We start from the raw sequence: 60,948 nt of genomic DNA, 5'->3' as shown, positions 1-60,948 counted from the left end.
TTTACTTGTTCAACTTTCATAAAGTTACAGGCAGCAATGAGTGACATTATAAAGAGAGAATCATCAAAACTGAGTGTTGTGTAACTTTTTAATAATACTCATCGTGTCCTGTGATCGCAATTAAAGACAACAGCACCTTGCTACTGCAAATCAGGGAGACTATATAACGTTGCAGATTATCCCTGTGCAAATTAATGCTGGTTACGGATTTATCAAAGCTTAAAAAGAATGGTCAAATACCTTCACTACCTTCTCGGAAAACTCTCATGTCGTTTAACTGTTAAAATCGACGACAAGTTGTTTTGAAAATTGAAATCACAAGTTTATTAACGGACAATCGATATCCGAAAAGAACGACCCCCTCATGACATCACCTGTAGATTACCTGCCGCAGCTTTCCACTTTACCTGTACAAGTAATGACTCATAAGCCGACAGCCAATCACAAGCCACGACTTGCGGGCACGAGACGCTGACGTATTAGCAGCAACCAATCAAGTTATTCGATACACTGGTTGATTGCTCGACCCAAACCCGGTCGCTGTCAGTTTGCGAAGTATCGTAGCGAGAGCAGGAGTGTACCGGAGTTTGTCTACATGACATGAATTTGTCCTTGTAATTAATTGTTTTATCACTTGACAACTTCAGAGGATATTCAAGTATACTAAGTCGACGGTGTTAAATTGGAAGTCGAACTTTACGACAACTGTATCTGGAGGTATTCGCCACAACATGACTGGATCTCTTCAGTGACTTACTTCAGTTTGAGTTGTCACTCTCTGGACTGTTGATGACGGTTTGTAAAGCACCGCCTGCGTTCGGTAGTTTTAGTAGCTTGTTCCCAACTTCTCAGGTACCTGCAGCTTTCACTCGTGCGTTAAGATGCCCCCACAGACTATGATGGACGCCAGCTCTGCTCCTTTGACGGAAAGTGACTTTAACCCTCCCGACCTCCAGTGTGTCAAATGTGTTCTCGTGGGGGACGGGGCGATTGGTAAAACCAGCCTCGTCGTCAGCTACACAACTAACGGATACCCCACGGAATACGTCCCCACAGCCTACGACAACTACACAGGTGAGACGTTCATGATAACATAGCTGTTTGAACATGCTGTCGCTGAAGTTAAGTTTACTTTTTCACTGTGCCTTGACAGACTGTCAAAACTCCAAGCCACTAAATCAGATAACAAGTTGTTTTGACGCAGAAACTACTTGAAAATGATATATATTTTAATCACTGAACAAAATATTTTGATTTATGGTGCTAGTCATAAAGTTTACTGTCGCTTTGAACATCAGTGTGATAACTGTCACAACGTAATTTATGTCATAAGGTAACGTTTTGGCATTAAATCTTTTAAACTTAAATATTAGAAAGAAAGTATGTACTTTTATTCATCAAACATGATATCCTGATTCAAATAACTTAATTAACCTATGTACCCTTAATAAACTTCACCACTCCTACGTTTCCTTGAAACATTAACATTCCTTTAGTACCTGTTTAGAATGTGAGGAAAAACTTGATACCCTTTCTCTTATGTTTCTCTTACACAATAAAGACACTTGAAAAAATCATTATAACACATTCCTACAGCACTTCTATTCTGTCCATTACACATTAAAGTACAGCCCTTCGTGAGCACAGTATAATAAACTATCACAGTGGAGCAGCTCCTGCCTTAGTTGCAGTTAGTCATGCAAACTAGAAATTCAAAAATGCTTCTAGGATTTCGTCTGAATGGTTTATGTCTGTGGGCATGTTATTAGTATTGTGTCCCTCCCGGTGTAAGAGACAGCTCCCAAACATCAGCTATGACCTGGCTAGATCTCAAGTCACTCAGCACTGTCACGAAACATGCATAGCAACTCACTTCCTATGAAAATAAAACTAATCCATATGGAATTACTGGTCTGACATGGGAGAGAAGAGGTAGAATAAGGCTTGACTGTCAGATTCTTGCCAGATTACCATAGAAATTAAATATTTCCTTACCTTGATGTTTGCCATACTACCAATAGTGTACATTCTTGCCCTCACATGTGTTATGTATTTCCCATATCACAGTTTTGCATTGCAATAAGTTGGAACAATGTTGTAAATGTGGGTAATTTCCTGAAGGGCATGACTGATTGTTTAAGTATGTTATATTTGGTTATATACTGGAATTTACAGTTTTAATACCTCACTTCAATGTTTAGTACAAGTTAAAATAAAATATTTGTAAATGTAGTTGAAAAATATTCTAATGATTTGTTTACTTATAAGCATTGTTTTTTCTTTTAGTTGTTGTGACCGTGGACAAAAAGCCCATCAGGTTAAACCTGTGTGATACAGCTGGCCAGGTAAGCTTTCATCTCTATCATGATTATATCATTATCAGGGTTGTTAGGAAGGACCTCAAACAAACCATCTGTGAATCAATACTTAAGTCATCTTAGTTTGGTATAATAGCTGTACACTTTAACCTTTGTTTATCTTAATCCTCATCAGCAATAGAAAACATAACACTTGTTAAGTCATCTTAGTTTGAGATCAAACAAAGGATCTATACTTTAATCTTTCATCTATCTATCTAAATCCTCCCAGCCCTAGAAACATATTGCACTTGTTAAGTCATCTTAGTTCAAGAACAACAGCTCTCTCTTGTCTTTTATCTATCTAAATCCACATCAGAACAGGGCCGAACTGTACCTGTTTGATAGGAGTGAACAGGGGTGATAGGGAGAGACACTAGCTGTCTGTTATTGATTCCAGCCAGTGCAGAATGGCTAGATGGACCTGCATTCTGTAACACGGATATGTCCCTTTACACTGCTGGGAGGCTGTTGGAGAGCTAAATGTCACAGTGCTTAGTGAGCTAACACACGATGCATTACAGGACAGGCTCTCGGGCAAAATAACAAAACCATCACTGGATGCATGGGTAGAAAGGGCACGCTGGTGTGTGATACTAAGTGGTTAGAAGGTTGAGGGAGATCCTGGGATTTTCACTCACAACATTTTTTTATTTTCACACTGTAAAAAAATGAGTGAGAAAAAATTATAGATCATTAAAAATATTTTAAATTTGATCTTTGTCATATCAATAGGAACATGAGGCTTTGAAAATATATTTGGATTTTTAATAAGGTTTTAAATCCCTGTGTAAATGTCTGTTTTAGAAAACAAAATGTTTTGTTGTTTGGTATTTTGTTCATAGATAAGGCTTGTGTGTTTTTTAAAATGAGTAATGTCTATGAAAATAGACTTCTCCTATTTTTGTTTAGTACTGTGTGGTGGATAATTTTACCAAGAAATTTTAATTTTTATAAAAGACGTCTGTTTAAGACTGTATGGATATATCTGTCATTGCTTCACAAGCCAATTACCCCCAGCCCTATTTTTGTTTTGTGGACATGAGTCTACAGAACTTAAAGTACATTCCCTGAAGGAAATCCCTAGTTTAAAACAGTATCATGAATCACTTGCTATATTTTTTCAAATTGTTTTCAAATCATGACGGAACAATGACAAAATTAGATCACATGATTACCTTTTAATAGATTCAGGAAATGAGTACAGGAAATACATTGCATGACTTCAAAACAGCCATGAATTGTTCATGAGCTAAACATTAGCTTCTATCCCAGACAGCAGGGCTAATCCAAGCACTGTCTACCTATATTGTGATGGGGATTATCTAGGTATTACCTGTATGTATTGACCAAGGGTGTGGTCAGTCTACAGATGTTGGCCCCTGTCTCACCTGACATGCCAACAGCTGCTGAGAGGGTTTCCATGTATTACTGTATACAGATGGAATTAAAGGGGATCTATCTTCAAACAAACATGGCTTATTAAAGTGACCCTGTCGTAAATATTGCTTGTTATGGAAATCCCAGCGACTGGTCAGTCCAGTTGGTAGAAGACAGCTGGTGACCAACGCGGGGTCATATTAGTGTCAAAAGTTGGCAGTGGGTATTCTCTACATGTGACGATAAATACAACAACATGTTCATATCAACAGGTTGTAAACTGCTGGTAATATCGTCATCATATTGCATAATGAACTTCCTCGTCTTTCATGTATTCATCTTCATGGTACTTTATTTCATTATATGCTATAATTCCTCACTGGATAAATATTTATTTTCTCTCTCCTATAGGCTGAAAGCATAGTGAGTATATAACGCAGTGTCTGCCTGCTGATTGTGATATCCTCATATACCTGTATATTACCTGTATGATATGTACTTGTATCACCCATGTATATTGCATCTTGACATATCTCTGACGTGTTATCTTGTATATTGCACATGCTGTATCTAGTCAGTGTATTAACACTGTGTATGTGATCTGTATTCTGATTTGTTGTTTCACGTTGTGTGTCTCGATGTTATTGATAATTAAACAAGTCTGACCAAATTATATCAGGGATTTTTCCATTTTCGCGAGGAAGTATTCAAGACAGGTGTGTGCACCTTTATATTTAACAGAGATAAATATTATCTCGGTGAGTCTACTTGTTACCTCTGTGTGGGGTGTCAGAGTTGTTTAACCTGAGCTGACTTTTAAATGACTCATGTTGTGTTTTATGATCTAATCTTTCCTGAATCTTGACATGAGCTACCTAAACGATTACAGGGTGACATTGATGAGACCAAGGCCCAGTGGTAATACACACATTGTAGGGCTGTCATAAGCTTTAATTAGTTGTAATAAGCTCACTCTAGGCGTTCCCGTGTCCAAATGGTGAGCGGTCTTGTAAGGGATAAATTCCCTTGTTAGGTGCTCAGTAGAGTGTTTGTATTGCATCTAAAGGGGTATTGTTGGGCTGGTTGAATAAAGTAAGTGATGCAAGAAATCGCACCTTTATGTTAAACCAGCAGCAATGGAGTACATTTTCTTTTTGAATATTGTGCACTAAGTATGTAGGTCAGTATTCTGTAGGTTACGATGAGTGTAGGGACTATATTGGGAGTAAAGATCCTACTTATTCAGTTCATGTTTTCTCAGTGTGGGTGCCTCTCATGAATATTGTAATGAAGAATACTCACACTCCATAACTAACCCATATATTTTGAAGTATAAAAATGCTTTGTAACCAAACTGTAGTACTTTGTAAATATATCTAGATAGCTCTTTGCTTCAATACCTTTAGCTTAATGTATCATTTAGTACTAAATCAGTAGAATAGCCTACATATGCTAACATCCCAGGAAAATTCTGGGTTAGAATTTTGTCTTCAGCAGCCCATGCTGAATAAGGCAGCTAGTGGGATCAGGTGGTCTGACTTGGTTCATGCATGTCATGTCTCAATCAATGCTCATGCAGTTTCTGGCATTGATTATTTACAGACTGCCATCATATAGTATTGTCAGTGCAGCATTGAACAACAAACAAGCTTATGTTACATAATGGTCATTGACTGTGTCTCAGGCACACCACCCTGTGAGTGTCCCCATGCCCAGACCTCTTCCCAGCTGTGTCTGAGGCACCCCACCCTGTCCCCATGACCTGACCGGTGTGAGCCTCTACCCAGCTGTGTCTGAGGCCCCCACCCTGTCCCCATGCACTGACCGGTGTGAGCCTCTCCCCAGCTGTCTCTGAACAAACCACCCTGTCCCCATGACCTAACTGGTGTGAACCTCTCCCCAGCTGTCTCTGAACAAACCACCCTGTCCCCATGACCTGACTGGTGTGACCCTCTACCAGCTGTGTCTGAGACACCCACCCTGTCCTCATGCCCTGACCTGCATGAGCCCCTCCCAGCTGTGTCTGAGACACCCACCCTGTCCCCATGCCCTGACCGGTGTGAGCCCCTCCCAGCTGTGTCTGAGACACCCACCCTGTCCTCATGCCCTGACCTGCAGCTGTGAGCCCCACCCACCCTGTGTCTGAGACACCCACCCTGTCCTCATGCCCTGACCTGCATGAGCCCTTCCCAGCTGTGTCTGAGACACTCACCCTGTCCCCATGCCCTGACCTGCATGAGCCCCTCCCAGCTGTGTCTGAGACACCCACCCTGTCCTCCATGACCTGACCGGTGTGAGCCCCTCCCAGCTGTGTCTGAGACGCCCACCCTGTCCCCATGCCCTGACCTGTGAGGGCCAACCACGGGAGACCCTACTGCATGAGCTACATTCACCCCACGACTCTACTGCATGCACCTCACACCCTTCAACTGGGTGACGTAACTCGTCCTGTCTCAACACAACTATCATCAAGTTAGGCACAAGCACCGGCTGACCTGAATCCATTATAACAGATTTATAACCAGATGTCAGATGAAATCCACAAACACATTCATTTGACATAAAAACAAGAGAAAAATCATGTTTGTTAAAAATATATTTATGATAATTTTCTGTTAGCTGAGAAGCATTTCAGTGGATAAATGTTTAAATGCAGCAGGAGAAAAACTTGTTTGTTTCATGACAGTTTCTATTAGCGAAAATGTTTTTCAGAGGTAAAAGTGGGTAAAGCGGAAGACGAAAAAATCATGTTTGTTAATAATATATTTTAGCAGTTTTCTGTTTGGCGAGACGTATGTAAACAGGTTATTGTATCGTTCAACATGTAATGAGAGTGAGGTGGATTAACGTGGGTTTGCTTTAAGAGCTGTTGTCACATAATTCAGGCAAGAATTTACAATCACTACCTTTATCGTGAAATCATGACCTACCGTTGACACAAGGAAAGTAAGTCAGCTGTAGTTCAGGCTGAGAATAGATTGTTGACTATATACCTTCATAATTGCTCCATACACTGTTTCACCATGCTAGTAGTATACTCAGGTGGCACTGCGCTTGATGACATGATAGGCAGTTAAAGATTCACCAGGGGCTTTTGTTTGTGTACCATAGGCTGATACTGAGGGTTGTATGAGGTGCTGGATCAGGTACTGCCATTTCAGGTTTGTGAGGGTGGTGTGTTAGTCTAGTGGTTAAAGCATCCACTTGCTATGCCAAAGACCCCCACATGGGTACAATGTGTGAAGCCCATTTCTCGTGTCCCCCCGCCATGATATTGCTGGAATATTGCTAAAAGCAGCGTAAAATATTACTCACTCACTCTCGGGTTTAAGACTTCAGATTCCTATACTGACTAAAGATTGAAGTTTAAATGATTTGCCACTATGTACTTCAATGCAGTTACGAACACTGGATTTGGTTAGTATGTCAATATGCATTAACTAGTCATATAAAAATAGTCACGTTATGACAGATACCAGGTATATACTAAACAACATTTGAAACGCACCACACTAAAATGCACTAACGATGCTCAGATATCATGGGTACATTTCAGTCTGACGGGGATATTTTGTATTATATGGGTTGTGCGTTTCTAATGTTGTTCAGTATATGTCATATCAAAAGATAGTTTTTTTAACTTTTGTGTGTAGTCGATCAAACAGAACCCTCACTACTGTTTTTTAAAAATGCTGTATCCTCATGTTTGGTAAACACTAAACCAGGACAGTTTAGTTCTTTACCACTCACAGCCACAACCAATGCTAAATACAGAATAAATTATTAGCTGCCTGTAGGATAATAATGGTTCACTGATACACCTGACAGTACAGATATATTTTGGCTTAGTACTTCCAACACTAATCTGCTTAGTTTGCGTATTTTCTGTTATGAGAACTGAGACGTGTATATATATATAATCTACGTATTTTTATACACTAGGATAATCTGATCTGTCACACAGTGTCTCATTTGTGTTGCTATTAGCCGACTTATAGAAGTAAGATATACGTTATTACATGACAATCTGGGTGGGGATCAGTGAGCTTGGTGGATATGGTCTGATTCATGTCTGCTAAATCCAGAATTATGTACAAGTAATGATCAGGCAATGATCCACTTGTCACTGAATATTAGCAGTGGGGTGGATCCCATTCCAACAAGTATGTTCTATATTAGTATCTAGTTATACAGACCCCCAAACAGAAGAATCCTCTACAGCCCATATAAGCCCATACTATATTACATGGTTGACTAATCTATATTACTGCAGCATCGGTAACTGAAAGTGATTAGTCTCTGGGCTCCTTTTTATATTTTATTCAGATAATTTAACTACTGCTTTTTTCTGTAAGGGGGCGGTGGGGTAGCCTAGTGGGTAAAGCATTCACTCGTCATGTCGAAGACCTGGGTTCCATTCCCCACATGTGTGAAGCTCATTCCTGGTGTCCCCCCTGTGATATTGCTAGAATATTGCTAGAAGCAGTGTAAAACTAAACTCACTCACTGTTTTCTATAAAATATATTCATTTCAGAAAATAGATGTAAGTCTATTAAAAGCAACATGCTGTTACTGGAATCTTGCAAAGTATTTGATATTTTTACTATTAATCATTTTTAACTTAACTACATCATCACCTTACAATCTCATGGTGAAAGTATCTCTTCTTACAAAATAATATTTCAAGCCTGGTGTGTTCTCTTCAGCTAACTTTCCTGCCCTACTCCCAGAAGTTAAGGGGAACATACAGACAAGTGCTTTTACTGTTTCTGCTAGTACTGGCCTCAAAGAGCTATCTCTCGGCTTGCCCCACATAAAAGATTTATGCGCTACATTGAGAGACATATGTTTCTATTTTAGTGGGGAATCTTATCTCTGAGCGGATAGGCATATGTAGTATTGACAGGTCCCTCATGTTCCACCACACAAACTAGTCCGTCTGTGGGACAAGGCCTGTTGCTCTACACTATCACCACTTTTAACAGTTCTGGTCATGGCTTCCCCATATTCTTGAATACTCAGAAGAGTATTCGGTATTCATCCTTAGGCCTTTGGACTTACACAATTCTCGCTACATCTGACCAAGTTTCTCAGTATTCACCTACCATCCTGATTCACCTTATTCACTCCATTTTAATCTGATTCTCACAGATATTCTAAAATCCTTTGCAATCATCCAATTCTCTCCATATCAGCCAAAGCTTTTGGATCCATCCGTATTCCTCTTGTAATCAACCCATGTGTTCATTATTCAGTAGATGGTGTCTCAATACACCTGGATTTCACAATTTTCTCCTGATTCTTCTCGTGTTTCTTCATATTCGTAGATATATCCATCCTTGGCTTATTCTATGAAATGACTATTGGCTGGTATCAATTTTAGCCTGGGTTAACTGTGTGATCATACCCGACAGCATGGACTTTGGTCAGACAGTGGACCAGTTCTTTTGGCCACGTAAGGCTGGATGGGTTTGTTGTTGAATGCTGCACTCAGCAATATTCCAGCTAATAACAGACCAAGAAAGTGTAATCCCAAATATATAATATGTAATAATAACAGACCAGAAAATCCAGTGATTAGTATTATGAACAATGTTCCACAGTGTTGTGGTACAATGTGATCAACCACATCATTCTGACCACCCACTCTGTTAAACCAACTCCTGGACCAGCATAGGTTTCTATGGACTTACTCAATCCCCATGGGGCCAAAGGGTTGATTAACTGGCTGCCAAGCTCTGCTGGAACATTCCCTCACTCACCCACGCCCATGGTCCATGTCGTCACCTGGCCTACCTCCCACATTCCATTCCCCTGATAGATCCAGGATACACCCAAGTTTAATGTCACATCTAACGAAACAGACAAATCAGCCCCTTGTCAACAAATTACAAATTCAAGCAACAGCTGGCTGGCAATAATGCTATATTTAGATTTAAGTCATAAGTAGGATACTGACACAAATGAGGAAGAAAAAAGATGGATTGATACAATTGATTATACAATGGAAATGTCAGGAAACCCATTAATCATCCATTTGTTGTGTGTGTAGGGAAAGTAGAGAAATTTCTTATAATATTTGATCGACCGACGTCAGTGGGAAGAACTGTTCTGAGGACTCGCTAGTTGTGACTTTTGTGTTAGCGTCTTGCATGGAGATGTCTGCATGTGTTTGTAACAGTTTACCGTTTAATTATCACCATCCTTTTTATACATTTCGCCAGCTTCCTGGTACTGATGGAGCATGAAACAGAATTGTTAACCAGTGTCAGTTTGTACATCTGCAACACTAGCTAACACTTGTCAGTGAAGGTGTTGAATGTTACGTAATGTTATGATGCTTGTGATGTCATATCGGGGCATTCAAGGATATTGTCTGTCTTCTGTTGTGTTCGATGTTTTGGCTTTACGTTGACAACAGAAGTGTGATATAGTTGTAATGTCATAATACTGTTCTTTGGTTAGCTAGAATGGGGTACATGGGTGAGTGACAGGTATTAGGTGTTAATTGATCATTGTTTCAATCTGTTCTAACCCTGGACCCACACAGTGTTTAAACTATTGAATTATTTTAACCTGTGTGTTTGTAGACAGTACTGATTAAAGTGACAAAGAACATCATGAAATACCCTAAAATCTCTTAGTGGGTTATACAGTCGCAAGAAGCATCTGGAACTGAAACTTTAACTCACTCTGTCATATTCATATTTCATAAATTAATTAAAGAATTTTTATATGTTGTTTTTGTGGGTTGTTTGCTACTTTTTTGTGTTGTTATGATGATCGTGTTTTGATTTATGAATGCGTTATTGAGTGAAACAAGGATTTTATAACATTTATCATACACTTGTGATACAAGACATATTGCCGCAGTGCAGACAGAACACGACCGTGACCCTGTGACACTGTGTAAACACTAAAACATTTATATGGATGTCACATGTTCAGTTTATCATTTGAATGGAGATAAGGCACAACATTAAGATATGCAGTGGGCGTTTAACATGTACCCTAGTCTCAACAACCTCAGCAGTGACTAATGTTGAGTACATTTGTATTTGATTAATTATTTCAGTATCAGTGAGTGATGACTAAACATTAATTTACACTACTTATTTAATTTTCCTGGTTTTGAAGTCAGAATAATGTTGAGAACGCTAAGGATGTAGACTAATGCTTAGTCTCTGAATATATATAATTTTGATAGTAACAAATAAACCCATTTAATTTGAAAAGGAGCCCCAGTCAGATGCGAGAACCTGAGGAAGTCTAGACTTGCTTTATTTAAGTCTTTAGCATTGCAGGGTGGGCTGGGCAGTAGGGAAAATAATGTGGTTCCGGGACTGTGAGACAGACTAATAAAGATGGTACATTCATACTTTTACACAAGGCGGTGGGGTAGCCCCGTGGTTAAAGCGTTCGCTCGTCACGCTGAAGACCCGGGTTTAGATTCCGCACATGGGTACAAAGTGTGAAGCCCATTTCTGATGTCCCCTGCCGTGATATTGCTGGAATATTGCTAAAAGCGGCATAAAACAAAAATCACTCACTCACTCACTTTTACACAATTCAACCTACACAGATGGCATGAGGGTTAGATATTACCCAGGCTGTGTAGTTATTAAAAGGAGGGGCGGTGGGGTAGCCTAATGGTTAAAGCGTTGGCTCGTCATGGGGAAGACCCGGGTTCGAATCCCCACATGGGTACAATGTGTGAAGCCCATTTCTGGTATCCCCGCCGTGATGTTGCTGGAATATTGCTAAAAGCGGCGTAAAACCAAACTCAGTCAGTCAGTCAGTCAGTCAGTATTAAAAGGAAGGAGGCGAGATATGTACGAGGAGAAAATGGAACATGGGTCACTGCAACCTGTCTCCCTACGACTCAGGAATATATTATGGGGTATGAAAGATAAGCTCATTCAGACCTGTATTGCTGGGACTGCTATTGTGGTGGATTCATGTCTGGAGTTACTAACCATGGATAAACAGTCAGCTCACACACATGACACTGCATGGAACTAGATGAATGGAAAACTGGTGACTGGGACCTGCATTTACCTGGGTGAAGAATGAGTTTCAAACTGCTTTTGTCAGATGCCGTGAAGTAAAGCAACACAAGTATCAAATAACACTGGCTTGACTGATAGATCCAAACTATCCACTTACCTAGGCAGGGGTTGAAAATATTGGGATGACAAAGTGTTAATTATGAAGTCTGTAAACTATAAAAATGACGATAATGCAGGGCTCCAGATAAGATTTCAACATCAGGAGTACATGAGTACTGGAAAAACTTAAGAGTACATTTAGAGTACTGAATGGAATATAATGGTGTATCAGTAATCTTGTGTTTCGTTTCATATATGCACCACAACATTGCTACTCTTGTGTAAACAGGTCAATATACAATAAATCAATAATTTTTCAGATAAATATGTCTGTAAATTATTCTAAGACCATACACCATTGCTGTGGTGTGTTTCTGCTACGTTTCCTAACTTATTTCCTGTCGTATCGTGCTTATGGTGATGGTAATGATTTGGATGATGATGGTAATGATTTGGATGATAATGAAATTGAAAATATGAATCATGTTATGGATAATATGGAGATAGGGGCGGTTTGGTAGTCTAGTGGTTAAAGCATTCTCTCGTCACGCCGAAGACCCTGGTTCGATTCCCCACATGGGTACAATGTGTGAGGCCCATTTCTGGTGTCCCCCATCGTGATATTATTGGTTTATTGCTAAAAGTGGCATAAAACCGTAATCACTCACTCACTTAAATGGAGATATGTCTTTTAGACTGTATTTTGAAACCATGAAGGGTTCTCCATGCATGTCTCCTCGCCCAGGTGAGGGGTAATTTGATCGGGCAGACTGACAACAGCATCATGGTGCAACTGGATACATGGAGTAGTTTTTGTAGGGCAACCTTCAGTCTCCTGAGCAGAACAACGCAGTAGATGACAGGACTGAACTAAATGTTCCATTAATGTAATGTTAGACGCTGTGTGAAAACTGGGCTTGGAGAGAGGGTGTATATATATATCTGTCACTTTCATAGCAGGAGCATGCGGATATCCTTGTAAACATGGTGATAATTGGTTGTTGTAAGCATTTTGGGTGCAGGGTTCGAAGGGTAAGAACGAAAATAGCTTGTGAAAGATTGCTTCGTGGTGTCAGGAGTGGAAGAAATGACCATGATCCATTGTTTGTTGTTTCATATTTGAAGTTTTGTATTTGTTTTTCTTCTGCTTGTTGCCTTGTCCATGGGTTCGGTACCTGCCTGGATGGGTGGGTCAGTGATTACTGGTTTTGGAGTGACCGAAATGTAACTGGACACAGGCTGATGATGTCACATGACCTCCAAACTGACCACTCCAAATATATCTCTGAACTGGACAGAAATAACGCAAGCCACACACAATGGTGTGGCAATGTCTGTGCCCCGACCTTTCTGTACATGCTGAGAGAGACCTCTGACTCATGGCCATGTTTACAGCACACCTTGAGACTGGAGTGGACAACACTGAAATACGGCCAATGATTAGCCAGTGTTTCGTAAAGAAAACATCACAAGTAAACACAATCTCTCACTATCCCATAATACTAAACATGGCTGCCCCTTTGGTGTTTGCACAGTTGTTGCATTATACAAGCTGGGCAGGACTCCACTGTTGTACATTACCTAACTGAAGGGTTTACAAATTACGTCTGTTTACCTTGTAGATTGATGGAGACTTTGTAGTTAACAAGTATCAATAGAATTTCAGCAGGAAGGTAGATGTTGGTCCGATGGTGTTGGAGCTTGTGTTTACTTTTGTAGCCGTTTGACCAAATGTTTATAGTGAAGACACGAAGTTATGACTTGTCCTCAAAGGAAGCTTGGGTTGTTCCTGGTGTTTTTTATGTTCGTGTGGATGGTAGTGATATGTAAATTTAGTATTCTCAGTCTCAGGTCTTCTCTTTGATCAAGGTGTTTGTAGTAAAGGTGTTAAAATGTGAGTAGGTCTTCTCCTTGGTCAAGGTGTTTGTAGTAATGGTATTGAGATGTGATTAGATCTTCTCATTGATCAAGGTGTTTGTAAAATAGGTATTAAGATGTGATTCGATATTCTCATTGGTCAAGGTGTTTGAAATAATGGGATTTAAATTTTCATAAGGTCTTTTCATTGGTCAAGCTGTTTGCAATAATGATATTGTGATTAGGTCTTTTCATTGGTCACATCATACCCAAGACATGCATCGCCCTCTGGTGAAGGTTTGTACAACATGAAATTTGTGTATTTTGTGGCTGAGGTGTCAAAGGTGAGTTTACAGTTATCAAGTAGTTAGTTTCTTAGCAAACTTTCGTGAGTTGTTTTGAGTTCAGGAATGACCTGACAATAGACTTTTGTCACTTTATGACCAATGTCCAAGAAGATGAAAGGCCGTTTTTCTCCATTAACTGAGTGTCCATTAGGCGTGTGGAGATTACAGGTCTGTCATACGTTGGCCAGGACGGCAGGTCATAAATGGACTAACATTTGTTCTCTGTGTCTCAAACATTCCCCCTCATTACTAGCCCAAGTCAACAATGGCAAAGTGCCCGGCCTAGTGGCCATAAATACATTTTTTCTACCCCCTCACAGGACCCCCTTCTGGGGCTTTGTGGGGATGACCCTGCCCAGGAGGTTATTCGAGTCATGTGACCCCCTGCTCACTGATCACCTGTGAAGAGTTGAGTCACAGCTCTCTGGGATAACTGCATTTGTTCTGGTCCAGTGACTGAGGCAAGGTGCCCTCCTCGTCCTCCCTCCATGCTGCAACCTGGTGATAATTGCCTACCTGGACACAGGAGACGAGTTCAATGGATTGGACAAAGCATCTCTGTCATTATGTTTCAAACACTTGTGAAATTGATTTGGAGATGATACGCAGCTAATTTCCTGTGCAGTGTATCTTGTGTTGGTTGTGTGTACTGTTGCATGTTGATTGTCACCACTTGTGGGATATCAGAAAATAGGGTTTCCTGGATAGCAGTCTGTGACAGAAAATCAAACATTTATTAAATGGATTTGAAAACTATTAACTTTGTATCTGCTGTTGCTTGTGTTTGTTGTGAGTGTTGTTACCCGTAGATTGTTGCGTACGTGCTCCAGGTAGGCCGACTGGGAACACTGGCTCAATAAATGGTAATGTTTCTCTACAACTAACATTAAAAACTTCTGAAATATTGATTTTATGGCGATATATTTTCTGCACCATGGAGTCGTGCTGTGTTGGTTGAGTTGTAAGATAAGGTCGGTTACAACACTGTTGCATTGTGGGGTTGTTTATTTGTCTCCATCTGGATGACACTGTCCTGGTTGTATTGTACATGTAAGCTGGCAGGAGACCTTGGTTCGCTCTGATTCAAACAGCAACATCAACCCGTGGCACAAGTCAAATGAGTCGTCCTTCCTCAGCTCAGTAAATTTCTTACGTCAAGGTGACAACAAAAGCTCAAAGTACCCCATTATAAATCATTTGAAAATTACATTGCTTACGTGAAACGCTTTGAAATGGGTAAGTGGTTTACAAGTGATTCAGATCAGTAGACAGGGATCATTTGAACGCGGTAGTCAACTTGCTCCCCGTGGTAGTCGTCAATTCATACCTGTTCAGCTCTGACGTAGGCCGGTCCGCCTTATCTATCTGTAAGGGGAGATTCATGAATGAATAAAAGATTCGTAGGGTAAGCTAAAGAACTCACCGCAGAAAACAAACATGTTGGCAACATAAGACGATCGCACCTGAATGACTGGTTGGGACGATCTCGACTCCATTCATGGCTGGAATAGGCCACACGTCAGTCGGCAGGCAGACGGGTAGGTCAAACTGGGTGCCTTTCATAGCCATTCAATGCTTGAGGTAGTCGCCCAAACCATGTATGGAGAAAAATCTTCAGAGGGGACTGATTCTGTCTGTAAATGTTATCAAGCACTTACTTTCTTATTTTCTCACAAAAGATAATTTTATCGCGTACAGTTATTATGTAAGAAATTCAGGTGTTATGTAGATAAATGGAATATGTAAACATTTGTAACCTTGTGGTTTTTTTTATCTATTGGTAGAGCAGTAACAAGATGAATGTTTGTTGAAGGCTGAGTTGTCAAGTCAGACAATAGGTTCAAGGGTCTGAGGTGCTCATTGTTTAACATCCACCTTGGGCACGTCAGTGGTCAAGTGTTCAGCTAGATCACCAGGCTGGTAGCTACAGCTAGATCACCAGGCTGGTAGCTAGCCAAGGTGAAAGTCAGGCTGACCACAAGTATGTGCATTTTCATCTACAACCCTGGTTTGGTCTGGGCAGTAATTTATTTGGTCAAAGGACAGGATATTGTCTTCATCAAAGGAAATTGTTGTCTGAGCCAAAGCTTACTTGATGAATACTTGATAACTGCCAGGGTTGAGGAATGGCCATAGTTGTTGCGAACTGATGAGATGTAGTGTTGAAGAATGTCTTGTTTTTAACAGAGGTTAGATTTATCTTTGTCAAACACTTTGATGGTTTGAGAGTTGATACATGATTAAGATCTTAATCAATGATCAGTGAGTATTTGTTACAATAATACCTGACAAGGGGATAATCTGGGTTATATCCCACCCACCTGTCCCCACAACCAATCTTGTTGTGTAATGTCTGCTTGTTGAAGAGGTTAGGGCCCTGAGGTCCAGCGTACACCCAGGGTTTTGTTGTGTTGTGTAACAGTAATCCATGCTGACACAAATGATTGCGAACACTTTAGCTAATTACAATATTGGATAGAATTTAGATCTTACTGTAGCAGGACATCTGTCGGAGGTCGCCCACTGGACAAATCAGATCAGATGGGGACATTTATGCTTTGAATAGGGGACATTTACATTTTGAATAGGGGACATTTACATTTTGAATAGGGGACATTTACACTTTCAATAGGGTACATTTACACTTTCAATAGGGTACATTTACACTTTCAATAGTCTTAGGGGCAGTTGGGTAGCCTAGTGGTTAAAGCATTTGCTCGTCACGCCAAAGACCCGGGTTCAATTACTCCCATGGGTACTATGTGTGGATATTGGTGGAATATTGCTAAAAGCAGCGTAAAACCATACTCACTCACTCGTTCAATGGTCTTAATTATGGTCGCTTAATTTTGTCTCATATTTTTAATTTTCTTAATCTTTTTTTAAGAAATAAAAATACCAGCATCAATGAAATACTTGCCATTTATTGTGTATTACAAAAATATGCTCTACAAGTTTTATTGCTTGGAAAGACGTGTAAGGCCTGATGGAATGATTCAGACAATGTATGTTTGAGAGTGAATGTGTGTGCCAGTGCATATTTATTCAAGTGAAAGTTAATGACTAAGTGAATGTGTGCGTGAAAGCATTGTGTGGTAACACTGAGAGAAAGTAAGTGCATGTGTACATCCGTGAGCAGTCCTCCACCATGTAGGTGGTCAACATGGCAGCCAGCTGACTGCAGGACTTGACTGTGTTATCACACAGATGAGGTAGCTTGGCCAGCCAGGTAGAAGCAGGTGGCCAGTGAGGCATGAAGCACACCTGTACAGGTAGAAGCAAAGTCCCAAGATCAAAGGTGTTTTTACCTGGGGTCAGAGGGCATCATACAGGCCTGGAGAGTGACTGGGTGGTGCTGTGGAGAAGAAAATAGGGTTTACAGATGCATATAAACCACTTAATGAATCTGATTCAGTCTTCAGGGTGGCCTTAAGGGTGTCGTTCAGGTGGGCTTGTCCGATTCTTTCCAGAAAATAATTTCCCAGCTTCTGGGATCGTTGTGTCACTGGTGCAACAGTAAGCTTGTATTATATTGAAAGTATATTTATAGCAGTAATATAGTGATTTACATTTAGATATGAAAGTAACATTTCAAGGTGTCCCCTTTGAGCACCGACTCCTCTCCTCCCATCTCCTCCTGTCACCCCATCTTCTACTGTACCCCCTTTTGTCCGAGGGCTGGTAATAGTGAGAGGAGGGTGACACACTCAAAGTGATGAATGGATCTAGGGCTGTTGAAAAATTGTTACAAATCCACCCAGCCATTATGATCCACCCTGAATTTGAATTGACACGAGTCGGCAGTGGAACATAGCTTTTGTTCCTTAAACAGCTGGAATATTTTAGGAGAACAGTTTTTGTAATGTTATTTTGGAATTAGCAGATGTTTTAAAAAGGGTATTTGATAATGAAGACCTGATTTCAGTAATCGTTACCCTTAGAGTTCTGAAAGCAAACATGTGGTCTTGTTTGTAGTGGAAAGTGTAGGAAATTTGAGAAAAGTTGTACACCTGTTGACCATTTTGACACATCGCTGTGAAGGCTGGATTGCTTTGATGTTTTGTTACTTGTACTTGTGAGGAGTTAGTTGTTAGTGGATATAAAAGCCTGTTTCTGTGTGGCATGCTCCTCTCTGTATACAAGGGGTGGAAACCTGTCATGTTTCCACCACTAACAACTCATTGCTTTTACAGTTGACAGTCTCGAGTCAATGTTAGCGATATGAATTCGTTGTGAGCATGTGAATATCTAGCTCACGCCAGCAGGGTACACAAGACTAGGATCTAGGGTTGTATGTTTCACGTTCTGCCTTGTACACACCTATAACAGGGCTTTGTGATATTATACTGGGGAAAGCACTGCGAATCAGTTGTGGGGAATATTGTATCACTACATCAAAGGAAAGATTAACCTAGAAAAGCCTGGAGCAAGAATGACGTATGTGATCCCCGATCCTATCGCGGCTGAATGTATTCCGTATTGTACTCTTGCATCCAACACAGGATCTTTCTAATTTGTAGAAAACATACAAGTATTTACCAAGTGATACAAAGGTCCTTTGAAGTGTGAATAATTAGGAAAAATGTCTATTGAGTAAATATTTCTTAGATGCTATTCACAAATTTTAGATGAATATCATGTCTATATAGCCAAATGTGATCATTAAATTTTGCTTTTCTTTTTCAGGATGACTTTGACAGTCTGCGGCCGCTGTGTTACCCCAACACAGACGTTTTTCTCCTGTGCTTCAGTGTCGTGTCTCCTACATCCTTCCATAACATAATGGAGAAATGGGTGCCGGAAGTGAGGAAACATTGCCCTAAGGCTCCTGTCATCTTGGTGGGCACCCAGTGTGATTTGCGTAATGACGTTAAGGTACTCATTGAGCTGGCCCGATATAAGGAACAACCAGTACCAGAGAGTGATGCGATTCGATTGGCTGAGGAGATTGGTGCCGTGCATTACATGGAATGTTCCGCCCTCACACAAAAGAATCTGAAGGAAGTCTTCGACAGTGCAATTCTGTCAGCTCTGAAGATTACCGGAATCGTTTCTCGAAAACACAGCACCAGAAAGTCAAAGCGAAACAAGAACTACGAGACGAACACTCAATCAATTCAGAGTACAAGTGCCAAGAAGAAAGGAGGGTGGAAAAAATTCTGTTGTTTCTTAGGATGAAAACTTTGGAATCAAGATGGCTTCCAACGGACAGGCAGATCAAGGGGGCTTCCATCAAGGGTGTCGATCTTTAATACCATCATGCTTTCAGGGAAATACTGTTTCCCCAACAAAACATTCATCTCAAAATGCAATAGGTGTGATGGGGAACTGCAATGGCTGTTGTCCTGAGCGACTAGAACAGCGGGTAACATGTAACGAAAGATGTGCGGACATGATGCAGATGTGTTATGAACATGTTATGAAAGTTAAATTTGACTGACTGAGTGAGAACGTGACAATTTGGTCACCGTATGTACAGAACTTTGCTCAATCGTGAGTTGAACTCACATCCTCCTGCATGACAACCTTGGAAACATCTACAGGCCATTCCGGAGGTGCCTGTTTCCATGGATACTATTGCCATGGCGTCATGTAGGACAAGGACAATTTTGTCTAAACCTGGTCGATCTGTGATAATGTAGTTGTTATGATGTGACGCTGTCAATGGCGATGTTGTGACGTGCAAGTGCTGGAACAGATGCCGTCTGAGATGAACAGTTGTATCCGTAGCATGACAAACCTGTCTCTCCCAAATCAGTGTTTTACCAACAGACCTAATTCGTTTCATTGTTTTAATTTTTTCCTTTTTGTGGGCAGTATCCAGAGCAGATGTAGCTGCCTGTTACCATGGTTACGTATTTGAATGTGTGTGCAAATCAAAAGTTGTCTTCAAATATTTGGGATGGTGAAAAGGGCTGTTGCCAAAATGTCGTGGTTTTAACGAAATTTGGATTGAGGATGAGACAACTTTCAAATTATTTTAGTTTTTATTTTTCATTTTTTGCTTCCTGCTCAAGATTTGTTTGTTTGATGTTTTGCTTTTTTTGGCTTAATAAAAGTACCAGAGCTTGTTTCATTTGGGAGAGATGTGATCTATGCAATGCTAGGTCGTTCTGTAGATGCTGAACCTGTGATGTTGGTAGAGGAAATATGCCCCTCTCACTAGAATCTTTAAGTTATTCTCATTTTCAATGTTCATTTGTGCCTTGCTTTATACTGAGTGTATCTACACCCAACACAACCAGAATATCCCAAATTGTTTTGATTTCAAATGAAGGATCTTGAACAATCTCATTCTCAGTGTGGGTAAATATGATTCATTATATTTTCTGGAAATTTTCAAGATGAGTGGGAATTGTGAGGCTTTGTTCTTCTGGACTGTATTGTATATTTTGTTGGTTCGGGGCAAGTCGTCGCTTTATTACCAAGATCTGTTTAAGGTTCACAGGAAAGTCTTCCAAGGGCTCTCCAGGAGAGGGTCTGATGATAGCATTAAAACATTGTCTATCTTTCATATGTATTTTAGTCCTCGAAGAGGCACAGTGCACACCTGAATTGAAAATGTTGACTCACATGAATATGTCAATAAATTTTTATATATAAATGATGTATGTGTTTGTTATTTCATGGCTTGGATCGAGAAGGAAGACAAAGGGGACCTAGATATGGTGTACAAACATGTAGGAAAATCGGTGAGATGAAATGGGGTTTTACATGGCATTGAACATTATTGTATTTATATAGCAATCGGTTTGGACTAATGCTGATTTTATAGAGCTGGCCCACTGAGATGCCATGTCACACATTAACATGGATACCCCTCTGAGACACAGTACATTGACTCCGACCAGGCCCTGGTTTGTCACATTAATGCCAAGCACCTACCAGTAACAAGAACTGCCATGTTTGGTCTTTTGGTATCCAGGGATTGAACCATGAACGATCTGCCCTCCTGGCAGAGGATCGGTCTGCTAGACCTCCCATGTGGTCTCCAGCTAGTGTTGTGTCAACTGGACCTTGAAGGGTGTTCTGTTGGCAACGAAACAGGAACTCAAAGGGTTATTGGCTGCAGTCAACATCCATGGTGATCAGGAAGCATTAGGACGTCAGGCAGACGTCTTTAGTCTTCTTTGAAAATATATGACTTTGACAGAAATAAATAACGTCATTTAAAATGATAAGGAGTGCCATTGAGGTGAGTAATTCTGAACACAAGGAAAATCTAGACTTGCGTCATTTTAGGCTTTGGCATTACAGAATGGCCTTGGGGAACGAAAATGATGTCTCTCAAAGGCTCACTGTCTACTGAAGTGGCAGAAAATGCGATTTGGTTTGATAGATATACATTGGGGACTGCTGGTTAAAGTTGCCAACGTATTCAGATTATTAAAAAGTGCAGAAATGTTTCCCTAACCTGTAGAGGTACTGTCCAGGCAACCCCAACATAAACCTACGTGAATTCATGGAAACTGGCTGAAGGCGAAGAGCGTCTTAACATATGCTGACACTCATTTTTCTGTTATGAAAATGATCCATCTTAGAAGACCAAGTGTAGTAGACTATAAACAGGTTGGAGTTATTTGGTATTCAAATATGCACTGAGAGATTCTCACACACTGTCACCCCGGTTGTGGAAAGAGTCGACCATCGCTGATCGGTACTTGAGGGCCACGTCAGACATGGTTTTGATGAGTGTGAGTTATGCTAATCTCGGGAGGATTGGGGTTAACAGGTGGAAATGGGGTTTCTCTGTCAGCTGATCCACTTGCTGTTGGAGTTGTTATCACAGAGGTCGTTGTCTTATCAACACGGGCTCTCATTACTCCGGCAACACTACTCCCGTAATCAACATTGCCCCTGACGATTCCCATCTGGCTGGTTGTAACTGGCAGAGAACGCATCCTCTGTGTTACGGCCATTGCATTGAACATGTCGGAACTACTCAACAGTTTCAACTCCAAACGAGCTTGAAAGGCAGCTGTGGTGTTAAGAGTGACTGAGACCCATATTAAACACCCACGCACACGAATTTGTCGCATTACCTCGTCTGACAAAGGTCAAGAGAGCTTATGTCAGAGCCTGCTCGTCAGTTGTCTGACTTCCATCGTTAATGGTGGACATCTCAGAAACAACTGAACCAGCAATTTCGCAGACTTTTTCACTCCTACGTAGACTAACGCTTAGTCTATGAACATATGTAATTTTGATAGTAACAAATAAACCCATTGAAATTGAAAAGGAGCCCCAGGGAGACCCATATAGGGTTTTAGCATTGCAGGGAGGGCTAGGTAGTAGGGGAAATAATGTCCTTCAGGGAGTGTGAGACATACTAACTCCTGACATGACACCCGAATTGTTCAGGAGGATCGAATCGGCATGGAGAAACTGGCCAAAACCCTATCGAAAATCATGGTCCGTCTCCATGGTCTAGTGGAGGGAGCGTCTGACTGGAGAGCGGAAGGTCGATAGTTCGATTCCCAGCTGCGTCACCAAACTTATGGCAGTCATTATAAGATTGCGGCAGGATACCTCTGTCGTAAGTAATACAAGTATTCACACACACACACACACACACACACGCGCGCGCATATACACATGCACACATGTAAAATAAATGCAGCAGTCTTGAAGGCGACCTTAAGCCGCATTTTACCACCCCTTTCCATAATCACCACAAATCTCTGTTGACAGCAGAGTCCGCTGAGCACAACACTACCCAGACAGAGCATTATATCTGTTACGATATGTACGTATCATAATAAGAGGGAGATTTACCACAATGTATACTCAACAATGAGCATGTGGTATGTGTATAGTATCTTCTGCTAGTGCATGGAAGTGGCTAGCCTCAGTCTTGTGTACGTCCGGACAAAAGCTTGTTTTCGCTTTAGACCGCAGTCACCAATATTCAAGCTATACATGATGGCTTCCTGTAAATAATTATTTGGTTTGGTTACCCGTGAAGGTCCGGGTTAGAATATTGATCTTCAGTAATCCATGCTTGTCGTAAGAGGCGACCAACGGGATCGGGTGGTCAGGCTCGCTGACTTGGTTGACACAGGTCATCGGTTCCCAGTTGCGCAGATCAATGCTCATGCTGTAAATCACTGGATTGTCTGGTCCAGACTCGATTATTTACAGACCGCCGCCATATAGCTGGAATATTTCTGAGTGCGGCGTAAAACTAAACTCACTATTTGGTTTGGTTTGTTGTTTAACGCAATCAGCAGTATTCCACCCGATCCTGTTAGTCGCCTGTTACGACAAGCATGGGTTACTGAAGACCAATTCTAACCCTGATGTTCACGGGTGCGTGGCTGACATTTTGGTGGCAACTGAGGTTTTGATAACAAAGCCAGACAAACACAAAACGAAAAATAATATTCTGTCAAACTTTACATATTCATTCATTCATTCATTCATTCATTTATTCATCATTTGAAGGCATGGGGGAAGGGAGAAGTGCGCACACCCGCTTACGTCGTTGCACCCAGTAATAGACAGCATTGCAACGACCCACAGCCTGGGGAATGATGACACTTTTTCAGTAAAGTGGACAGTGTTCGCAGATTCTTAAACTTTTGGGTATCTCGCATTCCCTTTTCAACGGAATCCTCTCCGGGCGACAGTTTTAATGTTTAATACTGGAACTCACAGATCACAAACATCATTGCTAGTTTGTCTCACAGCCCTAGAACAATATTAATTCCCTTCCGCCCAGTCCTTTCCGTCCAGTCCTTTCCGTAAAGCAAAAAGCTCTGAATGATGCAAGTCTAGACTTTCTCAGCTGAATCTCTCATCTCGCTGAGGCTCCTTTTCAATTTAAATGGAGGTATGTGTTGCATACAAAAATATGGTTGTTTTCAGAGACTAAGATTCTGTATATCATTGCAGGCGGAATCCGTTTGAATATGGTAACAATATGGCTGTATGTACCATGGGTGATGTGTACTGGCTCTTGGTATCGATGTCCTGACCCGCTTGAATTCAATGTAAAAATAGCCGATTAATGTACTAAGCTATATTCCCAGAGGCAGTTATTTCAGTGTAAGGATGCTAAGGGAATCTACATCCAGCTGAGGACGATGTTCTATGGACATGGCTCGCTACCATCCGATCACTACCAGCCGTTCAACGTAGGGAAATAGTGTAACAGGAAAATATTGTCTTTCTTACACATGTACATACATGCCTGGCACAACTTCATGTCTGCATGTGGCTAGGTCCTAGGGCTGCGCAATATAACCGGTTTACCGGTATTTTCCGGTTCAGACATTGAAACGATACGTATTGCGATACGCTGATCGAAAACCGGTATTTTGACATGCATTCGGAAAACTTCGTAACACTCGGAAATCTTCGGATGTTTCCGTTTTTTTAAATTGTTCCGTTCCTTGATTTTTGTGCCAAACATTATTTGCATTTTTATTTTGTCATGATTAAAAGTTTTTATTATAGCCTTATCAAGTACAGTGATTTTGTTGTGTTTTTGCTTTATAAATCAAGCATTAACTCGATTATAAGTATTTTTTTTGTTAAAAAAACTTCTTGCAATATATTGCAATACACATCGCAATATATGCTTTCACATCACAATATATCGCAATATGAAAATTCTCCACAATACCCACCCCTACTAGGTCCACACCTGGGCTGGGTGTAGACACCAGGGTGCGGTTAGGTTCGCACCTGGTCTGGGTGAAGACACCTGGGTCTATCTTGCATGTACGAAGGGTAGATGAAACGTTCTAAGCGAAGGAACTATCAAGGGACCTCACAATGTCCGTGTTCCTTGATGGGATTCGAACCACGGACCTTCTGATTCGAGGTCAAAAGCCTTGTTAACCCCTTCACTGCCCTCATGCCTGCTCGTATACCCATAACGGTTTGCATTATTAACTGAGTGAATGATTATGGTTTTACCCCAATTTTAGCAATATCCAACATCTTGGTGGGGACACCAGCAATGTGCTTCACGCATTGTACCATGTTGGGAATCGAACCAGGTTCTTCAGCCTGACGATCGGACGCTTTAGCCATTAGGCTACCCCACCGTCCCCAGTGATAAGTACAATACCTTCCATGCTTACAGGCTGCATTTGGAACCTTACACACAGCCGGGCGGTGGGGTAGCCTAGTGGTTAAAGCGTTGGCTCGTCACGCCGAAGACCCGGGTTCGAATCCCCACATGGGTACAATGTGTGAAGCCCATTTCTGGTGTCCCCCGCCGTGATGTTGCTGGAATACTGCTAACAGCGGCGTAAAACCAAATTCAGTCAGTCAGTTATACACAGCCAGGCAGCATATATCTGCAGGACCAAGTTAGGTATTCTCTGGTGACAAAACTGGTCACAACGCTGTCATCAAGAGTCTCCAGCTTGAGGAGCCAAATCACACTTATAATGAGGCGGAGATTAACTGTAGGGATATGCAGTATCTTTCACTTTTAAAAATGTGACGCGGAGTTCAAGAAGATGACCACTGAAGATGACCCAGGGTAAAAATAATCTTCCACTGCCACAACGTAAGGAAATAATTATATAATATTTAATAAATACAAAGATTATGAATGTCACCACTCGTCACAAAGCCACATCAGAGGGCATTTTGTCATGAGAGAGTTGAGAGCGTTCTGAGGATTGAACTGGATATGGTACGATTTCAGCCAGCTCGGATCCATGGATTTTTACACTTGGTCAGAAACGCCCATGCTTCTTCAAAGACGTTATTAATCAGAACAAGGTCATCTTGAGAAATTACGTGAAACCATGGATGTGTTTTGAGTTCATCAGTATCAGCCACATACAACACAACAGTGAAAGCAGTGGAGGCTTCTAGAATAACATCTTGCCTGACATGAGCATATATTTAAGAAAGGAAACAGTCCATGGCATATCTTAATGAAATATAGCAAAAAGGAACACAGACTTTCTTCATTTTCTTGACAAGTATTATAGACTTGCATGGTCCTAAAATTGATAAATAGACTTGCAGGGGCTGTGTCGAATATGTTCGTTACTTAGTCAGTATAAAGACAATGGAGGCATCGTACGTCTCCCGTCCCGAAGAAGGCAAAGTCTGTTATATTGATGGCAATGTGTCCGGCTTCAGTTCTGGGAGGAATCCTCCTGGTGGACAACCTCCCGAAAGGTCAGGCCAGTAACGGTCTGTTTGTTGACATTTATGTAGATAGGGTCATGGTTTACCGGCTTGTTGATATTTACCTACCTGATGTCATAGTTTACACTTATGCTCATGAATACCTGGACTGCATCGTGTTTTGACCTTGTGTTGGTATTGACCAAGCTGGTGCCATGGATTACGCTTGTACAAAGGCCTTCTATTGATTACAAGCATGTTGACATTACAAAGGTGTTCCATTGATTACAGTTATGTTGATATTTACAGTATTTTACCAGTATCTTGATATTAAAATAGGTGAGACCGTGTTTAACCTGTACGTTGAGTTTTATTAAGATGGGTCTTTGGCTAATCTGCACCTTGATATTCACCTAGATGGGACCGTGGTTAACCTGTGTGTTGATGAAACCGTGGTTTTTTGGCGTCTATACAGGTAAATTAGCGTTGTCGTGGTATACCTCATAGGCGGATCCAGAGAGGTGGGGTGGGGGGGGGGGTGTTTGGGTTTGCGCACCCCTTTGTTCTGAAAGTTTATTGAATGACCATTGAAACTCGGGTGAAAATGAAGTGTGCACCCCTCCTATTCTCAATAGTGTGCATCCCCCCTTTCTCAAAAAGCTGTATCCGCCCCTGCACATGGTGTCAATCGGCATGACGCAATGGTAAACCTGGGTGTTTACCATGGTCTTCCTACGTTTGTTTGGTATATAACATGTTAAACAGATGTAGTACCTTTACCAACCAAGTAAGGGACAGTTCAAAATATATGTGTATGGCTTGGTGTGCGTGTTAGATGGTGATGATGATTATTTTAAGGGGGTTACACTCATTTTGTTCTGGGAAGGTGAGGGGTCATCAATTTTGTACGCATGTACTAGAGGGTCAGCAATAATGTGCATGCTTAATATTAAAATATTATGCTTAAAAGTTAGGGGGTGTGTGTACATATATGTTTGGGAGTCATTCACATTGTACATACTTCGCCATAAAAATCATCATCACGCCCCCTAGCCATAAATTATGTACGGTCATGTAACTTAACGACAGCAGCGACGAGCGGAAAGCAGAAATGTTAAAATGTGATACTGATTGTTCAAACCAGATTCGCAGTAATGTTGACTACCATGTACATGAAACGCTGGCTGACCATGACAATATTGCTATAGCTTCTTAATCCGTATTGTATAAAGCCGGGGATAATCCGTTACGTCATTTCCACCAAAAATCATGTCTAACCGACCAATGTCCACTTGAGAGTCAGCGAGCGGCAAGTGCCCATGGCTCACCAAACTGGGTCCCGTATTGCCGTGTCAGCAATATGACAGCTCAGATAGAGAATCGTCGTAATGGCAATTAACCAGTTGACAAGAAGGCATAACAATGGCGTTGTTGCATAAACACGGGTTAAGGAGTGCAGAGAAGTGAGTCTGTTGCCCAATCTAACAGATTGCAGGGACTGGAGTATATCTGCACCGCCGGTATAGACAGGGGTGAGACTGTTTATCACATAACACACTGTTAAGAACACGTATATATCTTATATCACAGATTTGGTAAGGTTTGTAGATTTACATAACTGACATTTGACGCTAATGAACGCTTAGAACCTGAAATTAAGCGTATCACTGCAGATTTATGAGACACTGAGACATTGATAGACTTGTTCTTGATTTGTTTAGGGGGCGGTGGGGTAGCCTAGTGGTTAAAGCGTTCGCTCGTCTGCCCGAAGACCCGTGTTCGATTCCCAACATGGGTACAATGTGTAAAGCCCATTTCTGGTGTTCCCCAAGCCCGCGTGACATTGCAAAGCGGCGTAAAACTAAACTGACTCACTCTTGATTTGTTTAGGCTGTGATTTCAAGACCCCCACTGTGTCTAAGTGATATTGATATTCGGAGGTTTAGTTTCGTATGTATATTCCTGTTTTGGTTTCAGACTTGCTGGTCGGGTGACGGAGAATGACGGAAAGTGACGGACAGTGACGGGGACGTCCTTGTTGCCGAGATGTAGTGTTATCACGGTTTTAGCACATGTTTTTACAAGTCGGCGAACTGATAACCTCTACGACAAACGCTCAGGTCACAGTGACCTCCCGCCAGCGCGTGCCGTGGAAACATCCGGGCACCCGTGCCTGATACAAGCGTTATCAAAAGTTTGAACGTACACAAAACCCAATGTATAAAGCTTTCAAGAAATGCACCAACACAGAGTCTGGTGTTTGCGATTTGAGAAACCTTTTGGGGTAGGGTGGTGCCACAACTAGGTCCTCTCGGAATTTCGGGAAATATGTGTCCAATTTTTGTAATGTACGTTTTAAAAATACATTGACTTGTTTGTTTATTTATTGTGTAAAGCAATACTCAGCTACATGACTGAGACCTGGAATTAACCTAGTCTCGACCAGACAAACAGGTGATTGATATTATAAGCAACAATCACTATTAACCAAGCACGGTGACCTGGCGAATTACGTCGCCCCATGCAAGCAATAGGTTACTCGAGGTGCCTGGATCTCCACAGACGCATAGACACCTAGGGATATTCGTATATTTTGTCCAAAATGGGTTACTTTGATGTAGTTGGAATGTTGCGGCATGAAACAACATTCACACACAGTATACAGCTATGCAAACTGATGGTATTGCTGGTACACGGTACCAAGCATATTCATATTTCCAGCAATTATATCATCACAGACCCTTGCTTATGGAAAATGTGTGTATATGGCAATAAACACCTCGTAAAACCCAAAATGTTTTCATAGACACGTAAGTTTCGATAAGAAACCGTTCATAATTTATGGCTAGTGGTGGTGTGAAGACTTTAGATTCAGCAATAATTTTCAGGGGAGATAAGAAGGTCAGCAATTTTAAAAACATTTAACGGGGTGGGAAGGGGGTGCAACAAACAAAACCCGGCGTATATCTCTATCTTTATCTACTTTGTTTGATTACACAACTACTTCTACATCGACAACAACGTGTAGTGTTTCTTTACAGTATCACTATTTTCCCAAATATCTTCAGCGTCATGGCGGGGCGGTGCGGTAGCCTTGTGGTTAAAGCGTTGGCTCGTCACCCCGAAGACCCGGGTTCGAATCCCCACATGGGTACAATGTGTGAAGCCCATTTCTGGTGCCCCCCGCCGTGATATTGCTGGAATATTGCTAAAAGCGGCGTAAAACTAAACTCAGTCAGTCAGCGTCATTGCGGTGCGGTGCGGTGCGGTAGCCTTGTGGTTAAAGCGTTCGCTCGTCACGCCGAAGACCCGGGTTCGATTCCCTACATGGGTGCAATGGAATATTGCTATAAGCGGCGTAAAACTAAACTCATTCATTCACTCACTCAGTATCATGACAGATTGTTACAGTAACAGCTTCATCATCAGTACTATGAAAGCCCTTACTCTCAGATTTTTATGTTTCATGAGAATCATTTTTCTTTTCAAGTTATCTGTCCCACGTACTTGACACCCGAGAAGATCCGGGTTAAATTGGCCTTCAGCAACCCATGCTTGTCATAAAAGGCGACTATCAGGATCGGGTGGTCAGACTCGCTGACTGGGTTCACACACATCATTGTATCCCCATTGTGTAGGTTGATGCTCATGCTGTTGATCACCCGGTTGCCTGATCCAGACTTATTACAGACCACCGCCATATAGCTGGTATAAACAACAAACCAACATTACTGAGGATTGCTGTATAAGTCTTCATTAGGTTTCATTTTTCTTTCTTTTTTTCTTTTATGGTGTTCCTGACAGTGATATAGCTTAGAGAGGCGTAACACCCGAGTCCATTTCGCACCGCGACCAAATGGACGTTTTAATCCAGATCATGACTGGAAACAAACTGCATTGGTGTCCCGTGTATTATTAGTAAACGTATAATCGAAGCTGACCTCAAAATAGCCAAAGCACATAAACTACAGTGCTTACCCATTTGCCCAACTGAGAGCATTCTGTCGTTGGCTGAGTGATCGGTGGCTAATTAAAAGATGTAGCCTAAAATAGTGCAGGATTGCGGTGCTAATCCCCGCGCCAGGCAGGGGGGCAGTAATGTTTGATTGATAGAAGCAGAACGGGCGTTGTTTTATCAGCGTATACCTCTGTCTTCCTCTCCCCCAGGGCATGTCTCAAACACAACATTAACCTTTACATATATAGATGGATATAGATCATAGGAACATGATGTTTGATGGCAGACTGGAGTTGCTGTAGGGAAGAATGATGTATTGTTTTCTCCATACCATTAGCAAGGCCGGCCGAGCACTTCTTTATCCCTGGGTTTGGTCCATACTAATACCGAGGTCGTCCAAGTACGTCTTTATCGCCGAAGTTTGTCCATACCAGTACCGAAGTCGTCCAACCACCTCAATATCCCTGGGTTTGGTCCATACCAGTACCGAGGTCGTCCAAGCACCTCTTTATCGCCGAAGTTGGTCCATACCAATACCGAAGTCGTCCAAGCACCTCTTTATCTCTGGGTTTGGTCCATACCAGTACCGAAGTCGTCCAAGAACCTCTATATCTCTGGGTTTGGTCCATACCAATACCGAGGTCGTCCAAGCACCTCTATATCCCTGGGTTTGGTCCATACCAGTACCGAGGTCGTCCAAGCACCTCTATATCCTTGGGCCTGGTCCATACCAGTACCGTGGTCGTACAAGCACTTCTATATCTCTGGGTTTGGTCCATACCAGTACCGAGGTCGTCCAAGCACCTCTATATCTCTGGGTTTGGTCCATACCAGTACCGTGTTCGTCCAAGCACCTCTATATCCCTGGTCCTGGTCCATACCAGTACCGTGGTCGTCCAAGCACCTCTATATCTCTGGGTTTGGTCCATACCAGTACCGAGGTCGTCCAAGCACCTCTATATCCCTGGGTTTGGTCCATACCAGTACCGTGTTCGTCCAAGCACCTCTATATGCTTGGGCCTGGTCCATACCAGTACCGTGGTCGTACAAGCACCTCTATATCTCTGGGTTTGGTCCATACCAGTACCGAGGTCGTCCAAGCACCTCTATATCTCTGGGTTTGGTCCATACCAGTACCGTGTTCGTCCAAGCACCTCTATATCCCTGGGCCTGGTCCATACCAGTACTGTGGTCGTCCAAGCACCTCTATATCTCTTGGTTTGGTCCATACCAGTACCGAGGTCGTCCAAGCACCTCTATATCTCTGGGTTTGGTCCATACCTCTATATCTCTGGGTTTGGTCCATACCAGTCCCGAGATCGTCCAAGCACCTCTATATCCCTGGGTTTTGTCCATACCAGTACCGTGGTCGTCCAAGCACCTCTATATCTCTTGGTTTGGTCCATACCAATACCAAGGTCGTCCAAGCACCTCTTTATCGCCGCCGAAGTTGGTCCATACCAGTACCGAGGTCGTCCAAGCACCTCTATATCCCTGGGTTTTGTCCATACCAGTACCGTGGTCGTCCAAGCACCTCTATATCTCTTGGTTTGGTCCATACCAATACCGAGGTCGTCCAAGCACCTCTATATCCCTGGGCCTGGTCCATACCAGTACCGTGGTCGTCCAAGCACCTCTATATCTCTGGGTTTGGTCCATACCAGTACCGTGGTCGTCCAAGCACCTCTATATCTCCGGGTTTGGTCCATACCAGTACCGAGGTCGTCCAAGCACCTCTATATCGCCGGGGTTGGTCCATACCAGTACCGAGGTCGTCCAAGCACCTCTATATCCCTGGGTTTGGTCCATACCAGTACCGTGGTCGTCCAAGCACCTCTTTATCGCCAAAGTAGGTCCATACCAATAACGAGGTCGTCCAAGCACCTCTTTATCCCCTGGCCTGGTCCATACCAATACCGAGGCCGGTCAAGCACCTCTTTATCCCTGATACAGCTGGAATATTGCTGTGTGCGGCGTAAAACTAAACTCACTCTCACTCTTTATCCCTAGGTTTGGTCCATACCAATACCAAGCACCTCTTTATCCCTGTGTTAGGTCCACACTAATACCGAAGCTGGCCGAACCCCTCTTTATCCCTGGGCTTGGTCGTAGTTGTCCATAGACTGATGCGCTTGCAGTTTCCACCACGGCATCATGTGCACCACAAACAGCTCTATTCTTATCCCAAACAATATTCTACTTAAATAACACCATCACCAGAACAACCACCTACATTAACAAACTAAACTATTTTCAACACAAGCAATCTTCAAAGATAACAAATATCCCCACAAAGAACATTACGACCACCAAAAACAATTATCATTATCACGACAGCCAACACTTCACCACAGAATAACACTATCCCCACAGGAACGCCTTTTCGACAAAAGCAATATTTATAAGGCATAATTATCTCCACAATAAAAACGTATCTCAAACAAGCACGTCATTAAATAATTATAACTCCTGCAGATGTTAACCATCCCACACGCAATAAGCAAAGCGGATGTCAATACATTTCTTTAAAACTCAAGATCTAGACTATTAAAAAATGATACTATGTCTGCCAGAATAATACACATTGCAACAGCAATACTAGTTAGGTTGACCCCCGTGTTGGGGGGAGCCACGACGGACAAAACAGTGGTGGACGGTAGGGAAAAGGACTATTTTTAGTCCTTTTAAAAGCATTTGAAATGGTCCCCTCTTTCTTTCAATCTACACATGCACCTATTTCCGATCTGAGATAAGATCATTACTCGCATTGCGTAAGGCTTTCTGCCACAGCACGAGTGTGCCATGAGAGAAAAACAACCTTTCATAACTCAATGTCTACTCGTCCCCCCTCACCCCCTTCATCCCCATCCAACACGCGCAAACACATCTTAAAAACGAAACAAATACAATGTATGCACGTTGCACAAGTCCGATCTTAGCGTCACTGGGATACAACTTGTTTCTTTGGCAATTCAATATCAACTTTTGATCCAATTTATCCACTGCATCCATGGGCATAAAAATATGGTGGCATCGTGACGTCATTGGCACAACAGCATCTACGGCATGTGCACACACTTATATTCCATGCTTAACACCCTCAATATAAATTGGATAACTTAAAGGTCACCCAAACACAGTTATGGGCTGAGAATAGAACTCCTCTGATGTGTCGCAGCGCTCGGTGAACCAAGAGCCAGTCTAAATGGTGTAGAGAAGCTCTTCACACTATCGGTACCAAGGATAGAGACGATGTTCGGACTTTGGAGAAATCAATATGTGGACAGAACTGTGGCGGGATATGCATGAAATACACTGCGGGTGCAAAGAAAGTGTACACCTGTGTCTGATGGTACCTAAGAATGAAACAACCAAGACATGGTTATTCGACGGTGATATAGTTGATATGGATATCATAAGGCGATATCATGCATGATATCAATCAATATCTCACAAATAAACATGCACATGACAAGTAACACGGTGTTTGCAATTTAACTATACATAGTTTTGAGTTAAATGTGAATTTTAAAGTGGATACTGTTCTTTGCCCGGTATAGTAACAAAGTTTCAGAAAATAAGTGTCGATGTGACCCGAAATGTGAGTTTCACATCAATATTTCACAGCTTCTGTGAACAAAATCTAGGGAAGTTAACCATAAAATGATTTACTTTTACACAAAAGAAAATATAATTATTTAAGCTATATTGTTTCCTATCTTGTCCCAGCGAATATAAGTCAACTGATGGCTGACGTGCAATGTCGGTCAAGCAAACCCAAGCCAGATTGTATATAATTTGGTGGTTCGTTCCAGAGGAAGCATCACGCGTTGCGAAAGTATTTGGCCGACCGAGCTCCGTCGGACTCTGGTGAGTTTTGGCCTCAGCGTATCGTTGTTTGTTTGTATAGCTGGGGGTATTTGTTGCTGCGAGGTGTCCAGGTAATATACATCACAGATGAGGCGCAGTGCCCCTGCATAGCGAGGACAAGTTTACGTCCGCACCATCCTGCCTCTCACATTCAGATGTAAATAGGCTAATTAAGACATACGTGTTGTTGACGATGTTGTTGTTGGTTGTGGTGCTGGTTATTACTGTATTATTTTGTTAGGATGTTGCTATCTTTGTTTTAGTCTGCCATACAGACCCTGAAATACATATATCAAACAAAGCCCATGCAAGTCTAGATTATGTGGCAAGACTAGATTTCCACAGTGAAACTGAAGAAAGTTTTAGGGCTCCTTTTCATTATATTTTTTTGGGGGGTGGGGTAGCCTAGTGGGTAAAGCGTTCGCTCGTCACGTCGAAGACCCGGGTTCGATTTCCCACATGGGTACAATGTGTGAAGCCCATTTCTGGTGTCCCCCGCCGTGATATTGCTGGAATATTGCTAAAAAGCGGCGTAAAACCATACTCACTCAATCATTATATTTTTATTTGTTTTTATTATGAACTGTTTTTTTCTGTAAAATATGTTCATTTCAGAGACTAGTTGTTAGTCTGTCTTTGTTCACTCTGGTGCCATTTGTGTCAAGAAAGTTACAAAGTTAAATGTAGCGTTTTGTTGTTTAGTGACATATAGCTATAGACTGTGATTGCTTGAATTTTGTGGCACCGAAGATATATATTACTCAAATGAAGTAATGGACTAAAATGACTATGATTAGTATGTCATTGGCAAAAAAGGGGGTTTTCTTTTAACTTCGTTTTGAGTATTGAATTTTTATGATCTTAAACATCTAGAGCTGCATGTGGCAAAGATGCATGGAGTGGTCTGCGTTGCTACAACGGTAGAGTAATCGCCCCTACTCCATGCCAGGATCCGTTGGTCCGATTATGATCCATGGTCTCTGTATAGGCAAGATAACCTTGGGCCTTTTTTTCGTCGGACTTAGTCGGTCACTTATAGCCCTGTCTAGTAATTTGATATATAAAGCTTTATTTTATCCGTAATTTTATTTCTGCACTGGTGTGTAATCGTATGGTGGTATTTTATCATGTAGTTTTTTGCCGATTCGCAAAACCCCGACCCATACACCCGGATTTTCAGTAACCCGTGTTTATTGTACGAGGTAACTAACCGGATTGGTGGTCAGGTTCATTTGTCTGGTGGAAATTGTATTATTTACAGACACACGTCATTGAGTTGGAATATTGCAACAAAACAAACACACAAATGAAATGGTCGTAAGTGCCAATTAAAAGATAATCTATACAGGTAGATTGTCTGTTTGGTTGATTTGCACACGAATCGGTATCTACTACAACCACGTATTGGCTTTGATCCGGCTGATTGTATCAACGAGATGTGATAACTCACACCATCAACCACTACCTTGTCTTTTCCATGGTCAATACATCTCCAGTCTCGTTTCACAAAGCGCACTGAGCACTACACTCATTGCAGATCAATGTTACAATTAAGGACTTACGGCAAGGATTGTAGACTGTTTTTAGGACAAGGCTAAGTTAAGGAGGAATGACTATAATAAAGCTGACTATAGCTAATACCCTTGTCGCACTCCTATCCGCATTTGTGAATGGTAAATTCTCAATCTGAGGTATTTATCTGAATTAGACAAGCTACATTTTTTCGGGGGAAGTATTCGTTGATAAGGAACCAGTTGTATATTTATAGAAACGTGGACGTATCGGCATCCGTCGGGAATCCGCCCTCTCCTTGATTTCAGCTCTAGCTGTTCCTTCATCTTCTCCTCTGATGCTCGACTGCATCTTGTAGTTGGAGCATCGCTCCACTACCAAACACTCATCTCTTTAGATCGCCAGGCTCCCCTGACCCTAGATCTTCCCGGTCTTAACTTGGCCATTGTCAGTGCAAAAATAAACACTTTGTTCCACAATGATTCCGCCATGATTTGTTGGTAGACGTTAAGTAAAGCACGTCGACTGCCGCTGTGTGGGTTTAATAAAACATGTTCTGCACGTGCTGGGACGTGACGTCACTAGGATAACGCGCTATTTAGCGTTCTGATCACGTGAACACCACACCCTGTAGCTGGCTGCAATGAATATTTGCGTGGCATACATTCACAATATCTTCCATGGAGTCAAAACGTTTATGACATTCATTCAGATAATCATCGTAGGAAAGGTGCCGTCACGGTGGTGTATGAGATATTATTCATTCATGTGGTGGTTAAAAATGAAACAAAGAAGGAATGGGTATTGGATGGTGCTATATTTCAAACGGACATCATGAATGTGTTTAGGACCTTAAGTTTGCAGAGAGTTTCGGCAACAGTTTCATCTTAACAACGTTTTGAAAACATTTGTAATTTTTTGGTCAAATCAAATTATCAAGCGTTTACGTTCTTTTGCTCAGCAGTTTTGAAGATGAATGTCATTTCGTAAAATGTATAGCCGATATCATCATTTAAGATGTTAATGTATACCACGTATATTCTATTTTAACCCTGCATTTTATAAGTTTAACATGTTCGGCTTTCCACTGTTCAAAGACGTAGCCACTTTTACATGTAAAACAATGCCACTGCGACTTGAGTAAATTACATATACATTGCCTATTGTCCTATAACACTCTCCCACTTTATATTCCGTGGCGCAGAATTGAATCACAGGCTATGAGTAATATGTGAATATTAAAGTGCCTTAAGAGGCGACTAACGGGATCGGGAGGTCAAGCATGCTGACTTGGTTGACACTTTGACATTCATTGTATCCCAATTGCGCAGATTGATGTTTATGTTGTTGATCACTGGATTGTCTGGTCCAGACTCGATTATTTACAGACCGCCGCCATATAAACAACAAACAAAATCATAGAAGCCTTCTTCTGAGGCGATTGCTAAAAGCGGCGTAAAACTAAACTCACTCACTCTTCTGAGGCGTGTGTGATTATAATGTCTGACGGATGACAGAGACACCGTTCCACAAAGGAGAGAATTATATATTCATGCTAATAATCACAGGTATTAAGTTGTTTTCAAGTCGGGATATAGCTGGGGTATTGTTATCTTGGTAAAGCGAAACTCTCAACTGTGAGCTAAACACCATTTTGTAAAGCCTTGTAGATGACCCCTGATATTAGGCGCTCACTCCATCGTCCATTGGTTTGTACTTCAAGGAACCAACCACAACGCTCTCTGTAGAACCGCGTTGCATTGTCCCTGATTGGGTGGTCTAGTAGGTGGGTGCTAGTCTGTCTCACAGTCCCTGAACCACATTATTTTCCCTACAGCCTAGCCTTCCCTGTAGTGCTAAAGCCCTAAATAAAGCAAGTCTAGATTTCCACAGGTTCAGGCTGAATCTCTGGTCTCCCTAGGGCTCCTTTTCAATTTAAATGGGCTTGTTTGTTACTATCAAAATTATATATATTCAGAGACTAAGCCTTAGTCTAGGTGGGTGCATGTGGATGCGTATTCTTTTCACTTAACTTACTCGTGTTCGAATCCCTTAGTCAGTTGGTTTGCTATGGTCAGAACGTGATTAAAGTCGGGCAAAGCCGCGAGACATAACACGGCTCCTAGGCTTACCAACGTTATATACTACTCAATAGTCGTTAAAGAACATCCAATGACCATGGTCATGACATATTAACTGCCATATGGACACAGATATTCTTTATCTTCATTTGAGTAGCATAATTTCATTTCCTGCTACCCGTGAAGGTCCGGGTTAGAATATTGATCTTCTGTAACCCATGCTTGTCGTAAGAGGCGACTAACGGGATCGGGTGGTCAGGCTCGCTGACTTGGTTGACACATGTCATCGGTTCCCAATTGCGCAGCTCGATGCTCATGCTGTTGATCACTGGATTGTCTGGTCCAGACTCGATATTTACAGGAATATTGCTGAGTGCGGCGTAAGACTAAACTCACTCACTCATTTCCTGCTATTCACAGTTCATCACCATACGTGAGAATGCTCGATCACATACTTGCTTGCAGGCAAAGTACCGACTCAAGGGTCAGTTATGGCGGAAATACCGCCCATGACATCCTATTCGCAAGGAAACTGCACTGACATACAAGATCGAAATCCTCCCCATCTACAGCGTGTGACTTCCCTCGGCATGTCCGTCGCCCTATTGCTGCCCTCAGACCTCTCTGCAGTCTGGCAGGAGAATGTCGGCTTTTGTTGTGAACATAACATGTGTGGAAGTATACAATGAGATCTGTCAAAAAGTTGTTGACATTACAATTTCCGGATCCGATCACATAGCCGTATGTTGCCGACGCTGTGGGTTCTACTTCCAGAGATATGTGAGGTAACAATATATTATGGCGGACTATGTGAAGGTGTTGGTGATAAACAAACTAGTGACCGATAGCATGAGCACCTGTCAACGTTGTCGGCGTACTATGATACACATTGTGGAAGGTCACACACTGGAAGGTGCTTACCGTCTTTCTTAGCGTCCAGACACAATATACGGACCTGTCCTTGCTTAAGTCCAGGCCAGGCAGGGAACTAACAAGTACCATCATTTGACGACTTTTGGTATGGCACGATCCTGGATAGAACCCCCTAAAATCAGTTTTTTCTGGACATACTCCCTATCTACTAGGCCATAGAGACGGCCCTAGCACATTGTAACCATTTTAACCATCCGATCCACATTAATTGCCACAGATGATAAGTGAGGATTATGGGATCTCGTCTGCCTTGGAATCCACATTGGGTCTGTTGCCAAGAGGCTGTTGCTAAGAGGTAGCATAGTGGTTAAAGTGTTCGCTCGTAACGCCGTGTGAAGTCCATTTCTTGTGTCCTCTGTCGTGATATTGCTGGAATACTGTGGCGTAAAACCACATACACTCACTCGTTTGCTAAAATGCGATGGGGCGGAATACTTACATATACAAGCCAGTGCATGCGTTGGTATTATAGCTGTAAGTACCTATTGCCTTATCGATCAGAACAGTCTATTCACACCACCCATTGACACATTATATAACATTGATTAAACTAGAGTACAATAATGCACAATACAAATGTACTGATCATCCAATCTCCCTACGTTCATGTATATATTTCTATATAACAAAGAAGGTTTTGATCGTAGGAGATGTCTATAATTGCTCTGTATTAGCCAAATGTTCATATTGGCTGGCGTCTGTTTTCTTGCTATGTTGTCATCTACAGGTCATTGTGACTTTGCATGAGCTGTAAAACACGAGCTGAAGCGATTCTCCATGTCTTCACCAGTCAAAACACATCTGGAACTTGACTGCACGTGCACAAAAATGCAAGTAGGTCACGAGCTTCTTTGCAATGCCACGGCAGGTTATTACCGTAAAGTTCTAAAAAATATAGAAACTGAAACCCGTTGTTGTGGTTTATTATCAGACTCAATCTTATTTTCTTTGGAATGGGAAGGCCCAGTGACCTCGCCTCAAGCGCCGCAATTCGATCTACAGAGTTGGGCCCCTTGGGAGTGTCAGGAATCTATGATCGCGGGTTCAAATCCCAGTTTCGACATGATTACATAAGTGTCAGCACCCGTGCACGAGTAACCTATGTATACCACCTGCATCTTTTCGGGATTTCCTCCAACATCAAATTGAGCTGGGCTTCCTATCGATGGATCACAAATCACAGTCTCAATAACGGTGAACGATCCGATCTGGCTGGATGAACATATGTAACAGATGCCAGAAAATAACTTGTCTGGTTTTCCTAAATTGGGGCTGAAGACCTGGGTTCGATTCCCCACATGGGTACAATGTGTGAATTTCTGGTATCCCCCGCCGCGATATTACTGGAATATTGCTAAAAGCGGCGTAAAATAATATTCACTCACTCCTACGAAATTGATTCCAGTTGGCAATATAAAATGCAAAATAATGATGAAATACATGAAGTTATCTCTGAAAATCCATGATTAACACCGGGTGTTCGCTAAAATGCGTGACCATGTCTCTCCTTCCGGACGCCCCCAAAATCCTACTTGTAGCCCCTCGCCATTCACACGGTTGGTATAACAATATGCATTTGTTGCCGGGGAAGGGTATGAAGCTGCTCGATATGGTATAAAGTTCAAACACATTGCACGGCAAACAAAAACGGAGACATAAAATACTGTTTTTCATGTTTTCAACTTCTTTTTTTGTCGGTTTCCGCGGTTTCTGGGGACCATATGGCGTCGATCCGGGCATAGCTGTAAACGCTCATTGGCCATTCCGCTGCCTCTCACATACACACCGGCGTCACGAGGAAAGGAAGGATGTTAGCTCTTGTAGGTATTTATCTTGCTGGCAAAAGCATCAGCTCACGGATCTGTAGTCGTGCCGCACGGCGTCCCCGTCAACAATGGAACATCAGCGTCATGTGGGCTGCAGATGAACGTCGAAGTGTTTTCACAGGCTACATAGGGGTATTTTATTCGCTGAATGAAACTACAGAGCTCGTCCGCGACAAAACGTGTTGTTTTCTTCTTTTTTTCATGGATGTAGTTGTAAATATGTTGATGCAAACTTAGACTGACAGGTAGTTCCATAAATAAAATTATCTTATTTAAAAATACAAGTCTGTGAAAATACAACACAAAAGATCCACGAACGATTCTTAATTTCAGAGATGAGGCAATCTGAACTTTCTCAGTCACTGACTTGACTCGTTCCCATTTTTAATTTATAATCTAGGGTCTAGGAACAGTTTAATACAACCATAAAAATAAATTAAAAAGGACATTTTCAGAATTAATTTTAGTTAAATCTTCAGACATTATTTTAAAAAGAGAGTGTTCAAAAGAAGTGCAAAGATCAGGGGCATTTAATTTTAATGTTGTGTTTACTTTTGCGAATGTTAAAGCAGGGTTGTTAATAAAACATCTGTACAGCTATGGTTAAACGGGGAATATTTACTTAAAATTAACCGATTTAATTCAACTCCTAGTTTTTAGCGAGGGCAGCCTATCGTTGTTAATGCAATTACGAAGAGATCCGGGTTATGTTAACTTAGACTCGAATAGACACATAATTGACAGGAAATTCTCAGACCTCCACCTATTCTACTCAACACTGTATAAAGGTCTATCGAAACGTCAGTGTTAGCACAGGAACGGCTTTGACAAGTGAAATATCCCTCTCTCGCATCTCCACGCTGACTTAATGAAATCACGAAACGCACAAACCAAACAGTGCGGCAGTTTTTACCTACAATGTCTACCGATGTACAGGAAATGGCTTGAGACAATATTTACCCCCCTGCATGTTTACCGTCTGCGATCTTGTACGCAATATACCCCGATAGTGATCCTTCCTCGATCACTCGCCACTCTGTTCTATTGTTCTGCCCTGTGGTGAAAGGAGACCCCCTGAGTTGGTCTGTGGCGAGACCTCCAGCCCTGTTCGCTCCATATCCATTCAAACCTTCCCTTTTTCACTTCAGTCTGTTGTTTGTTTGCCCGCTAAATGGGACCTCCACATCCACAAACACCTCCTTCCTCCGCCAAAGTGATCTTATGTGTCACCCGATCCTAGAAACACATTGTAATGCACCCGCTGGTGAATGTATTGGGCCCGAGGCAATTTGTTGTGCTTCACACTTTCTTATAGGGGTAGAGGCATTTGTCAATGAACTAGACTCATTCAGATCGTGGACCCATTGTTGCTTGTATCATGCGCCGTGCTGTCATAAACAGAGCTTCAATATGGCGTTAGGATAATAGATGTTTGTTTTGTTTCTCTGCAAAATATAGGTAATGTTTATATATTTACCATTTTTTTTGCCACCAAAACAGTATTTTTTGTTAAGACGCTAAACAGACAGCGAAGAGTGTAACAGTGACTAGGGTTCTAACAGCCTCAAAGGGAACATTAGTTTAAGTTCGAAATATGCGTAGTTCGTTATATCCGATAGTTCGTAATAAGCGTGTTCGTAATAAACAGAGTTCACTGCATAGGTCATCGACGCACACTATTATAAGAATGGCTATAAATCCATTCACAAAAGGCTTGAAAAAAGGCTACTATCCATTATAATTCACAACGAACTACAAAATTACTTCATAAGAAAATCTCCGTGAAGATCCGGGTTAGAACAGGTTTTCAGTAACTGGTGTTTGTGGTACGATGCGACTAACGGGATTTGGTGGTCAGGCTTGCTGACTCTGTTCATCCATATGCCATCGTGTCCACAGGCCCACGTGTCTTTGCGTGGATTAAAGATGTTAAGAAAAATATTTAAAAATGAGATGACCCCCGATTCGAAATGCTTCACAGTACAATGCCATTATGCCACAATGTAGTGTACTGTGTAGCAATTCGAGTCGTGGGTCATCTCAAAACGTTTGTTTTTAAAATATCTTTAATCTTCGCAAAGACACGATGCCCTGTGATCGTGCCCCAATGGCGTAGATCGATGCTCATGATATAGAGGTAGACTGGGTTACTAGACGTGATTGTTTCGAACCACCGTTGTATTCCTTGAATATCACAGGGTACATGTGTTAGCAAACAAACAAACAAACAAACAAACACATGACAAACTACATCTCAAAAAGTTTAAATGTGTGCAAACCACAGAGTCGAAACGTCCAAGAGATACCGAAAGACGACACCTCAGACTATTTAGATATCGTAATAAAACCTAAAATATACCACATACCCATCAACGTATATCAAGTATACGATTAAGAGATGTAACCTTTAAAGTCATACTAATGGACTAAGAGTATGCCTCTTCTGGTCGCAAGTTCATCACACATCAAAGGTTGCATTGGTCGTGATGTGGTATACGACGTCCCTTCTTTCGTGGAATGAATGTTTCAAACGGTGAGTGAGTGAGATGGGTGTTACGACACTTGTTGCTTTAGTCCAGCTATATCACTGTAACGGAACATCAGAGTGAGTAAGTTTAGTTTTACGCCACTTTTAGCAATATTCCAGCAATACCACGTCGGGAGTCACCAGAAATGGCTTTACACATTGTACTGACTGACTGAGTTTAGTTTTACGCCGCTTTAAGCAATTTTCCAGCCATACCACGTAGGGTGACACCAGAAATGGCTTTACACATTGTACCCATGTGGGGAATCGAACCCGAGTATTTAGCGTGAAAGCGAACGCTTTAACCACTAGGTTACCCACCTCCCCCCGGGACACCAGAAACGTTTGTGAGACATTCACACGTTGTACCCAAGTTGGAAATCGAACTGAAGGCCCCTTCATCATCCGTTTAGTTTTAGTTGGTTTATTTTGGGGGTTTTTCTGTTCTCTCTGCAATCAGTAAGAATCCAGGGCCTATATTTTCGAAGCTCTCTTAGCGCTAAGATAGTCGTAAGTGCCATACATTAGCATTAACTTACGACTACCTTAGCGCTAAGAGAGCTTCGAAAATATAGGCCCTGCAATATCACAGCGCTCTTTAAATACTTCAGCCCTGCCCCGACAAAACAACCCAGTGATTGACATCATGAGCATCGATCTTCCCAACTGGGAAACGAAGACATTCATCAAACAACAAAGCCAGCCTGACCACCCGATCCCGTTAGTCGCCTCTTACGGCTTCTGAAGATTAATTCTATCCCATATCTTCACGGGTCGGTGGTGTATGAAAAGAAACTCGGCTAATCCGAAGGATACGTCATTCTTTTGAAACCTCAAGTACAGCCGAGCGTTAAGTATGAGTAAGAGGCAAAGCCTCACATGCATTGATTCAAAGCCTGTCTGGTAGGTAACGCGAGTCGGATGTCGACAAATATTGATATGCATATTGGCAATAGAGGGGATATATAAACATGCACCGAATACCCCGACCCAACAGGCTTCAATATAAACGCTGGGCATCCCCATCTTGCTAATAGAAGATAATAGAGACCCTCGCTGTGTGTGGGGTTGCTGAAGCCATGTTTATGACTAGCTGGTGTGAATATGGGGCGATGAGGACTACAGTCCACTGGAGAGCGCTGATCTCGAGAAACACAATGCATGTATATCCAACCACGGGTCTACCGCCTCGTATCAAAGTAAATCGTGACAAGCTGGTGTTGACTCACCAACTACCCGAGAGAACTGGGTACACTTTGACATACCTGCTTATTATATCAAAAGGTGTTTTATGATCATACATTCAGAGAAGTGGTTTGATCACTGTGAAGTAGAGTCATCAAGAAGGAGGTCTATACATGCACATCATACAATATAATTACAGCGCCGACAAAAAATAACACATCCAGTCGCAGATTATATTTTAACATTTGATACATGTTTGATTTGATTTTAAGGGATGTGCGAAATTGAATTTATTCTTTATAATCGTAAGAGTCTTGAAGGTGCTAAGTCAACAGTGGACTGTGCTAGGGATGTAGTCTAGCTGCTGCCTTGTTGGGGCTCTACCTTTGCAAGACGTGTTTGCCCTTATCCCTACGGGACAAAGTACATGCTTATATAGGTAGGTAATGTACTTCGTCAACTGTCATTACGACATTCACATTGAAAGGATCGACTATCTTTTATTCCAGAGCGAGATGAGGCCTGAGAAGACCAATACGAGCATCACCTACAGTTATATACACATATAGACACCTGTTATTGTTTGTTGTTTAACACCACACTCAACAATAATCCAGCTACAGGTCTTGGTGAGTGAGTGAGTTTAGTTTTACGCCGCACTCAGCAATATTCCAGCTATATGGCGGCGGTCTGTAAATAATCGAGTCTGGACCAGACAATCCAGCAGTGATCAACAACATGACCATCGATCTACGCAATTGGGATACGATGACTTGTGTCAACCAAGTCAGAGAGCCTGACCACCCGATATCGTTAGTCTCCTCTTACGACAAGCATGGGTTACTGAAGAACAATTCTAACCCGGATCTTCACGGGTCTGTATACAGCTATTAAATATTTAACCTGTAGACGGTGTGTAAGTTGGTGCTGTTATAACCATACAGCAATGGTTATGACGACTGCAAAGGCCATCATTTTACTGGAGGCAACATCGACGTTAAAGAGCCGATAATGGCCTTAAAGGGCAGCTATCGGGATAGACCCAAGGCTAGAAGATTTACAATAACACGTGACCAACATACGTCACAGCTGAATTCGCTTTCATCACCACTAGTGTCATATTGAATGGCTAAAATGTTTCATCAAGAACCGTTTGGTTTGGTTTGGTTTGTTGTTTTACGCCGCACTCAGCAATATTCCAGCTATATGGTTGCGGTCTGTAAATAATTAAAACTGGACCAGACAATCTTGAGACAGCATGAGCATCGATCTATGTAACTGGGAACCGATGACATGTGTCAACCAAGTCAGCGAGCCTGACCGCCCGATCCCGTTAGTCGCCTCTAACGACAAGCATGGGCTACTGAAGATCAATTCTAACCCGTATCTTCACGGGTAGAAACAGCTTTTGAGCAACAGTGGTTTGACGCACTGTGAAACACATTTTGATGGAATGGTTTCATTGGTCCAGAGTCGATTATAAACAGGCTGACAAGACATAAATCATCAAACACCTTATTCAATAACAGCTTGTACTTATGATAATGCCTGACACAACCATTGTCTCATACACCAGAAAGATGTAAAGTGAAATTGGTAACCTCGTAGTCACGATTATTGCACTTGTTTAGTCCGACGATTATATAAAGCTACCCTACTAAGATACCATGGCACATGGATTCTTTCCTCACACACAGTACACTGGCACCAGGCCAAGCGGTCCATGTTTTATTCCCTTCACGCTCAGCGCCAGGCAGGGTAACATCAAATCCGACTCGTACCATTTTAACGCCTCCTGACGCGGCTGGGGATCTAACCAACGACTTTCCGTTCTTCGATCAGACATTCTATCCACAAGGCCACCAATACGGTCACACCAGCTAGAAGCAAACAGGAATATATATAGAACTTTGTGAATGTATGGATGCATTTGGACACAGCAAGGATCTAACCAACGACTTTCCGTTCTTCGATCAGACATTCTATCCACAAGGCCACCAATACGGTCACACCAGCTAGAAGCAAACAGGAATATATATAGAACTTTGTGAATGTATGGATGCATTTGGACACAGCAAGGATCTAACCAACGACTTTCCGTTCTTCGATCAGACATTCTATCCACAAGGCCACCAATACGGTCATGAAGCAAACAGGAATATATATAGAACTTTGTGTATTCTGACACAGCAACTAACGACGTTCTTCGATCAGTGTCCATCAAAGCATGGCTATCATCAGATATGGCATATCGCTATGGGCGGCTTGTTAGTGGACCCAACATACATGCTTTTTATGGAAAAATCAGCAACCTGTCAATTAGAGGGAAATACAGGAATTAAGTGCTCCAGGAATAGACTCCAACCTCGACGGCATGTACTTTACGTTGGTGACGTTGACGGCGAGATGTTGATCCCAGCTGACAACCCCGGTGATCTCCTAGTGTTAGACTTGGCATTGTTGTACATACTTGTTCACATCCCATGTGGAGGTGTCCCTGTCTACTATCGCCGTACATGACAGTCACCTGAAGCTAGGTCCAGATAATAACACAATTACTTTCCCGTTCCGGGTATGCGCTAAAACCCTATCATTTGCCACAAGGTCACTCGTTGTTGTTGTTGTTTTTTGTGAGTTGGGTTTAACGCAGATTTTTTCACAGCATTCTTGTTATATGTCGGCCTGTCAAGCGTAATGTGGGGGGAAAGACCGAAAAATATCGGTTGTCAGACGTTTACCAATTTTGTCAACCCACAGTCACGGGTATGGTGCGGACAAACCCGAAACAGTATCGGGACAAACCGGTTTTCGAATCTACGGACATAGGTTTCTGAGGTGCGCAAGAGACTCATTTCTGCCAAGCAAACACTCACTTTTACACACATTTGATAGAATATTAGAGCCCTTGTTATTTGGTTTGCATGCAGAATTGGTAATAATGGTGACTGGGACACTTGTTTCACAGGGTTTTATAAATGGGCATTCCAGTACTCAAATCACTGACAACACGTGTGTAGACAGGACCTCCTGTCCGCCATTATGGTAATATGGTTTATAAGACAAGGTCTTCTTGTGATTTATATTGCTACTACAGACAGATCAACCAGGACGTAATTGTATAACTGTGTGATTTTAAACATGTTACTTTGTCAACAGCTTACTGTATAGACCTAAAACCATCAACTTCAATGTGAAGGAATCCGTCCAAGACATTGATGTGTCGACGTTGGACGAGAGTTCAGGACTTCAGCCTCTAGCATTAATTCATCGCCCTGAAAGGTATATTGCTTCTGTAGACAGAAAATCAGCGATTTGTTAAACCTAGGTGATAATTTAACAGGGATCGCTTGTCAACTTACTTAAGACAGGTAAAGTCTTTGAATGTCATTTGGAAGTGATACACATAAAACATTAATTTATGGATGTTAGGTTCTTTATTTTGAGGAACAATAAGATATAAATAAAGAGGTTGACATCCATAAATTCAGCCTTTAGATAAGTGTTCAAGAACTTAAATACGTTCCATTTTGGTTCCAAAGAATGCCCATATACCAAGACCTAAATGATTCTTGTTGGTCTACCACTGATCAATGGACGTGGGTGGATTTTTTTCACTTGTGGGGATGTTTTTCCTGCTGGTTTGCTAATTGTGTCCAGTGTCCAGTGAGTGACCCATGACTCGGCCAAGGTAAACACAGGTAGACAATACAGCAGCAGGTTTGACTGTGTGACATGCAAACAGGGACCACAGACAGCTGAACATGGTGTGGCTGATTTAGACCCTGAAGTCACAGATTATCATGTTTGTGGAAGGAGTAATTGTGTTAAGCTGTGGGAGGAAATAGAAACTGGAATGTACTGGTAAGTGATACCCACTTTCATCAAAGGATGGCCACAATCAACCAACACCTCCCATTTATCATTTGTGGGAAAGGGTGAGGGTAAAAATTCTTGATGGTGTTCACCATCCGTTTTTAATCAGTCTAATTTGAACTGGGATGTTTCCTTTATTTGGAGGCTGAGAGAACTACTCTGAAAAGGCATGCTGATTTATGTGTGTAATTTCACCCCGTGTTATGTATCTGCATTTTTTTCTCTGTAAATCTCTGTAAAATGTCTGTGATGACACAAAAATATAATTCTATTATATTTATATTCATTTCATATTTTAGAGAGCTCTTTTAAGTTGGGTTACAGCTGTCATCTTAGGTATACTCCACCTTTACTGGACTCCCACAAGTCTCTAAGGTAACAATTAATTGTTTAAATGCTAATTTCTAAAATATATTAATAAAAAGAACACATTGTCCTTTTAACAGACTGGCGTCCTTACTCATCTGAACTTGCCTCTTTTAGGATATAATTACAATACATCATGGGCTTCACAGTCAGTACAGCTTTGGAGGAAGGCTACACCTTCACCTACAGTTGTAAAGTTTAGGTGGCTAGTGAATGAAATGGCTGACAAATAACCTAAGAACTATGCTCATGTTATCGACCACTGGTTTGTCTCGTCAAATAGATGTCCGTTTTTTCATTAGATCATCCCTCCATTCATATTGTTTCTCTTTGTACCAACATCTAATTATATTTTTTAATATGTTTTAGTAAAGAAACAGTTACTACATTTTCTTTTTCACTTATGGCTTTTTCTCAGACCATTTTGAAGGTCTGTGGGATAAAGTTACTGTTCAGAGATGAGGAGGTTAGTGGTTTGAACCTGTGTCATACCAGTAGACGTTAAAAGAAGCCACTTCTTGTTACCCTTCCTTGCATTCAACTATATTTGTTGTTTGTTTGTTGTTTAACACCTCACTCAGCAATATTCCAGCTGTATGGCAGTATTCAACATTAAGGTCATGAAAAAAACATTGGTCAGCTCAGAGTCTGAGGTATCTGAGCTAAACCTGTGGTAAAACTCTTTGGTTCAGCACTATGAAACTGGCATTTATCTGAACTAGTGCAATCATCTGCAAATACACGTACATGTTGCTACAAAGATGCAATAACACTGCATGCAACATTTAACACATTTTTACATAGGGGTGGTGGGGTAGCCTAGTGGTTAAGGCGTTCGCTCGTCACGCCCACATGGGTACAATGTGTGAAGCCCATTTCAGGTGTCCCCCGCTGTGATATTGCTGGAATATTGCTAAAAGCGGCGTAAAACCAAAATCACTCACTCGCTCACTCATTTTACATAACATCACCTTGGACCCATCACCCATATTAATCTGACCTCACTGAAATACTGTTAAAAGCAGTGTTAAAGTTCAGCTGTACATCAAAGTCAAGATAAAGTCCAGTTATCATAACATCACATAATTTAATCACCACAACAGATCGCTATCACCATATCAACACCGCTTCCTCCCAACCCTGGTCCAAAGCTCCCATTACTGTGACCAAGCCACTTTTATGCACAATTGCATTTGCCCGGGGCAGATCATTTAATTGTTTTGTTACGCCATATTTCAAGTCTGCACTGAGAAACCCGGCCTATCTAGACTATCACAACACTCATTGTCCAGACATGTACTGTAACATCTCATTGGCAAATAATTATATATTACCCTTGGCTCTCATTGAAGAGCTTGTTGCAAGGAAACACCATTTATAAACAGGTCAGTGATTGGTCAGTGTTTACCACTATGAGGCCAAATTACAGGTGTATCTGCCATGGTTTCTATTCTATTAGGTAAACTCGTTCCAGTCATTTGAAGTTACCTGTCTGAGTCGTTAACCTGCTCGCACAGGTGTGTTCCGTTTTCCTTTGACCAGGTCAGAGTGACCTGGCGTTTCATGATTGCTTTAGAATCAATAGTGTCTGCCCTTATATCAGCTGTATAAATACACCAGTCCCGTTTCTTATCAGTTTACTTGATCGCGGCTTTTCCCGGGAGTTCAAAACTTTAACTGATTTTTTAAATAAGGAAATAAATCGTTTATTCATGGTATACACAAATATAAGCATATGAATAAGCAAATAAACAGGCATTAAAGCAGATTTATTCAACAGCAATGCCTGAAATATAAGCACAGTAAGAAAAATGTCATATCAGATCAAAGGAAGATAGTTTATGTTTTATAGTCATATGAAATTCCAATGTTTACAAAGTATTTGAAGGAACAATACCTGTTGCACATCCAGCGATTTACAGCCAAATGACACTAAAATCCTTATCGCTTTATTGTCATTCATGTCAATATTTATCGGGATCATATACATGTATTATGTTATCATAAGTATACTTAAAGGTGGGGTTTACTCAGCTGAACTGCCAGTCACACAGTTGATTTGTGATCAATCCGTATAATTTCATGCTGAATTTGTTTTCTTTTTTTAGCCCAAGAGAATTTTTTGTTTTGGCAGATATTCGAGACTGACTATTATCTGGCACTAATGTTTTATACATATATTTACATGTAATAAAAGGGACACAAACTCACGGTGAGTTAGTTCAGCAATTTCTCAATACAAGGGTTCAAATGGATTTGTACAGAGTGATTGACAAGGTTTCACTGCAATTACTCCATGATACACAGTAATGATACTTCCAGAATCCTAAGAAATCTCCACTAAAAGCAGTCCATGGTACCACCATATCATCAGCATGTGTTTATGATACTGTTGATACCAGCAGAACAAAACCCCACATTTTAAATACAGCTCATTAACAAATTTTATCATGTTGTTGGTTCACAAGATAGTGCACCTGACTTTCAATGTATTTGTGCTGCAAGTTGTTCCATTGATCCAGTTGGTGAAGGCATATGCATGATATCAGAAATTTCAGAGTTGGTGTCAAAATGTTTCTTGTGTTGTTTGTTTGTTGTTTGTTTGGTTTGTTTGTATGTTTGTTGCTCTTGTTTGTTTGCTTCTGTTGTTTGCTTTTTGCCTGTTTTATGTTTGTTTTGCCTGTTGTTGCTTGTTGCTCTTGTTGTTTCCTGTGCATGCCTGTTTGTTGTTTGTTGTCTGTTTTCATGTTTTGCATGTATGTTGTTTGTTGTTTGCTCTTGTTTGTTTGTTGCCTGCCCATTGTATGTTTGTTGTTTGTTTGTTCTCTTGTTTGTTTGTTGCCTTTGTTTGTTGTTTGTTTGTTGTTTGTTTGTTTGTTGTTTGTTGTTTTGCTTGTTTGTTGCTCTTGTGCCTTTGTTGGTTTCTTGTATGTTTGTTGCCTTGTTTGTTTGTTGTGCTGCTTTTGTATGCCTGTTGCCTCTTGTTTGCTCTCTTGTTTGTCTGTTGTATGCCTGTTGTATGCCTGTTTGTTTGTTTGTTCTTGCATGCCTGTTGTTTGTTAATTTCTTGTTGTTTGTTGTTTGTGTCAGTTTGTTTGTTGTTTGTTTTGTTGCTCTTGTATGTTTGTTGCCCCTTGCCTTGTTTGTTGCTCTTGTGTTTGTTGTTTTGCTTGTTTGTTGTATGTTTTTGCATGTTTGTTGTTTCTTGTTTGTTTGTCTGTTTGTTGTATTGCCTGTTGTATGTTTGTTGTTTGTTTGTTTCTTGCATGTTTGTTTGTTATTCTTGTTTGTTTGTTGTCTGTTTGTTTGTTTGTTTGTTGTTTCTTGTATGTTTGTTGTTGTTCTTGTTTGTTTGTTTGTATGTTTGTTTGTTTCTTGTTTGTTTGTTGTTCCCCTTGTGTTTGTTGCATGCCTGTTGCTTCTTTGTTTGTTGTTTGTTGTGTCGTGTGTGTTGTTTGTTTGTTGTTTGTTTGTTGTGTTTGTTTGATGCCTTGTTTGCTCTTGTTTGTTTGTTGTTTTGCCTGTTTGTTGTTTGTTCATTGTTTCCTTGCATTTGTTGTTTCCTGCATGCCTGTTGTTTGTTGTATGCTGTTGTTTGATTGTTTGTTGTTTGTTTGTTTGTTCTTGTTTGTTTGTTGTTTATTTGTATGTTTGTTGTTTTTGCTTAGTTTGTTTCTTGTATGTTTGTTGTTGTTTCATGTTTGTTGTTTCTTGTATTTTTGTTGTTTCTTGTTTGTTTGTTGTTGTTTGTTTGTTGTTTGTTCTTGAAAATGTATGATTTTTCATATTGTAAATTTAAATTGTATTTCTCATGAAATGTACAGAGGACAGACAAATGAAAAAATGTAACTGTCTTGATATTTATTTTAATTATGTTATTGGGACTAAATCAGATTGGTTGTTGAATCAGAAAACTAAAAAGTATAAAAACTGTCACATCATCAAATTGTTATTGCTGACATTTTCTATACATGCTCTAGACAAGCCCTTGTTGAGCATATAGCTTATACATTATACATATATGCAAATAATAATTCAGTCCTCACTAGTATGATATTAACATTTTTCATTCCATTTGAAATACACAACTACATTGAAATAATTTTTTATATGGAATAGCAAACACATGTTTAACTGTCACCATATTCAACTGTAAGCAGTTCCTACAGTTATATTGAATTACCTTCAAATATACACCTACATTGATGAATAGCCAGGCACTTAATGAATAACGCCATGTATTCCAGCCATGGAAGTATTGACAGTGCGATGCATGTGGGTTTCTATAACTGTTGTGACTGGAGAGTTGTCTAACATGTGCATGGGGAAATCAATGTATGGGGTATGTCGCAATGTTGTCACAGAGCTCACACAGCTCACACACCTGTACATTGCTTCAAGCATGTCAGAGCTGTCAGCCCTGGGTCATCGAAATAGACGACCAATTTAAAAGTAAATTAAGGCAAGACTAATTTAATTCTTTGGTTTGCATAGCTGTAGGTATTAATAACAAGAATGTTAATTGTGTGGATGATCAATTATGAAAATTTACATTTTGATACTGAGTGACAAGTGCTTTCAGCAAGAAAGGCCTTATTATTTTCTTGTTTTATCGGTTAGATAGCCTAATTTTCCGCAGCAACATACATAACAAAACTTAAGACACATACACAAAGGTAAACATGTTGTTTGAAAATATGTTTGTAACGTGTTGTTTAAAAAATATTTCAAGAGGAATTTAAGGATAATCACCTAAAATCATCCCAACATTTGATATATTTTCTATTTTGCATTTTAACCAAGAAAATATCAATGTTAAAATTCGATCTTAGTGTATGCTAGCTATAAGAGATCTGATTTTAATGAGATTGAGAAAACCTGAAAAACAAAAAATTAAATTGGTCAAAAAACTATAAATAAGACATCAGTTTCAACTTGACAAACAACTTGCTTTGTTAACATTTTAAAAAAAATATTGAGAAAACATGTAACATGAGCGATACCAACCTCAGGGGCGGATACAGCTTTTTGAGAAAGGGGGGTGCACACTATTGAGAAAAGGAGGGGTGCACATTTCATTTTCACCCGAGTTTCAATGGTCATTTAACAAACTGTCAGCACCAAAGGGGGAGTGCGCACCCCTGCACCCCCCCTCTGGATCCGCCTATGCAACCTGTACACAACTGTATATCGACAGGTACACGTGAATGTGTGTTACTGTGCGAAATCATTCATTGACAGTGTTGACATACCTCTGTGACGTAGATTGACAGATCCTGTCCAAGTATGACATAATTGCTTCATGTGTTTCATGCAGTTGACTAGTGGACATGGAGGATGTGACGATAGATCTATAGATTCCCGATGACAGGTCTATTGAGTGCCTTAAGCCAGGACAGAAGACATGATGATGTACCTGTACAGGTAAACATCACTGACTCTGATGAACTGGCTGTCAAGGATGTATTTATTATTTTACCTTCACGAATTCGTTATATTATAATGATAATAATTATAATGTGCCTGCATCCCTGCACTTGTGCATGCTGATGGCTCTACAATAAAATGAGAGGATGATATACAACAAAATATACATTGTGGGTTTGAAGAGTTAGTTATAGGTGCTCCTGAAGAGATAGGTTTTCAAGCAGGATTTGAATCTTGTGAGTGAATCAGAAAGTTTAATGTTGACAGCTAGAGAGTTCCACAGACATGGAGCTGCATTTTGGAAAGATTGTTTGTCGAATGAAGCTAAGAGGATCTTGAGGACTGTCACTTCATTTGTTGTGTTTTTAAGTCATTTAATTAGGCAATAAAATATTATTATGACAATCAGAAAGTATTTTCCTGTCTTCCAGTTATACCATGAAAACAGTACACAGCAGTCATGTTTAAACATGCTCTCAATGGTTGTAGATTTTTAGGCTCTATTTTTCCCTCTATATACGCAAACTGAATGGAACTGAATTTTTGAATTTCTTCAAATCTTAAAACTTTTAGAGGAAAGGTTTAAAGTTTAATGTTTAAATATCTAATAATGAAAACAACTTCTCACTGTTTCAATTAGATATAAAAACATTACCAAATTATATGATTGAAATTAAAGAGTAACAAAATCATACAATATTTTAATATCTTCTGGTAAATTTAGCAGTAAAATTTGTAACAAAATACCTTATCAGTTAATTAACTGACTCTGCAGATATCTCACCTCATATAAGCCATGCTGTACAAAGATTCACCTCAAACACATTTATTTACTATGTAGGTTCATGATAAACATGACCGCCCACTCTGACTTCACTAACAGTGCGGGGGAGGGAGAGCTGATAAGCATGAAACTTTCAACATGTGGATATCTATAGTTGATGTTATATATTTAAAAAGGATAAAACCATATTTCAGGAACTCAGTATGAATGTAATATATGTTATATTTAGGATTACACTCAGTGGGAGTGTTCATTCTGTTGAAGGTTGCCCAAGCATTGCAAGCTTCAGGGTTATTAGGAATCATAGTCGTAGCCTCATCTTTGATTCATACTGTATGTAGTGTCTTCAGACACTTACTGAGTGAGTGAGTGAGTTTAGTTTTACATCTCCGCAATATTCCAGCAATATATAGGCGGGGGACACCAGAAATGGGCTCTAGATGTTGTTCCCATGTGGGGAATCGAACCCAGGTCTTCGGCGTGACGAGCCAAAGCTTTAACCACTAGGCTACCCCACCGCTCCTGATGTACTAAGGGTTGGTGGGGTAGCCCAGTGGTTAAAGCAAGCACTGGTAAAGCAAAAGACAAGGGTTTGTTTCTCACATTGGCACAATGAGTGAGCCCATTTACTTGTCTCTTGTGTCAAAATGTTATCTGTATTTTAAAATTTTGTTCATCAAAATGTTACAGAATATTTTGGCTTGAGTACAGTTTGTTTGTTGGTGAATGCAAACTCAGTATCTACATGTCAGCAGCCTGTTGATACTAAGAACTAGGCCAGACAATCCTGTGATCGACTGTGATCCTGTGATGCCATCTGGGTACGAAGATGTTCTGGCTACCTCATTACCAAGCCTGACCACCCAGTCCAACTGATCAACTCCTATGACATATGTTGCTCACGACCTTAGAGTTACTTCTAACCCATAATTCCCCACTTGAGTAAAATTGGCAAGGTACCATTGGGGTTTGTGTGGGGTGTAATTAATGCTTAATCGGCCTGTTCAGTCTGTTCAGTTTCTTGCAGTTTGTTCACTGTATGCAAATTTCATTTATTAAATTTAAGAAATATTACATTTCTTAAATTATATGTCTAATTTTCCTCATCAACAGTTTGATGGAATCCAAAAACTGATAAAAAAACCAAACAATTTGGTCTGTCCAGTCCCAATACTTGTTAGACTAGTAATTTCATAATGAACATACATGTCAATATCAACATCTTAAATTCAAATTTAAATATATTCTTGAACCTGATTTCATTAAAACAATTAATTTTCATAAGGAATCTCATTTTCTTGTCCTTGTAATGATGTTTAGAAAAAAAGACCAATTGTGGCAGTTTTGCCTGTCCTAGTAAGTCTGAGTAAAAGGTTCACAGAGTGAGTTAGCAATATCACCAGAAGCAGGCTTCACACACTGTGCCATTTGAGTTATAGAACATTGACCTTGGCATGACAAACACTTTAAACACAAGGTATCCCACCTCCCCAACCTAAACATTACAAATGTTGGTACCGGTATTAAACTATAGGACTAGTGCCAGTTTCTAATACTGTGGATTATATTTCACCTTGTTTGCTTTGCCTATTCTTGTCACCTATCCATCATGAAGATTTATCACATAAAATTCATCAAATTATACCCATCTGAATTTAACGTCTTTTCTATTTTATTGGTATCAGATCCAAGCAGATAACAAACCAAATTCGATGTGAAATCTTCACCTTGGTCAATGCTCTGACAGAGGTGGGTTCAACTTGTGGCTACTTTTAAATGGACAGTAATTAGTGGCAGTTGTTAATTACAGGTGTGCCAGTGACCACTGTCCAGCTTCCTGCTGTTACCTGTGTCCAGTTTCAGTGACCCAGGTCACCGATGAGATTCACAATCAGGTGGGGTCAGTTATTAGATATCCCAATCTTTCAAGGTCAAGCTCGGTCTACAAAGATGGACAACAGGCTGTGTGGCGATAAAGGTACATAACAGTACTTCTAGTGTATATAGGTTAAGGTGGAACAAAGTGGACATTTGATTGACAGCTATTGAACACTGTTGGATATGAGGAACAGCTGGATGTCAATCAATATGGAATATATATCAGTTGTCTGACTGAAGAAATGTTTACTTTCAGTTTATAAATATTTGATTTCTAGTTTCAAGAGTCCCTTCATGTCAGTGACTAGGCATAATAATTTTATGGATTCATGGACGTGAGAAAAGCTGTATGGGGGTGGGGAGGTAGAGACAGCAAAAGAGAGGAGAGGGGGAGGAGAGAGATGTAGAGAGGAAGTTTGAGAGAGAGGAAAGAGAGGGGGAGGTAGAAAAAGACAGAGGGGAGGGAGAGAGGAAAGGGAGAGACACACAGAGGAGAATAGGAAGAGAAGGGAGAAGAGGAAAGAGAGAGGGGAGGGGGTATGAAGAGGGAAGGAGAGGAGAGAGAGATTAGTCAGAGCTTTCATCTTCTGTGACAGTAACATGTATAAGAGATATGAGTGTCTGTCATTATAACCACTACTGAGTCACCATGGCAACCTGAAGCTAGTTACTTTGTCCTTCCACATCTAACACTACACTCAGCAATATTCCAGCATCCCAAGATAATCATATCTGGACCAGACAATCTACTCCTTGACATTATCAACATCAGTGAACGCAATGTCATCAAACAAGTGAGGTGAGGTGAGGTGAGGTGAGGTGAGGTGAGGTGAAATTGGGTTTAACGTTGTGCTTGAGAATATTTCGCTCATATGACGACGTGCATGCATGTGTATGTGTATGTGCGGCTGCTTGTACTAGCCCAGACTGAAGCTGGTATTATAGTGCTAGCCCACTGAGATACCATGCCGCAGTGAAGCATGAATACCCCACTCAGACACATTATACTGACTCCAAGCCGACCAGTCCTTGTTGTACCTATTAATGCCGAGCGCCAGGCAGAGACCAACAAGTACCATATTTTAACGTCTTTTGGTATGACGCGGTCGGGGATCGAACCCGCAACCTTCCGCTCTCAGGGTGGACGCTCTAACCACTACACCACGGAGGTGGTCCATCAAACAAGTCATAGCCTGACCATTTAATCTTGTTAGTCTCCAGTTACCATTACTTACAACAAGCATGGGATGCTGAAGACCAACTCTACCAAGATCTTCATGAGGAACTGACTATAGAATGAAAGTGAGTTATCTGACATATGCATATTCTTTGTGAAAAGAGTGAGTTAAGCTTAGGACTTGTACTGAGTTTTGTTTGTTGTTAAAGGATGTGGTCAGCAATATTCCAGCTCTTTGACAGCAGTCAGTAAATAATTGGGCCTGGATAAGAAAATCCAGTAATTGAGTGGTTGAGTGAGTATGGCTTTACGCCGCTTTTAGCAATATTCCAGCAATATCAGGGAGGGGACACCAGAAATGGGCTTCACACATTGTACCCATGTGGGGAATTGAACCCGGGTTTTCAGCATGATGGGCAAATGCTTTACCACTAGGCTACCCCACAGCTCCTGTTGTTACAAGAGTGAGTGAGTATGGTTTTGCGCCGCTTTTAGCAATATTCCAGCAATATCAGGGAGGGGATACCAGCAATGGGCTTCACATATTGAACCAATGTGAGGAATTGAACCCCGGTTTTCAGCATGATGGGAAAATACTTTACCACTAGGCTACCTCACAGCTCCTTTTGTTACAAGAGTGAGTGAGTATGGTTTTGCGCCGCTTTTAGCAATATTCCAGCAACATCACGACGGGGACACCAGAAATGGGCTTCACATAGTACCCAAGTGGGGAATCGAACCCGGGTCTTCGGCGTGACGAGCGAACGCTTTAACCACTAGGCTACCCACCGTCCTTTTGTTACAAGAAGAAAGTAACATTAGACTCAACCTTATCTTCCTTCAATCTTTAAAAAGAAAAAATATTTAAAGGTAAATGTGTACAAACTAATTCAGTGGTGAATAAGCCTAGGGTATTCCTCAAGAGGGAATGAAGATATACCAGATCAATTCATTAAAAATATAAAAATATCACACCATAACAAGAAAAGCATCATCACTATTAACAACCTATAATCCTCATCAGAAGATGTACATAAAACCTCATGATGCAGTCTGGGGGTTGTATATGTATAGATATTTCAACAACCTCTTCACTTAGGATGCTGGTTTACTCAGTACAAAAAGAAATATATTTAGGTCATGTTTTCGACTTGCAGCTGCGACTACAGAAATGTTTATATCAGAGCAAAACATTTCATTTTTATCTCCTGTCAAACTTAAACATCTCATCGTCCAGAGACAACTGGGAGATTCAACGATTCATTTCCATGATGCACAAGATAAATTACAGGATAAAAGAAAATGCCCTTATAAACTTTTTAACTTCAGTTTGAGGAAGGTCTGCATCCAAAAGGGACCAATTCACAGTTTGGTGTATTTTAAATGGAATTTTAAACTGAATAGAAATTGTAGCATTGGAACTACCACAAATAAACTTAATATATTAAATGTTTAAGATATAATTAAATTAAAGGCATGATATAAAAGGGATACATGATGCTGGTCACTGTGAAAATGTACCTTCTATGAAATATTTATATGAAATATTTTAAATATTACAATAAATTTCCCCCTTAATCTGACAGGAAACTGCCAGATCTTGGATGAGTAGGGGTGGGACGTGTCCAAGGGCTTCTGAATTCCTTTTATGAAGACCATATACAATATACCCCTGTGAGTATACCTGTAAGACCCTTAACAGTAGGCTTCACCTTGATCCAAATTTACTGATTTTATTACCACTAAAAATATTATGGACCACCCATTCTTTCTTTATTAATTCGGGTGTGGGGTGGCCTAGTGGTTAAAGCGTTAGCTAGTCACGCCAAAGACCCAGGTTCGATTCCTCACATGGGTACAATGTGTGAAGCCCATTACCGGTGTCCCCCGCCATGATATTGCTGGAATATTGCTAAAGGCAGTGTAAAACTAAACTCACTCACTCACTCTTTATTAATTCATTAGTCAATCTGATATGCCTGACTGATTCTCTGTAGTAATATGAAAAGAACTAGGCTTCACCTTGATCTGTCCTTACACATACACTAGTTAAAAATAGATAAACAAAGTTACTGATTTTATCACCAATAAAACACTAAAAAATATTTATTAATTCATTAGTTAATCTGTCATGCTTGACTGATTCTCTGTAGTAATATGAAAGAATTAGGTTGTCCTTATTTTTTGTGAGTAATATATGTAATAAATATTCTTTAAACCATAAATGTAGTTGTGGATATGATATGAATATATTGAACTTTTAACTGCTGGCTGGCAATAATCCTGCCTATCACATAGTGTAGTAATCTTACAAGACCAGGTGTGAAACGGGCATATCCCCTAGCAATAAACAGCAGTATCTCCTATCTGAGTTGTATGGCCAGCTGACCCACTGACCCTCTGACCAGAGTATAACAATGATATCACACACACTGACCACTTGACGATTGTCATTGTTACATATCATTGGGACAACATCACACTTTCCGAGAAGGTATTTACAACATGATATCTTGACTGTGAAATTTATTGGATCTTCAAAGACGTCAATGGCGTGAGTCATCACCTGTTGTGGACTTAATGAGGAATATAACAGTAATGAAACACTCTGGGTCAAAGTTTGTCCATTGTCCAGGCCAGCTTTAACCCAATTTTCTATTGTGATGAGACCTGGAGTTGAAATTCTATATGAATGGTGCTCATTCTGGTTGAGAACATGTGCAAGTATTATTGCTAGTTTTAACTATACCTTGTCTTAAGTTTATGTCTGAATTTATTTGCATTATAATGTATGTAACATAATACATTGATTATCAATAGCAGGGCTCCATGGTCTGAAAAGATCTGACATCTGTGGTTGAGGACCAGGGCCCAGTTTCACAAAGCTCTCGTAAGCCTAAGATCTCGTAACTTTTCTCGTAGCATTCGTACTCCCTATGTTACAGCATAGGAGGTACGAGAAAAGATACGAGATCTTAGGCTTACGATAGCTTTGTGAAACGGGGCCCAGTTATCAAATGACAAAGGTACAATGAGTGAGTGGGTGGGTGGGGTTTGGGTGAGTGAGTGAGTTTAATGCTGCTTCAAAAGGTGTTTCGCGAGATAGCAAGTGAGGCAGGTCTTCACTTTGGTAAAGCCAAGAAACACCACAGCAAATCAGGATTCATAGGTTCCTGGCGTACCCAAGGGATGCAACTCTGCACAGCAAATGAAGGCACCTTAGACTCCTGGACTACCTATGTCCCATTACAGGACTACAATCATCTGACACCCTGTGAAGATCCGGGTTAGAATTGATCTTCAGTAACCCATGCTTGTAACGGGATTGGGTGGTCAGGATCGCTGACATGGTTCACACATGTCGTCATATCCCAATTGTGTAGATTGATGCTCATGCTGTTG

At 41.0% G+C, this 60,948-nt stretch overlaps 1 protein-coding gene across 2 annotated transcripts; it reads left to right on the top strand.

Moving 5' to 3' along the window:
- Nucleotides 1-537: 537 nt before the first annotated feature.
- On the top strand, nucleotides 538-20,657 carry LOC124289783 (cell division control protein 42 homolog). 2 transcript variants are annotated; one of them, XM_046726444.1, is made up of 4 exons: nucleotides 538-1,074; nucleotides 2,287-2,345; nucleotides 4,149-4,160; nucleotides 18,737-20,657. In XM_046726444.1, exons 1-4 carry the CDS (start codon nucleotides 882-884, stop codon nucleotides 19,226-19,228), a joined length of 756 nt encoding a protein of 251 aa, XP_046582400.1. In that variant the 5' UTR covers nucleotides 538-881; the 3' UTR covers nucleotides 19,229-20,657. The 2 variants fall into 2 exon arrangements, with proteins under 2 accessions (XP_046582400.1, XP_046582401.1); XM_046726445.1 differs by lacking the exon at nucleotides 4,149-4,160.
- The last annotated feature ends 40,291 nt before the right edge of the window (nucleotides 20,658-60,948 follow it).

The sequence above is a fragment of the Haliotis rubra genome, unplaced genomic scaffold (genome assembly GCF_003918875.1).
Source record: "Haliotis rubra isolate DU_JTF1 unplaced genomic scaffold, ASM391887v1 Scf45, whole genome shotgun sequence".
Classification (NCBI taxonomy): domain Eukaryota; kingdom Metazoa; phylum Mollusca; class Gastropoda; order Lepetellida; family Haliotidae; genus Haliotis; species Haliotis rubra.
The sequence above is the reverse complement of the archived record's forward strand: the minus strand, read 5'-3'. Positions and strand labels throughout refer to the sequence as shown.

What these genes read in the sequence shown, in the direction of transcription:
- LOC124289783 (XM_046726444.1), top strand. Translation starts at nt 882, where the DNA reads ATGCCCCCACAGACTATGATGGACGCCAGCTCTGCTCCTTTGACGGAA. An exon ending in AGCCTACGACAACTACACAG is followed by an intron (nt 1,075 to 2,286) that starts GTGAGACGTTCA and finishes TTTTTCTTTTAG; the next exon opens with TTGTTGTGACCGTGGACAAA.